This window comes from Hibiscus syriacus, unplaced genomic scaffold, assembly GCF_006381635.1.
Source record: "Hibiscus syriacus cultivar Baekdansim isolate YM2019G1 unplaced genomic scaffold, ASM638163v2 tig00110575_pilon, whole genome shotgun sequence".
In the NCBI taxonomy this organism is placed as follows: Eukaryota; Viridiplantae; Streptophyta; class Magnoliopsida; order Malvales; family Malvaceae; genus Hibiscus; species Hibiscus syriacus.
This window is the reverse complement of record NW_024062786.1, coordinates 134,082-205,899: the sequence shown is the minus strand read 5'-3', so window position 1 is coordinate 205,899 and position 71,818 is coordinate 134,082. Positions and strand designations below refer to the sequence as shown.

General features: G+C 35.3%; 5 protein-coding genes across 7 annotated transcripts in view; 2 read left to right on the top strand and 3 right to left on the bottom strand.

The window, feature by feature from the left end:
* Positions 1–18,130: 18,130 nt before the first annotated feature.
* LOC120133003 (pleiotropic drug resistance protein 3-like) lies at positions 18,131–25,696 on the bottom strand. The gene is made up of 24 exons (XM_039149675.1): positions 25,317–25,696; positions 24,820–24,943; positions 24,534–24,619; positions 24,318–24,402; positions 23,957–24,116; positions 23,797–23,873; positions 23,644–23,697; positions 23,469–23,559; positions 23,064–23,365; positions 22,709–22,990; positions 22,302–22,615; positions 22,052–22,212; positions 21,874–21,977; positions 21,628–21,781; positions 21,393–21,536; positions 21,221–21,291; positions 20,812–21,144; positions 20,275–20,565; positions 19,944–20,027; positions 19,690–19,823; positions 19,298–19,525; positions 19,010–19,181; positions 18,668–18,922; positions 18,131–18,450 (listed from the first exon to the last, which is right to left on the bottom strand). Exons 1-24 carry the CDS (start codon positions 25,694–25,696, stop codon positions 18,184–18,186), a joined length of 4,353 nt encoding a protein of 1,450 aa, XP_039005606.1. The 3' UTR covers positions 18,131–18,183.
* A 15,921-nt stretch (positions 25,697–41,617) lies between these two features.
* LOC120133022 (serine/threonine-protein kinase ATG1a-like) lies at positions 41,618–46,612 on the top strand. 2 transcript variants are annotated; one of them, XM_039149690.1, is made up of 13 exons: positions 41,618–42,116; positions 42,231–42,348; positions 42,892–42,950; positions 43,181–43,245; positions 43,545–43,638; positions 43,733–43,813; positions 43,905–44,016; positions 44,200–44,254; positions 44,376–44,656; positions 44,745–45,100; positions 45,536–45,836; positions 45,930–46,000; positions 46,090–46,612. In XM_039149690.1, exons 1-13 carry the CDS (start codon positions 41,850–41,852, stop codon positions 46,324–46,326), a joined length of 2,097 nt encoding a protein of 698 aa, XP_039005621.1. In that variant the 5' UTR covers positions 41,618–41,849; the 3' UTR covers positions 46,327–46,612. The 2 variants fall into 2 exon arrangements, with proteins under 2 accessions (XP_039005621.1, XP_039005620.1); XM_039149689.1 differs by having other exon boundaries at positions 44,742–45,100.
* Positions 46,613–50,259: 3,647 nt separating this feature from the next.
* Positions 50,260–52,745, bottom strand: LOC120133024 (transcription factor bHLH67-like). The gene is made up of 4 exons (XM_039149692.1): positions 52,327–52,745; positions 51,337–52,014; positions 50,886–51,248; positions 50,260–50,755 (listed from the first exon to the last, which is right to left on the bottom strand). The coding sequence occupies exons 1-4, from the start codon at positions 52,357–52,359 to the stop codon at positions 50,687–50,689; spliced, it is 1,143 nt and encodes a 380-aa protein (XP_039005623.1). The 5' UTR covers positions 52,360–52,745; the 3' UTR covers positions 50,260–50,686.
* A 3,547-nt stretch (positions 52,746–56,292) lies between these two features.
* LOC120133023 (two-component response regulator-like APRR9) lies at positions 56,293–60,146 on the bottom strand. Its single transcript, XM_039149691.1, has 8 exons — positions 59,703–60,146; positions 59,397–59,558; positions 59,135–59,265; positions 58,888–59,028; positions 58,429–58,543; positions 57,936–58,350; positions 56,753–57,527; positions 56,293–56,648 (listed from the first exon to the last, which is right to left on the bottom strand). The coding sequence occupies exons 1-8, from the start codon at positions 59,902–59,904 to the stop codon at positions 56,556–56,558; spliced, it is 2,034 nt and encodes a 677-aa protein (XP_039005622.1). The 5' UTR covers positions 59,905–60,146; the 3' UTR covers positions 56,293–56,555.
* A 7,642-nt stretch (positions 60,147–67,788) lies between these two features.
* The window catches only part of LOC120133026 (NAC domain-containing protein 43-like), a 12,655-nt gene continuing 8,625 nt past the window's right edge, over positions 67,789–71,818 (top strand). For both annotated transcript variants that reach the window (XM_039149693.1, XM_039149694.1), the window contains exon 1: positions 67,789–67,824. The gene's annotated coding sequence lies outside the window, so the exon portion shown is untranslated. The remainder of the gene's footprint in view (positions 67,825–71,818) is intronic.

The following is a 71,818-nucleotide window of genomic DNA, read 5'->3' as shown; positions in this document are numbered from 1 at the left end:
GTTTCTGGTATAACGCAGATCATGTAAGATGGTGTCCGATCTACCTAAATATCATTTTAAAATTTTCGGTGGCGACTCCAATCCATATTTTTCTAAGTCGAAGCCTAATTCCGGGTCCAACCGAAAGACGATTTCGACAGTGAGAGGATTGGAGGATTACTGTACTTAGTGCTTTTGTATGTTTGTCTTCTTTTGCAATAAACATCTATTCAAAACGATTGCACCTTTCCTGCCTCTTGTTAATAAGATCAGTGATCGAGTGAAAAATATAAAATCCTTTGATTCAAATTTTGTTAAGAGTGTTAGCGGCAAATGTTACGCCTACCCTTGTTAGCGATGAAGCTTAACAAACTTAATAGTTTTTAAACATATTTAAGATAATGCACTCACTTGTAGATATAAGATTCTTTGTAGATACTGGCAAAGTCTATTCCAAGATTAGCCTCCGCCGAAGGACTGGTGACTTCTAACATCCATGTTGCTGGGTTATGGTTTTCTTTAATTTTTGGTACTCCAGATATACCCTGAAAAAAGGGTGAACAAATGTTATTATGAGTATTGGATGAGTTATAAAAAGAGTCGCCATAGAAAGGCCATTTGGTTTACTTAGGGTGCTATTCCTTCATTATAATGTCATTTTCATGTAAGATATAGGGAGTAAGGTCCTAGGCTACCAACAAGAGATATTTACATGTGTAATACAAAATAAACTTTAAATAGTAATACTGATTTTTCAGATTACCTCAAAGTATTCGATAAGCCTACTTGAGTGCTGACCCAGTTCTCCAGAATATATCATTTGTCCTCCTTTTTTCATCCATCCTATTAACTTCTGGTGAACTTTTTTCTATTATCATGATGACTGACCCAACCAATGAATTTTTCTTATTTTATCTTATGAGAAGGAGCTAAAGCTTTAAGGAGTAAGCTGCAATAGCCTCTGTTTGCACCTCAGTGTTTATTGTCTAATGCCTGATTAAGTCACATCTAATAGCAAATGATAGTACATTTAATTCAATAATATTAAAAAAATACAAAATAATTAGAAAAATTAATTTCCATGCATGTGATTCATGTGAATCTGCCAGTTAATTACCTCATCAAAAGCTTCAAAGATGTGAATACTTGGCTGGTGGATGGTGCATACAATTGTCCGCTTTGTGTCAACAGTATTCTTCACAACTCGCATGACAATTGCAGCTGCTCTAGCATCTAAACCCGAGGTAGGCTCATCCATAAAATTATGGATGGCTTAGAAACTAGTTCTACTGCAATGGTTAGCCGTTTACGCTGTTCTGGTGATATTCCACTTACACAGGGCATGCCAACTAAAGCATCTTTGATTTCATCCAACTCAATCATTTGAAGAACCTCTGTTACAAATTCCTGTTAGAGAGGTAAGTGAGTAAAAGAATTTGGGCAATTTATTCATAATCATGATATAATCCAAGCATGCATTCAAGTCCTAGGGACAATTTAAGCCAATGTCACAAGTATCTAGGTGATGAGTTGTTACTTATTTATTTTTGAATTTTTTTTACACTTTCTTGTTACTACATAAGATTGAGAAAGTTTTTCCAGTTCCACGCAAAAGTATAAGAGCATTGCTGCAACTGATCCTTTCAAGATATACAGGTATGAGTTTAGGATCTTTGCCTAGCAATTGCAATTTTTTTAATTATAAACTGTGTAAACATGTGTTGCCAATCTTTTGTGCTTATCAATCTCGGTTGGTAGCCGTAACCAATCTGAGTACGTCACTGATTCCTCTACTGTTAGCATTGGAGAATGGATATCAGTTTGCTTATGTTTCTTGGACTTTGGGGTACCCTCCAATTCTTATCTCTCCTTCAATATAGCCACTGGTTTTTCTTCCTGAAAGTACATCCATTAGTGTTGTTTTCCCAGCTCCACTAACACCCATCAAAGCTGTGAGAACTCCAGGCCTGAATGCACCAGTAATATCTTGAAGTAGCTGTAGTCTTTTTTGTGGACATCCTTGCACTCTCAGTTGCTGGAATACACAAGACATTAGAAAATATTGTAGTTGTATTTGAAAACGTGGGGTTGAGGTCTAACATAGTTACCTTAGGAGTATCAACAAAGTATTGCACATCCTCGAATGATATCGTTGTTGGATTAAAAGGTAAAACCATCCCTGTTGTTAAAAACGTGATTATAGTATTTTTTTTCATGCTAGACTATATTATTTGTTTTCTTCATATGACATCCAGTAAATGCTTTATGACATAAGGCAATTCTACATGAACAAAAAGAGCTTCTCACTCTTGGCTTTTGCTTGTGCTAGAGCTTTCAAAGAACCAACAATCAGCAATTCTTTTTCCTCAGCTGTGTCACTTGAATTCTCGTTTTCTTTTGATAAGAAAATCTTTCTTGTGATAACAGCCCGAGAACTCCCTGGAGCTGCAACAGCATGTACATGTTAGTACTTTAAAGATTTTATTCAACTCGAGTTTCTTTTTCTACCATTATTTTCTTGTATGGTGCATGCTACGCTTTAAAAGGCTCAAAGCCAAGGTGAACCCAACGTTAAAAATCACCAGAATCCTATCAATGCTCCAACTGATATCCAATTCTAGTAGTCATTGAAGTTTAACCCACGTTTTTCTAAAACTTGCTCTCTCAAAGTTGCATTTGAAGATGAAACCTCCGAGTGAATAATTGCCAGGAAACATGGGATTGTGAGTAAATATGCTAATCTGCATGGCACCAAAAATATCAATTGCTTTCCTTTCACCTGTTGCCACCTTGGAGCTAGAAATTCATTTATTGCAACACCTATTTCAGCATAGGCAAGTGGTGAAAGCCAAAAACCCCATTTGACCCAAGCAGGTAGTAAAGCTGCTTAATCAAAAAATAAAAGGTAGTAAAGCTGCAACAAAGGTTTGGAACATTAATATCTTTACATATTTTTCATCTCCTCATATAAGTAATGAATGGCCTTACGTCGTGGTATTATGAAGCCACTGAATAAAAATATCGCCATAATCGTAATAAAACCAGAATTTGCTGCCAAAGTTGGATCTCTAACAGCTGAAGCAATTAAATGGAATAGTGATACTGCCATTTGATGAACAAAGAAAAGGAGGAAGAATTGTCGGAAGAACCTGAAAGTAAAACTCAAGTTTAGAAGATGATAACATTGTTAGATATTTACTGAAGATAATTTTTGTTAACATGATAAACCTTTCTGGTTCAGGACTGTAACCAATCACGTAGTATGTAAGAGCTGTCCAGAGAAAAGCATCCATCAACGAAAATGAAATCTTTAGAATAGCGGCTGGAATAGAATATGCCCATGCTGGGTAGAAGTAGAAATCTCTTTGCTTATAGAACACTGACAGTCTGGAAACGGTAAATTCCAACTCAGCAATTCCGGTCGTCATAAGTCTCATGAGAGCATAAAACAGGGAACCCATGTAATAGCTTGCATGGACAATGTCAAGCTTCATCCGAATGCGAATAAAAATGGTCATCGTTATCAGTGCAATAACCATAAGCTGCATATAGGAAGCATCCAAGGATGGTAAGTGGGTATGTTTAGTTGCCAATATTTGATACTATACAGTTATTCTTATAATCATTGTTATTACCTGAGATGATTTAGCGACATGAACAAATGAGTTTCTCTTCATGAGAAGCCATTCTCTTGCCATGCATGCTTTGAATAATTCCCATTTCCCTAATGAATAGATTTTGAATGACAGAGCACTTTTATGGCTCTCACATTTACTGAAAGGTGTGCAGAGTTCTTCATTTTGTTTCCTGCCCTGCGTGAAACTTCTTGAATGCAACTACGAAGTTGTCCACAGAAACAAAGCTATATGGCTCTTCCATACGATACCAGTACTGTGCTTGGTCCTTATAGGAAGGCATCTAAAATTATTTAATTTTACAACATCAGTTAAAGGAAAATGTCATAGATGTACTAGGTAGATTAAAAGACACATACTCCTTGGAGGAAGTCAGCAACGTCATTGCGTTCAGGGCATCTAAAACCACAATGTTCAGGGCCTCTGTAACACCCCAAACCGATGCGGGTAACCCGATCCGATTCGGGAAGTTATATTAGGGCCACTGGAGCGACCCACTGTAAAAATAGCGGAAATTTTAAAACTTTTTATCATAACATGTAAACTTATAAAATCATTTATCACTATTTAAAAATAAAACAGATTTCCAAACTCGTATATAAATCAAAATACAATTACATGCCCCCTAATCACAAGTACCATACTCTGCAACCACGCCGGAAGAACTCCCTTACTGAAGTCGATAGATGCACTGGTACAATTGTTTTAACCTGAAAAGGTGAGTAATAGAGTGAGCTTTGGAAAGCTCAGTAATACAGAACTACCAGATGATGCTACATGACATGTAGATAAATGGAAAGCCATATAATTTCCTTATTGAATATACGTATACCAGCTTGCAGAATAATTTGGGGTTCCCTTAGAAGTTCGTCGAGTAGAAGCCATGAATCTCAGTTCATAAGAAACCTTTCAAAGTATGACATTTTCAGGAGATCGAATAGGATGTCTAGTGTGTTCCAACAGTATAATAAAATCATAATAGGTACAAATCATAGTCCAGTAAATCTCACAATTTCGTAAAAGAGTTTAACTTTTGAAAATCATAGTTTAAACCCTTTTCTGGTACACCATCAGTAGTTCCCAAAATTATTTTCCATATAGCTTACTTTATGCACATAGCAAAAAGAAATCCGACTTAAGGATAGGCTATGAAGCTTGTATCCTTAAGCCCAAGTCAATAAGTCCATATAGCTTACCCTAAGCACACAGCAAAGGAAAGCCGACCTAATGAAACATCTTGGGGCCCTCAAGAGTCACATTAGGCCCATTTAGCTTGATCAGAGCTATTCCATCGTAATTCAATTCCAAAATTCAATTGCACCGTGACATAAATTCCATAAATCCAAAAACATGGTAATCATATACCATTTCAAAACAAAAATTAGATAGCAGCCATATTCCATAAATTGTCACATTAAATTGGTGCATCCATAAAACAATAACCAATGAATTCGGTGTACCACATATTAAAACCAATAAAACAGTTCAGTAATAAGTAGGGAACACACTAGAGAATCCAAGTATTTCCAGAGGCCATTGTAGTTATCATTTTGGATAACATGAAACTTATGAAATTTGATCGAATTCCTGGAACAAGGTCCTATTGAGGAGAATCGATTGCTAACCGATCTAGCCAGACATTTAATGTTGATACATTAGAATCCCACTATATTTTCGTGTGCTTTAGGAAAACGTTCAGGAACCTTTATACATAATAATTCTAAATTCAGATTTACTGCGAGTGATTCCATTACCCAAACAATCAGGGGTATTCAAGAATATACCTTAAATTCATAGGATTTCAGCCCAATTGAACCAAATGAGATATTCAGAATCTTTTCCATCTGCGTTACTTGTTTTTTTTTTCAAACATGACCGAAGTGATTTTAGATGAAATATAGAATCGAAGATTCAAGTAATTTACAATCTACGACTATCGATCATATTTTCAAACAACTCGAGTTACACAACTCTCAAACTGATGCATGTCAACAAGTCAATTCATTATCCTTCCAGTGTATTCACTCTTTAATACCATAGTGCAGATCCATAGATCATCCCCATAATCATCACTAAATAAATCTTCCAACGGTCTTTATTTCATTTCCACGTTTCAACAATATCAGGAAATACTGACGTACTTGATCCATGGCTCATAACCCATAATGACAATTCATCATGTAAGTTCAACAGTGTTTCCAAACTCATCAAATCACCTATTTAATCCTTAGTCATTGATGTTACTTAGTTCGTTTGGTAAGCAAGTCTATCCCGATTACTTTAAAGTTTTCCAAAATAATTCAGACGTTTTTGAATTTCAAATACATGTTGTACTTCATTTCATTTCAATTTATTCATATAATAAAGTCATTCTGGTATTCGTGGTTGATTTGACTAACGACTACCCACTTATTAGTACTGTATGCGCTCTAGAGTTGAGCTGCGCCAAGTACTTCCAGAATTATCATCGATCCAAATTTGAGAAGATGAACAAACATTCAAGTGATACTTATATCATTCAGGTAATGATATAGTACTAACATTGGTTAATCACTTAAGTTGCGTTCCACAACTTTTACTGGTAGCACAACATCCATGTTTATTTGGATTTCTTAATTAATCCAAGACATTTACCTATTCTAGGTCATAAGGGCATTTTGGTCATTTTGGTGCTTAACATTTTTTTCTATTCATTTCAAAGCTTGAGTATATCCATTCATTCCTGAGCTTGGTGACATTCTTGAGTCATTTCCATTCCAGGGGTAATTTGGTCATTTTATAATTCTAGAATATTTCAATCATTTCCTTCCATCCGGTCTTATTATTTAATTCAATCTTATCATTTACTTCAGTCCTTTCGAACAATTCTGTCACCAGAATACCTTCGATAAATTACTCTTCAAGTATTTACTCCTTATTCGAATATTTTCGGGTCAAGTGTCTTCTCAGATTTTACAAACGGAATATTATAAATTTTTCTGTACAAAGATAGGATCTTAACAATTAAATTCGTACTTAATCGAGTTAAGTACAAATCATCAAAGTACTCTCTCATTCAGGGTCAATTCAGACTATTTTATCTCTCAAGGGCATTTTCGTAATTTCTTAACCAGATAATTTCAATATTAGCACTTAACAAAAATAATTATAATTTAGAGATCCTATGATCAATTGCTTTCCCGAACATTCTTTGATTTTGAAATGATTCCTTCACAAACTCTCATAGGATTAAAACCGGTTATCCATAATTTCCAAATAAAACTAACATTTCTTATGCACATCAGTAGTTATATCGGATCAATATATCTTTTCAGAGTTATTAACCAACTTCCAGGGGTAATTCTTATCATTTTCCAACATAAGGGTAATTTCGTAATTTTACCATATCGGAGTATTCTCATAATTTTTCATCCAAGTATCTTTAACATTTAACCCTTGATGATATAAAATATAAGTTACAAATCCAGAGCTGATTTCTTTATCACCAATCACAAACTTGTAATTTAATTCTAACAATTATCAATCTCTTATCTTAGTCATTCGATCCGTATTCAGTTACAGAATTTCTACCACATTCATATCGAGTGAATAAATTATTCAACTCCACAAAAGTGACCAACATTATCTTATTCATGCATTTACCAATATCAACATGTTCCATAAAGCATAAAGAGGTAGTAAAGTATTACCTCGATTTTCGTGCAATATCGATCGACCATCAAAATTCCATTCGAATGCCTTTGATCTTCAATTCAACTTCAAATAATTCCTCAGATACATATCAACATAAATTATATCAGAAACGAAGCTTAATTGCGATAAACGTATCAAATCGGGTGATAAATCAGTGAAAGACGGCTTACCGGGTTCGAATTTGGCGAAACGGACTTCGGATTCGGATTCAGGACGTCGAAAGCATAAAATGTGACTTTTTAGAAATTTGGAATTTTCGGTCAAAATCAAAGTCAACGGGTTTGACCGGCAATTTCGAGACCTTTGGGTTCGAATTTCGAAAAAAAAAACAGCGGAATCGGATTTGGAACGTCGAAAAATGTCAGGATAGGTATACTCGGTCGAAGTCAAAGGTCGTTTAATGCCCGGTCAAAGCCAGTCAAAGTTTTGGTCAACAATGGTCAACGACGGTCAACGGGTTAACGGTCAACGGAACGGGTCAACGGGTCGGGTCGGGTCAACGTGTCGGGTCGGGTAAACGGGTCGGGTCGGGTCAACGGGTCGGTTCGGGTGTTGACCGGTCAAACCGGTCAACTATGCACCAAAACTGGTCAAACCGATCATTTTTTTCTTCCCCACGCGTAGTGGCGGCGCGTGAACAGTGCTAAAATCCCGGAGAGCTCGATTTCAACAAATCGCAAACTTTGACCGCTTCACCTCCTCACGCGCCGCCGTCGACGGAGACCAAGGATGACACCGGCAAACTCGGAACGATGCAACGAACACGATGGTGCGGGAGGTGTCGTAAACAGATGACCCGATCGTCGTGAATCGATGAAAAACCAACTAAAACTGAGTTATTACCGACGATACTTCAGACTGAAATTCACGAAGAACGGCGATGATTCACTACGAAAGGTTTGAGGGGTTTTGTTCCTCGATTGACAACGAACACGATGGTGGTTTCGGCTCGTCGTTTGGAGGTCGGACGGCGAGTAGATCGGAGTTGGAAGTTGGGTTGTTGGAGAAGGGAAATCTGGAAAATATGAAACCTGCGTACGGGGAGGAGCTTATAATTCATCATATATAAGAAATGGTTAAATCATGGGTTTAGCCACTGAATTTCATGCACTTTATAAAACGGTCTGCCAACTTTAAAACTTTACAATTTAATCCCCAATGTTTCTTTCAAAATATCAATTAAATCTGCCACTTTATAATTTCTTAATTTTAGCCCCTAAATTGGGGTGTTACAATTCTCCCCTCCTTAAAAGAATTTCGTCCTCGAAATTCATTCATGTCACATAATTGTAGAAATGAAACTTTCATCAACTCTTCCATATCTTCGAGTAGCTTTTTATAGAAATACGGATTCTTCACTAATCCTTAACCAGTTGAGTATACATTCTTATCAGAACTCTTCCTCATTTCAATAAAAGAATTTGAACAAAAATTTTCTCGAGTAATCAATCTCTTCAGAATTCTCCCTCAGTCCAAGTAAGTAATCAAAACAACTTTATCCTTGTGAAATCAATTCAGCCTTGGTTACGTGAATAGGCTCGTAGAGCAGCAACATATCTCAATTTTATTTCTGGAGTCGAGTCAGAATTTCTCAGATGAATAACTCTCACATGGCTAAGGTACTTTACTGCGTTAAGACAGATGTTACTGGTATTCCTTTTTGTACAAGTATAGCCTTAACGGATAGAAACTTCGGTTTATTCGTTACAGATAGGGACTCAGCCCTGGAGTTCCAGCTCAGAGAGGTATGATTGCAGTCTAGGGGCATGTACTGATCAGACATATTTTGACATTCGACCGGCCGGTCTATCTTGAAAAATTGACTTAAACCATAGCTCTGATACCACTAAATGTAACACCCCAAACCGATGCGGGTAGCCTAATCCGATTCGGGAAGTCACATTAGGGCCACCGGAGCGACCCACCGTAAAAATAGCATAAATTTTAAAACTTTTTATCAGAACATGTAAACTTATAAAATCATTTATCACTATTTAAAAATAAAACAGATTTCCAAACTCGTATATAAATCAAAATACAATTACATGCCCCCTAATCACAAGTACCATACTCTGTACCCACGCCGGAAGAACTCCCTTACTGAAGTCGATAGATGCACTGGTACAATTGTTTTAACCTGAAAAGGTGAGTAATAGAGTGAGCTTTGGAAAGCTCAGTAATACAGAACTACCAGATGATGCTACATGACATGTAGATAAATAGAAAGCCATATAATTTCCTTATTGAATATACGTATACCAGTTTGCAGAATAATTTGGGGTTCCCTTAGAAGTTCATCGAGTAGAAGCCATGAATCTTAGTTCATAAGAAACCTTTCAAAGTATGACATTTTCAGGAGATCGAATAGGATGTCTAGTGTGTTCCAACAGTATAATAAAATCATAATAGGTACAAATCATAGTCCAGTAAATCTCACAATTTCGTAAAAGAGTTTAACTTTTGAAAATCATAGTTTAAACCCTTTTCTGGTACACCATCAGTAGTTCCCAAAATTATTTTCCATATAGCTTACTTTATGCACATAGCAAAAAGAAATCCGACTTAAGGATAGGCTATGAAGCTTGTATCCTTAAGCCCAAGTCAATAAGTCCATATAGCTTACCCTAAGCACACAGCAAAGGAAAGCCGACCTAATGAAACATCTTGGGGCCCTCAAGAGTCACATTAGGCCCATTTAGCTTGATCAGAGCTATTCCATCGTAATTCAATTCCAAAATTCAATTGCACCGTGACATAAATTTCATAAATCCAAAAACATGGTAATCATATACCATTTCAAAACAAAAATTAGATAGCAGCCATATTCCATAAATTGTCACATTAAATTGGTGCATCCATAAAACAATAACCAATGAATTCGGTGTACCACATATTAAAACCAATAAAATAGTTCAGTAATAAGTAGGGAACACATTAGAGAATCCAAGTATTTCCAGAGGCCATTGTAGTTATCATTTTGGATAACATGAAACTTATGAAATTTGATCGAATTCCTGGAACAAGGTCCTATTGAGGAGAATCGATTGCTAACCGATCTAGCCAGACATTTAATGTTGATACATTAGAATCCCACTATATTTTCGTGTGCTTTAGGAAAACGTTCAGGAACCTTTATACATAATAATTCTAAATTCAGATTTACTGCGAGTGATTCCATTACCCAAACAATCAGGGGTATTCAGGAATATACTTTAAATTCATAGGATTTTAGCCCAATTGAACCAAATGAGATATTCAGAATCTTTTCCATCTGCGTTACTTGTTTTTTTTTCAAACATGACCGAAGTGATTTTAGATGAAATATAGAATCGAAGATTCAAGTCATTTATAATCTACGACTATCGATCATATTTTCAAACAACTCGAGTTACACAACTCTCAAACTGATGCATGTCAACAAGTCAATTCATTATCCTTCCAGTGTATTCACTCTTTAATACCATAGTGCAGATCCATAGATCATCCCCATAATCATCACTGAATAAATCTTCCAACGGTCTTTATTTCATTTCCACGTTTCAACAATATCAGAAAATACTGACGTACTTGATCCATGGCTCATAACCCATAATGACAATTCATCATGTAAGTTCAACAGTGTTTCCAAACTCATCAAATCACCTATTTAATCCTTAGTCATTGATGTTACTTAGTTCGTTTGGTAAGCAAGTCTATCTCGATTATTTTAAAGTTTTCCAGAATAATTCAGCGTTTTTGAATTTCAAATACACGTTGTACTTCATTTCATTTCAATTTATTCATATAATAAAGTCATTCTGGTATTCGTGGTTGATTTGACTAACGACTACCCACTTATTAGTACTGTATGCGCTCTATAGTTGAGCTGCGCCAAGTACTTCCAGAATTATCATCGATCCAAATTTGAGAAGATGAACAAACATTCAAGTGATACTTATATCATTCAGGTAATGATATAGTACTAACGTTGGTTAATCACTTAAGTTGTGTTCCACAACTTTTACTGGTAGCACAACATCCATGTTTATTTGGATTTCTTAATTAATCCAAGACATTTACTTATTCTAGGTCATAAGGGCATTTTGGTCATTTTGGTGCTTAACATTTTTTTCTATTCATTTCAAAGCTTGAGTATATCCATTCATTCCTGAGCTTGGTGACATTCTTGAGTCATTTCCATTCCAGGGGTAATTTGGTCATTTTATAATTCTAGAATATTTCAATCATTTCCTTCCATCCGGTCTTATTATTTAATTCAATCTTATCATTTACTTCAGTCCTTTCGAACAATTCTGTCATCAGAATACCTCCGATAAATTACTCTTCAAGTATTTACTCCTTATTCGAATATTTTCGGGTCAAGTGTCTTCTCAGATTTTACAAACGGAATATTATAAATTTTTCTGTACAAAGACAGGATCTTAACAATTAAATTCGTACTTAATTGAGTTAAGTACAAATCCTCAAAGTACTCTCTCATTCAGGGTCAATTCAGACTATTTTATATCTCAAGGGCATTTTCGTAATTTCTTAACCAGATAATTTCAATATTAGCACTTAACGAAAATAATTATAATTTAGAGATCCTATGATCAATTGCTTTCCTAAACATTCTTTGATTTTGAAATGATTCCTTCACAAACTCTCATAGGATTAAAACCGGTTATCCATAATTTCCAAATAAAACTAACATTTCTTATGCACATCAGTAGTTATATCGGATCAATATGTCTTTTCAGAGTTATTAACCAACTTCCAGGGGCAATTCTTATCATTTTCCAACATAAGGGTAATTTCGTAATTTTACCATATCGGAGTATTCTCATAATTTTTCATCCAAGTATCTTTAACATTTAACCCTTGATGATATAAAATATAAGTTACAAATCCAGAGCTGATTTCTTTATCACCAATCACAAACTTGTAATTTAATTCTAACAATTATCAATCTCTTATCTTAGTCATTCGATCCGTATTCAGTTACAGAATTTCTACCACATTCATATCGAGTGAATAAATTATTCAACTCCACAAAAGTGACCAACATTATCTTATTCATGCATTTACCAATATCAACATGTTCCAAAAAGCATAAAGAGGTAGTAAAGTATTACCTCGATTTCCGTGCAATACCGATCGACCATAAAAATTTCATTCGAATGCCTTTGATCTTCAATTCAACTTCAAATAATTCCTCAGATACATATCAACATAAATTATATCAGAAACGAAGCTTAATTGCGATAAACGGATCAAATCGGGTGATAAATCAGTGAAAGATGGCTTACCGAGTTCGAATTTGGCAAAACGGACTTCGGATTCGGATTCAGGACATCGAAAGCATAAAATGTGACTTTTCGAAAAATTTGGAATTTTCGGTCAAAATCAAAGTCAACGGGTTTGACCGGCAATTTCGAGACCTTTGGGTTCGAATTTCGGAAAAAAAATAGCGGAATCGGATTTGAAACGTCGAAAAATGTCAGGATAGGTATACTCAGTCGAAGTCAAAGGTCGTTTAATGCCCGGTCAAAGCCGGTCAAAGCTTTGGTCAACAGTGGTCAACGACGGTCAACGGGTCAACGGGTCGGGTCGGGTAAACGGGTCAGGTCGGGTCAACGGGTCGGGTCGTGTTGTGACTAGTCAAACCGGTCAACTATGCACCAAAATCGGTCAAACCGGTCATTTTTTTCTTCCCCACGCGCATTGGCGGCGAGTGGGGGCGCGTGAACAGTGCTAAAATCCCGGAAAAATTTCTAAAAATTATTTTGAGCGATTTCGAGATACTTACAAAGATCGGTTCACAATTTTGAACGGCGGAGAGCTCGATTTCAACAAATCGGAAACTTTGACCGCTTCACCTCCTCACTCGCCGCGGTCGACGGAGACCAAGGATGACACCGGCAAACTCAGAACGATGCAACGAACACGATGGTGCGGGAGGTGTCGTAAGCAGATGACCCGATCGTCGTGAATCGATGAAAAACCAACTAAAACCGTGTTATTACCGACGATACTTCAGACTGAAATTCACGAAGAACGGCGATGATTCACGACGAAAGGTTTGAGGGGTTTTGTTCCTCGATTGACAATGAACACGATGGTGGTTTCAGCTCGTCGTTTGGAGGTCGCACGACGAGTAGATCGGAGTTGGAAGTTGGGTTGTTGGAGAAGGGAAATCTTGAAAATATGAAACCTGCGTACGGGGAGGAGCTTATAATTCATCATATATAAGAAATGGTTAAATCATGGGTTTAGCCACTGAATTTCATGCACTTTATAAAACGGTCTGCCAACTTTAAAACTTTACAATTTAATCTCCAATGTTTCTTTCAAAATATCAATTAAATCCGCCACTTTATAATTTCTTAATTTTAGCCCCTAAATTGGGGTGTTACAGCCTCTGTTATGTGGGTTAGTTGTAGACAGGTAACGATTTGGAAGGTAGTGGAAGTGTCTAAGCCAGTTGATATTTCATCCATAAAGATAGCTTTATTTGGACCAACTATCATTTCCCCTGTCAAAATTCCAAAACTAAAATCTATTAGAATGACATGGTTTTGTAAGGCTAAGGGAGTAATACTTATATGCCTTTCATCAAGGTCCCTTGTTATTTGCAAGGGATTTATGGAACATTAATCGCAGTTCTCTTTAACTTTATAGCTATTAACTTTAATAGGAGCGTTACAGAACTGAAAACCTGTTATCAGCCTTCTCTTTTGACCACCTGAGATTCCTCTGTTCCTTGCATCTCCCACTATAGTATCGGCACAGATGTCCAATCCAAGAATCTGAAGGGAAATGAACAGTCGTGGAACTGTTAGAGAAGAATTTGGATTTCCTTTTATGCATTTATTTTCTTTATGAGAGAATCACCTTCATTATATAGTGTGTCTGGAGAGTTCCTTTTAATCCTTCAATAGATGTTGCCTGTTAATACAGATTATGAAGTCAGAGGAGGCTCCAAAGGCAATGATACCCAACCCCTGCTAGTTGCTGACATGATCACTATATCTAGCAAATTACCTTCATGTATGTGTCTATATCTGGTTCTGGGACAATGCCAGATTGTTTCTCCCTTCTACTGATCTCTTTTAACACATCTTTATTCATAGAGAACAATAAGATCAGTTTACTGTTATGAAGGTATGAACATTGTTACAAGATGCAAAGTAACATATACCTTTCCAAGAGGGAATTTCAGAAATGTGCAGGTCATATTGACTTATGTAAATGTATTCTGAGGCACAAACTCAGTGAACTTGTAACCGTTGTAGGATATTTCACCTGTGACCTGAAATAAAAGTATGCCTCAAGATTGATGGTTGTTCAATGCACAAAATTTTCATTATTTTAGAAATTATTATATACTACGTATTATTTAGTTGTAGTTTTTGAATCTGTCATTAAAATTATGTAATGTATTGCCAGTGTCCGCTTATGCAGATCATTTACATTGGTACTCCAAGAGGGAATTGATGGACAGAAAGAAAACCTTGAGTGATGGGTTAAGCTTCCCTGAAAGTGCCTGTAACAAAGTGGTCTCTCCACAGCCTTGAGGGCCAAGCAATAGAGTCATCTTGCATACAATGTAAGCTTATCAGTTACTTGTTTGGTATAACTATTGTTCTCCAAAAAAGTAGCCTAAACTCATAGATCATTCGCAGATGAAATGAATGTGAGAAGTAAAAATCCAAAGTGAACCTTGAGGGGCTTGATGATGCCACTGATATCTTTGAGAATTTGTATCTTGTATGATTGAGACTAGCATCGTCCAACTTTTGTCAAAGCCTGTTTAACATCTTAAATCTCTCCCATTAGTGCGTTAATACACACCATATGTATACATCCAAATCATAACCAGCGAGAGGGCTCTTTAGGAAGGTTAAAAATATACATATACACACTTGTGTGCTATTTGGGGACTAAAACTTACAGAGAATGCACTGCTGAAGCTGTTCCAAAGTGTAGTAATGGGTTTTCCCTGAACTACTTCACAATCTGCTTCCACAGACAGATTCTGGAATCTCGCTTCAATAGTTGGTAGATCCAACCCCACTCTAATCACAAATGTCACTGTCAGTTGCAAGTCATGATTCTACAAAATAAATTCTCTTTTGATTGACTTTATTATTATTATTATTCATAAGTCATGTTCGTGTTGATGCTGGTACACAGGGCACTAGATATAAAAAAAATTAACATGCATAAACATTGCATTGACCCATCATGCTTATGGTTTTGCTTCGGTCAGCGTTGATTAAATATAGGTTTTACTTTTTAAGTTTTGGTTAAATAAAAAAAGTAAGATTTTCATTTTCAAATGATGCAAAACTCCATTTTGTCTTTTTGCAGTTGTCGAACAAAGGATCGAAGTGCAAGGCATCCCCTAACTTTTCGTTGAAGGCAAGTTTTCATGCGTGAACGATAATAATTACTAGTGTAAACATTAAACTTTATATCATTTATATTAGTAGGCCATTAACTTAATAATATAAACGTCGCACCAAAATATCTAAAAATCAACAAATATTAGAGGTGTCTATTGAAAGAAAAACTTAATCATGAAACAAATTTAAAATCTTATTGTAATTTTATTCAAAATACTATAAATAATATTTATAAATAATATTTTATTTTTAAAAAATAAATTACAAATAATATTTATAAAATTATATTATAGATATTATAAAAATGTATCATTATATAAATCAAATTAATCTCGATTGTATTTTTCAAATATATAATATCATTATTGTCATCACATTGTTGTTGAATTAACTGGTATGAACGATGAAACGATTAAAACTAAGTAATATTATTAGGTGTCAAGAATAAGCGATGGATAACCTTGTATCAAGTAGGTTCATATGATAGATCAAATGAATTTAATTACATTTATTTTTCTCTGATCAAAATTTTCTACTTTTTACAAAGAATTTCCAGACTTAATGAGATCAGTTGACCCCAATATAATACAATTCAGTCCATCGATTAATCAAAGGGACTGGTGAAGACCATAATTTTTAAAAATTTTAAATTTCCGTATAATTTAAATACTTTTTATATTTCTTATTTTCCTATAATTTTATATAAGTAATTTTCCCAAAATTTTAGAAACTTAAATTTCATAATACGATATCTCGCGTCTATCCGTGTGCTGGTGTTTATTCTAATAACTAGGCGGAGATTATCGTCCTCGATTTTGGTAATGAGTTTCTCGATGAAAACGCGGCGTTCCAATGCTCCCAGCTCTGTAACATCGATCACTTTCCTCTTCCTGTCTGTTTTCATACCATCTTCTTCTTCTTCTTTGCTGCAAGTTTCATCATCTAAAAGGCTGTGATCAAACAATGAGGTCCTTAGACGCTCAAAAGTGGGCAACCTCTGAATTGCAGCCCACTGCAACTCCATCTCGTCCTCATTATTTTCTCTGAACGACGACGGCAAGGCGAGGTCCGATGTAGCACTCCTGAAGCTTGAAGACAACTGTCGAAAAGATGACCTGAGGCTTCTACCTGTCTCAGCCATATCTATTTCATGCTCCATGTTTTTCTTTGAGTTTGATGAGAAATAAGAAGCTCGCTTCTTCTTGCTGTCTATCTATACACACACACACATATATAAAGGCAAAATGTGTACGTTATTACGTTGGATACAACACACACTGTGGGGGCGACGCATTGTTTATTTCTGGGCCTGCTATGCATTAATATTTTGCTCCTAATTGTTTGGTCAAAATAATAGTTATAGGGGGATACAAAAAAAAGCTCGACTTTAGGGTTTCTTATGCAATTTGTCTTCTCGGCGGCCACTGATCAACCAGGAATATTTGTCTTTTCCTATATATTTGCCGTTTTTTACTTCTTGCTTTCATTTTAATTCGTTTCTGTCTGGCCATTAAAGTGAAACGTATTCGTCACTGTTGTCTGGGATTTTGTAGGACACGTCACGGACAAATTCAGAGGATAACGAAATAATTCAAGAATAAACTACAATTTTCATCACTCAATTTTCCTCTCACTCCTACTTTGTTCATTGGAGTTTACAATATTTCAATTTAACTTCTAAACTTTTGAATTGTTGTTGTTTTAATTACCCTTTCGTTAAATAGTTAACGGTGTTATGATATAACACATGAAAATAAAATGATATCGTTATGATGAACTTATAGAGTAACGACGTTGAATGCTGCATTTTAGTTTTGCATATAAATGTATATGTTATGAATTGTTATGTTTCATGCATAGGAGTACGTTAGAGAGTAGATCCTATATGGAACTTATACTTAAGAAATGGGATACACGTGAATGTTATGCATTAATGCATTATTAGAATTATTGCCATGCACTATAAGTCTTCTACTTGAACATACATTCATAATATAGTCAGCGTATAAGCTCATGGCTAAGCTGGTCCAAAATAATATGATATTTGTTGGATAATTCATATTTTACATGAAAGGTTCTAAGGTGCTAAGTAATGGTTACTTAGACCTTAATTTATGTTTGAAATAACTTACTTACCATGCTTGAATAATATTCCATGAGTGTTTGAAGTGCTTAGGAAGAAGTTTGCTCTAAACTAGCCAAACTAACTCATTAGATGTATAGGAAGTGCTTAGGGGCGTGGATTCTGATTCTTGTTGAATTGTATGGTGGGATCATGGTTCCGTATAGTTCTTTCATGTTTATGACATGTTTTAATATATCGCCACCTTTCTAGAAAATTGTTTGCTAGATTAACAGTTAATAATATGTAGAGAAGTGAAATTGTTTGTTAGGGCTACACAAACTGATTGTGGGGATATATTTACAATTAATTGGCTAGCATATTTGTACTTTACAGAAGTTTGCCTAAGAGGCTAGAAAGAAGCATGCTATCTCCTCTGATAGTTTAGTTTAGCTATACCATATGTAAAAACAGATGCAAATACAAGTGGAAAAGCAAGTAGTACGATGGCTATTATGGGCAAATCTTGATGTTTATACCCATACTGACTGTTCAAGAAAGCATTGAGTGATTTTTGCTCTCCGAATGCTACGATTTCTTCCGTTATATCTCCATATTGAGAAGTGAGAAAACCTTTCAGGGACCACGAAGTTGGACAGATCCAATAACCCCAAACCCACCATTTAGGAATTTTCTGAAATCAAGAAAGTAGCATATGTGTGTTACTTTAGTTATCGATGAAAATGAGAGTATGTATTGATCGTTGCTACAATGGAAATAAAGCATCGATGTTAGTCGGTAAAGTATTTAAGCTGAAGCATGCTCCCTTAATCATTAATCTAACCATTCTGATGTTTCCATTTTACATGTGCCTAACTGATTAATTGCAAGACAAGGAAGAATTGGCTTACCGGTCCCGGTATGAGGTACCCTGAGAATAAGCTGAACAATGTGTAACAGAGGCTTGCAAATATTGTAGCTACTTGGTAAGTTGGAGTCAAAGAAACCAACATCATGCCTAAATATTTGTAATAGAGCAATGTACAAAACATGGTGTAGAAGTACCAAAATACTTTGTAAGCCGATCCGTAGAAGTTTACGGCTGGATAAGTGATTGTCAAGAATAATACTGCTTCTAAAAAGATATAGGGAATCTCAATAATCACCTGCAAATATGAAGGAGCAAATTTATATTAAGATACGATGTCCTGGTACTTGTTAATGCTTAGAAGGTATTCTATAATTTTTTTTACCTGTGCCAATGAATATGCCCATGAGGAGTACATTCTGGAAAATCTTTCACGATAGACAACTATCCGTTGATTAGCTACAAATGGAAGAACTGATGAACAACCGCTTGTTCCAGTGAATATCATGAAAACATACATTGATCCCATTATGTTGAAATAGTCCTGCTCGTTATGTCTTCGAAAATGGGAACAGAATGTCAGCATGCAGATAGTAAGTACATAATCTAACATGGTGTTTAAATGATTGACAATAATAGTAGAAGGAGAAAAAAGAGATAGGAAGCAGCTTACAGGTTCTGTCCTTTATTCCAAAGTAAGGCTCCATATAACAAAGAAGATAAAATAATGAATGCCAAGCGTACTAAGTTGTATTTTGGACTTCTCCAATAGGACAAGTGTTGTTTCCAAAGGCATGCTTTAAGTTGCTCCCATATATTTTGCGGAAAGGGTGTCGAAAATTGTAGTTCCTCTGAACCCTGTGCTGGAAGGCTTTGGCTTTTGACTATTTCTTTGTTTCTCCTACAAAGAAGGAACATTATATCACTCGGTATGATAATTACAAGTTAGGCACATGAAACCTTATTTAATAGAAGGTTTTCAACTACCTTGTGGTGTAAGAAAACAAAGTTTTTAATCCATGACAACATAATAGTTTTTAAACACAATTAAGACAATGCACTTACTTGTAGAGATAAGATTCTCTGTAGATACAGGCAAAGTCTATTCCGAGACGAGCCTCCGTAGAAGGATTGGTAACTTCTAACATCCATGTTGCTGGGTTATAGTTTTCTTTAATTTTTGGTACTCCAGGTATATCCTGACAGAAGGGTGTAAAAAATATTTATGAGAATTGGACGAGTTATAAAAAGGGAGTTACCATAGAAAGGTCATTTGGGTGCTATTCCTTCATTTTAATGTCATTTTCACGTCAGATTACCTCAAAGTATTCGATAAGCCTACTCGAGTGCTGACCCAGTTCTCCACAATATATAACCTGTCCTCCTTTCTTCATCAAAATAAGCTGCAAGGATACGAACGTGTTATGCAAAAATGTGGATCATGATAGTAGTTATTTAGGCCTGAACTTTTCATAGGTTAGCTTAACAGCCTTTGTTTGCACCTCGGTGTTTAATGTTTGCTGCCTGATTAAGTCACATCTAATAACATATTATAGTACGTTTAATTCATAATAATATTAAAAATAAGAATTCAAAACAATTCTCTTGAAATTCTAATTTGTAAATTTTATGAGTCTGCCGGTTAATTACCTCATCAAATGCTTCAAAGATGTCTATACTTGGCTGGTGGATGGTGCATGCGATTGTCCGCTTTGTGTCAACAATATTCTTCACAACTCGCATGACAATTGCAGCTGCTCTGGCATCTAAACCCGACGTAGGCTCATCCATAAATATTATGGATGGATTAGAAACAAGTTCTACTGCAATGGTTAGCCGTTTACGCTGTTCTGGTGATATTCCACTTACACGAGGGATCCCAACTAAAGCATCTTTGATTTCATCCAACTCGATCATATGAAGAACCTCTGCTACAAATTCCTGTTAGACAGGTAAGGGAGTTGAACATTTTGAGTGATTTATTCATGATCTTGAAATAATCCTAGCATGTATACTACTGAGGGTGTACTTAAGATATATACAGTTTTTCCAGTTCCACACAAAAGTATAAGAGCACTGCTGCAACTGATCCTTTCTAGATTAAAGGTAATGCCGCAAAGACAGGTATGAGTTTCGGATCTTTGCCTATCAAGTGCAAGCTGTTTAATTAAACTAAGCATGTCTTACCAATCTTTTGTTCTTATCAATCTCGGTTGGTAGACGTAACCAAGCTGAGTACATCACTGATTCCTCCACTGTAATCATTGGAGAATGGATGTCAGTTTGTTCACAGTACGCTGATATTCTAGCATATGTTGCTTGAACTTTGGGGTACCCTCCAATTCTTATCTCTCCTTCAATGTAGCCCCCGGTTTTTCTTCCCGAAAGAACATCCATTAGTGTTGTTTTCCCAGCTCCACTAACACCCATTAAAGCTGTGAGAACTCCGGGCCTAAGTGCACCAGTAATATCTTTAAGTAGCTGCAGTCTATTATGTGGAAACCCTTGCTCCCTCAGTTTCTGGGAATACATACAAGGCATTAGAAAATATTTTATTTATATCTAAAAATGTAATCTTGAGGTCTAACATGATTACCTTTGGAATATCAACAAAGTATTGCACGTCCTCGAATGATATTGTTATGGGCTTAAAAGGTAAAACCATCCCTGTAATTAAACAAATCTGATTATAGTATTTACTTTATATGACAACCAGTAAATGCTCTATGATATAAAGATAGATCTATATGAACAAAAGAGCTTCTCACCCTTGGCTTTTGTTTGTTCTAGAGCTTTTAGAGAGTCAACAACACTTGGCAATCCTTCTTCCTCAGCTGCGTCACTCAAATCCTCTTTTGCTTTTAGATAAGAAAATCTTTCATGGGAAATAATAGCCCGAGAACTCCCTGGAGCTGCAACAGCAGATACAGAAAGATTTTATTCATTTAAATTTTCTTTCCTATTATTATTTTCTTGTATGGTGCATGATGAGGTACAACTTACGTTTTAAAAGGCTCAAAGCCAAGGTGAAACCGATGTTAAAAATCAGCCAGAATCCAATCAATGCTCCTACTGATATCCAATAGTAGTAGTCATTGAAGTTTAACCCACGTTCTTCCAGAACTTGCTGTCCTATGGTGGCATTTGAAGATGAAGCCTGCAAGTGAACAATGGCCAGCAAACAGGGGACTGTGAGTAGATATGCTTATCTGCATTTAACCAATAAAATATCAATTGTTTTCCTTTCACCTTTTGCCACCTCGGTGCTAGAAATTCATTAACGGCCACACCTATTTCAGAATATGCAAGAGGTGAAAGCCAAAAGCCCCATTTGACCCAAGCAGGTAGTAAAGCTGCAAGAAAGGTTTGGAACATTAATATCTTTACATCTTTTTAATCTCCTCGTATAAGTAACAAATGACCTTACGTTTTGGAATTATGAAGCCACTGAATAGAAATATCACCAGTAACGTAAGAAGACTAAAATTTGCTGCAAAAGGCGGATCTCTAATGACCGAAGCAATTAAACGAAATAATGAAATTGCCATTTGATGTACAAGGAAAAGGATGAAGAGCAGGCGGAAGAACCTGAAAATAATACTTGGCTTAGAAGATGATAACATTTGTTAGATATTTATATACTTTAACATCAAGTAATCTTTGTTAACATGATATACCTTTCTGGTTCCGGACTGTAACCAATCACGTAGTACGTAAGAGCTGTCCACAGAAAAGCATCTATAAATGAAAATGGAATCTTTAGGATAACAGCTGGAATGGAATATGCCCATGCTGGATAGAAGTAGAAATCTCTTTGCTTATAGAATACGGATAATCTGGAAACGGTTAATGCCAACTCAGCAATTCCGGTCGTCATAAGTCTTATGAGAGCATAAAACAGGGAACCCAGGTAATAGCTTGCATGGACAAGGTCAAGCTTCATCCGAGTACGAATAAAGATGGTCATCGTTATCAGTGCAATAAATATAAGCTGCATGTAGGAATCATCTAAGGCTGGTTAGTGTGTAAGTTGGGTAACCAGTGTTTGATATTATACATTTATGCTTATTATGATTGTTTTTACCTGTGATGATTTGAAAACATAAACAAATGAGTTTCTCTTCATGAGAAGCCATTCTCTTGCCATACATGCTTTGAGTAATTCCCATTTTCCCAATGAATAGATGTTGAATGACAAGGCATTTCTATGTCTCTCACATTTTTCGAAAGGTGTGTGGAGTTCTTCATTTAGCTTCTCTGCTACGTGAAACTTTTTGAATACAGCTATGAAGTTATTCACAGAAACAAAGCTATAAGGCTCGTCTTTACGATACCAGTACTGTTCTTGGTCCTTTTTGGAAAGCACCTAAAATTAATTTATTTTAAATCATTAGTTAAAGGAAAATGCCATGGACGTAGGTAGATTAAAGGACACATACTTCTTGGAGGAAATCAGCAATGCCTTTGCGTTCGGGGCACCTAAAACCGCAATTTTCAAAGAACTCTTGAACATAACTGCATGGTCCAAGGTATACAATCTTTCCTTCTGCCATTAGAATAATGTCATCAAAGAGATCAAAAGTCTCTGGTGCAGGTTGAAGAAGTGACACTAGAATTGTTGCCTCTGTTATGTGGGTTAGTTGCTGTAGACATGTAACTATTTGGAAGGTAGTGGAGCTATCTAGACCTGTTGATATTTCATCCATAAAAAGAGCTTTATTTGGACCAACTATCATTTCCCCTATCAAAATTCCACATGAAAAATTTATTAGAATGTCATGATTTTGCAAGGTTAGGGAGTCAATACTAATAACGTTAATAAGGAGGTTAGAGAACTGCACAACCTGTTGTCAGCCTTCTTTTTTGACCACCTGAGATTCCTCTGTTCATTGGATCTCCCACTATAGTATCGGCACAGATGTCCAGTCCAAGAATCTAAATGGAAATGAATGGTTGTGTAACTGTTAGAGAAGAAATTTGATTTCCTTCAGTACTTATCTTTTCTTCTGAGATAATCACCTTTAATATATAGTCTGTCTGAAGATTTCCTTTTAATCCTTCAATAGAAATTGCCTGTTAACAGAGATTATATGGTCAGAGGTGTGGTTCCAAAGGCAATGATATCCATTCCCCTGATAGCTGCTGACATGATCACTATTTCGAGCAAATTACCTTCATATATGTGTCTATATGTGGTTCTGGAATAATTCCATATTGTTTCTCCCTTCTACTGATTTCTTTTAGCATATCTTTATTCATAGACAACATTAAGATGATAAGTCTACTGTTAGGAAGGTATGTCCATTGTTACAAGATGCAAAGTAACACATACCCGCTCTGCTTCCAATGCCCTGGCAACGAGCCGAGAAGTCAAGTGTTTCTCTTACAGTCATTTCAGAAATGTGCAGGTCATATTGGCTTATGTAAGCTGATGTATTCTGAGGCACAAACTCAGTGAACTTGTAACCATTGTAGGAAATTTCCCCTGTAACCTGAAATAAAAGTGTGCATCCAGATTGGTTGTTGTTCAATTCACAAAATTTTCATTATTTTAGAACTTATCAGATACTACATATTATTTGGTCATAGTTTTTGAATCTATCATTAAAATTATGTATTGTACTGCCAGTATCAACATATGCAGATTATTTACATTGCTACTTCAAGAGGGATTTGATGGAGAAATAGAAAACCTTGAGAGAAGGGTTGAGCTTCCCTGAAAGTGCCTGTAACAAAGTGGTCTTTCCACAGCCTGGAGGGCCAAGCAAAAGAGTCATTCTGCATAAAAAGTAAGTTTATGACAGCTTATCAATGGCATAACTATTGTTCTCCAAAAAAAAAAAAGTACCCTAAACTCAGAGACCATGCACAGATGAAATGAATATGAGAAGTAAATATCCAAAGCGAACCTTGAGGGTTTGATGATGCCACTGATATCTTTGAGAATTTTTATTTTGTATGATTGAGATTTGCAGCTGCTAACTTTTGTTAAAGCCTGTTCAAGACCTTAAACCTTTCCCATTAGTGTGTTAATACACACACGTGTATACATCCAATCGTAGTGAACAAAGAGGAATATTTAGGAAGGTCAAAGCAATATATATACACACACACACACACACATGTATACCATTTAAGTATTATGAAAAGAAGATGATTCCAGTTATTTGTAATGATTTGGGGTTGAAAACTTACAGAGAATACACTGCTAATGGTATTCCAAAGCGTAGGAATGGGCTTTCCTTGAACTACTTCACAATTTGCTTCTACTGTTAAATTCTGGAATCTCACTTCAATAGTCGACAATTCCAACCCCACCCTAAGCACAAATGTCAATGTCAGACTCATTTGCAAGTCATTATTCTACAAAATAATCTCTTTTGATTCACAGCGTGTTATTGTTGATACACGAGCCGTTAGATGGTGAAAAATTTATACGCTGAAAGCATTGCATTTATCCATCATGCTTATGTTTGCTTCTGTCAGCATTGATTAAATATAAGTTTTAGCTTTAAAAAGTAAGATTTTCATTTTCAACTGATGCAAAACTCCTTCTGTCTTTTTGCAGTTATCGAACAAAGGATCAACGTGCAAGGCATCCCCTATAGCTGTTTTCGTTGAATGCAGGTTTTCATGCGTGAATAGTGATAATAACTGTTACAAAACAAAAAGAGAGACGGGAGGTTTCTTGCCTGTCGGTCCTTTCTTTAAGTTTCTTCAAGAGGCGGAGATTGTCGTCCTCGATTTCGGTAATGAGTTTCTCGATGAAAACGCGGCGTTCCAATGCTCCAAGATCCGTAACATCGATCGCCTTCCTCTTCCCGTCGTTTTTCATACCATCTTCTTCCTTGCTGGTATCGTCATCTAAAGGGCTGGGATCGAACAATGAGGTCCTTAGACGATCATAAGTGGGCAATCTCTGAATTGCAGCCCACTGCAACTCCGTCTCGTCCTCATTATTTTCTCTGAACGACGACGACAGGGAGAGGTCCGACGTAGCATTCCTGAAGCTTGAAGACAACTGTTGAAAGGATGCCCTGAGGTTTCTCTCTGTCTCAGCCAGCATTTCCATATCTTCATGCTCCATATTTCGTTTTGCATTAAAGAGAGGTTTTTCAAGGAGTTTGATGAGAAATAAGAAACTCGCTTCTTTTTGCTGTCCATCTATACATACATATATATGTATAAAGGCAAAATATTTACGTTACTACGTTGAATACAACACACAGCGTGGGGAATTTTATTACTATTTTTCTAAAATAATTAATATTTTGGTTTTTCTTGGATGAGTTTGGGTCAAACTGAAAGTAAATAGGGGGCTGCTCCACCTAGACAGTTGCTCCTAATTATTTGGTCAAAATAATACGGAAATAAAAATTAAGCTTAAAACTAAGCTTTAGTCTTACTTTTGCATTAATGAGAAACTTGTAATTATCTTTTCTCCTTTTCGTCTGCGAAATGCATTCGTCGTTGTCGTCTGGGATTTTGTGGGACAAATTCAACAGTACGTTAACTCTTTCTCTGGGGGGAAACGTCAATTCCATTTGCCTAAGTAATTTAAGAGCTTTAGTTTTAGGGTAAACTATACGTATGATCTTCTTATTTTCTGTCTATTCTACTTTGGTCATCAGCTTTGGAAAAATTATTTTAGTCACTTTTGTTTTCGGGTTATAACATTTTATTCACGTGATCGTTAATCTATATCATAGTACTAACGTGTCACGTTAATGAAAATGCTATTTTCTAATTTGACCATTAAATTTTTTAAAAATTATCTTTTAATCCTTTCTAAAAAAAATCTTCCAATATTTATCTCCTCTTCTTTGACTTTCTCTTTAATTATTATTTTCATCCCTGCTGTCGTCTACTAATGCTACCGCCGTTAGTCGCTGCACGTCTCTTATCCAAAACATAAAATATCATACACATAAGAAATCATCCTTGTAGTAATCCATAATTTTATTTGCCTAAAATAATTAAAGTGTGCTTAACCGCAAATCTTAGGTTAAATGCTATAATTTAATTATATGATTTTTTTCTTCTTTATAAATATTGTCTGATCTAATCAATGGTTACCAGAATTAGGAATTCTAGGAAGTTATAGTTTCGGGCCATTCTTACATTGATGATTATTTGTTTTGCAATAGGTAAATTAGAGGGATATGGATAAATTATAAATTGTCACACAATTTTCTTTTTGTTCTTACTTTAGTTATTAAAGTTTGAAATTTTTTAATTTTATGGACTCTCAATTTGCTCCTATATGATCACTCGAATGTTAAATCATACATGAAAGGATGACATGATTGCTACATGTGTTGATGTTAATTACTTTTTATTGACGTGGAATCCATGTGTCATCCACGTCATTTTTCTCTCTTTCTTTTGGATTTGATATTCTCTATGTTGATTTTGTTTTATTATTTTCACTTACAAATTTCTAACAATAACCCGTACAAATTCATAATAAGTACCAAAATTGTAACGTATTTGCATAAATAAACAAAAAAATAATTATTATGCATGTCCATTAAAATTATATACGAACATTACAAATTATAAAATTATAATAAATCTAAAATAGATTACAATTTATTTATATTGATATAAATAAATTGATAAAAAAAAATAAAAGTGTAATTTAATTATCAATATTTTTTTCTACAAAACTAAAACTTTCGACTTTTTATTTTGGAAGAGAAAAAACTCATAATTTTGATGTAAAAAAAAGATATTTAACATTCTTATGTTATCAATAAGTAATTTTAAATCAAAATAAGATAATGATCATGATTAGAAAAAGAGTATCTAACCAACAACCAGTTGATTTAGTAGGATGAGGTATTATGTCCCTTAAGTAAGGTTAAGGGTTTGAATCCCCTCTCCTCTGCAGTATTCAATCTGAATTAATCGATCAATAGATAAGACATCCATGATTAATTAAAAAAAAAAGAGCGTTTACTTTTGAATAGGAATCAACGCAAGGGAGTTTGGCCGCATCCCAAATCCTAAGTCCCTAACGATAATAATAAATGAACCGGCAGGAAACGGACCCGTGTGGGAGGGGGCTAGGTAGGGTCAAGGCTTACGCCATTGAAAAGAAGCAAATTGAGAATGTGAAATGGTGTTAGCCGTCGTCTAAAAGCACCCATGCATGCATGGGCAGAACTTTGAATTTATTAGGGAAACGGCTGGATAAGGACTTTGTGTACTTGAAACAATATTATTGACGTTTTGCTCCACAGGCGCATTATTGTTTACTTTTGTAAATTGAATTTTTTATTAATCTAGAATAAATATAAGAGAGTATATATTTTAAGATAATTTTTAATCATTTAACATTAAATGTTTATAATTTTTTTACTATTAAGATTGTTTAATTCGTACTTAAGTTAGAACTTAAGTAGGGTAAGTTTTGGGGGGACTCATCCTATTTAGCAATTAATTAAACAGAAACAAGTACGTATTTGTTGGGTAATAAAATGAGGATAAAAGATAACAATTAAACTTGTAATAGATGGTGAGATAAGCATGAGTATTATTTTAGATTTGTTTCATCGCATACTATATACAATAAGTATATTTAAAAGTAAATATTCGAAATTTTAATTTTGTTACTTAAATTTTTATAAATTTTTAAATTCATATTAAAATTATATTTTAATTTATTAATTGAAGATCACCGCGACTTATTATTTTTTAAATGGTGATACTTGAAAATAATGTCACGTATATGATGGAAGACAAGATAATAGATATTTTTATTTTTTATAAAAAAAATGTTTTATATTCATTTACTTTTTGATTAAAGTTAAAGTGATTAATAAAGTAGTATATGTTCTAAATAATTTTAACTATTTGACAATCAACACTTTATCATCATGTTGCACTTGCTAGTGCTTAAACTCGTGACCTTTAGAAACAATAACAATTTTTTTTAACAACTGAGGTAATTTGATTCGTGTTATATTTATTTAATTTATATTTTTAAATATATTATATAAAGCATAATGCGGAACATGTATAATAAAGATTAGGTGGATTTCAAAGTCTACATAGATATTGAGAGATGATTTTAATTTTATAGATTACGGGATGAGATGATTTTATATTTTGTACCTATAATAAATAGAGAAGTATAAATGAAAATAAAAGTTTTGGATAAAATACATAATTGTGGAACTTTTCGAGTATTGTTTTATTGAATTCATCAACTATTAAAAGTTACATAATGATCTATGACTATAGGATGTTGTTTTATTGAGTCTCTCGAATATTAAAAGTTACAAAAAGATCATCAACTACTCGTATGTTCCAAACTTGTCCTTTCCTGTTAAAAAAATTGACGATAGTCTAAGTTAAACGTTAACTTGGTGACTGAGATATGATAAAATATGATCCCATGATATTAAATGACTATGAAAATCAAATGTCTCTATGATTTTATCATATCTCAGTCAACAAGTTAACGTCAAACTCAGATAAATGTCAATTTTTAATAGAAACGGGCATGTTTGGAACGTATGAATAATCAGATGACCATTTTGTAATTTTTAAAAGTAGAAACAATATCCTAAACAACTATAAATTGTGTTTGAATTGACTCTTTCGTAGGATACGGATTTAATCATCTCACCTAATCTAAATAATAAACAAATGCATGCATAAGTTGATGGACTTTGGTTAATCCACGTATCAAAATTGCTTGTATTAAGCTTATTTACATTGCATATATTTGGACAGATCATGTGATATCGGATATTAACATTCCGGCCTCTAATTTAATAAACAAAATCTTTTTCAGATCTTTTCATTTTCGTCCATATCAATCAGCTTCTCATTCAAGATTCTTACTTTCCCTTTTTCTGGGAAGATACGAAGAAACTTTTTCGCCTTAAGTAAGAATGGTCCCCGGATTTTGTGTGATTCGATTCCGGCGTTAATTTCAAGCTAGAAAAATAAGACACCTTTGCTTCACACAGTCTGTCATCATAATAAACTAATCCTTCTCACTTCTCATTGGAATTTAATTGCACTTCTGAAAATAATATAATAATTAAATTGGGTCAGCAATAAAGATATAATCAATGCATGAATGGTCTTCCATTCTTAAATGATCTATCGCTGTCTATATTATCTATAAAAATGTCAACTCTAGTGTTATAAATAATATATGTTTGTAGAAAATGTTTTTAATTCGATGATAAATTGTTGAAAAAAACGGTGCACATGGCTTTGTCAAAGGGGAGCACCGAAAGGTGCTGTTTTTGTTGGGAAAAAAATGGTAAAATTCTAAATTTTAGTCATTGTAATTTAGGATATTAACAAATTAGTCCTTAAGTTTCAAATAAATACCCTAGCTCATTTAACTTCAAAATCATCCCAAAGCATTCTAGCTTTCTTCCAATACTAGAGAGATTTTAGAGAGTTTCTTGATAGTTGTTTTCTCCTTTTTATCTAGAGAGAATTATCATTGTTTTCTCCTTGGTAGATAGAGAGAGGTTGTAATTCATATTTTCTCATAGTGAAATTCTTCTACCGTTGCCCGTGGTTTTTACCCTAAATATTTTAGGGGTTTTCCACGTAAATTTTGTGTCTCTTTTATCTTTATTTTTATTTTCTCAAATTATCAGTTGCGATTTTGCTCTATCCGATAGCCGTCTTCCGCAACAATTGGTATCCGAGCTAGATTAGAGTGTGTAATATCTGCTTATTGTCTTTGTGGTTGCCACCAAAAGGTGGATCCTCCAACATAAGAAAGTAAGAAGGTATTACCCATTCTTTGAAGGTTCCAAAGAACTATTCACGATAGTGAAATAGTGGGAGCTATCCGTAATATAAGCTATGACAACGAAATTTGATATTGAAAAATTCAATGGGAGAAATTTCTCACTGTGGAAATTGAAGATGAAGGCCATCCTGAGGAAAGACGGGTGTCTAGCGGCTATCAATGAAAGGCCGGTGGATTTCGCAGATGACAACAAATGGAACGAGATGGACGGAAATGCTATGGCAAACTTTCATCTAGCATTAGCAGATGAAGTATTGTCAAGTATCGAGGAGAAGAAGACAGCTAAGGAGATATGGGATCATCTCACCAAATTGTACGAGGCCACATCGTTGCACAATAAAATTTTCCTTAAAAGGAAATTGTACACTCTCCGTATGCCAGAATCTACTTCAGTGACAGAGCACTTAAATACACTGAACACCTTATTTTCTCAGCTTACATCCTTAAGCTGTAAAATAGGAGAACAAGAACGTGTTGAACTTCTACTTCAAAGTCTACCGGATTCGTATGATCAACTCATCATTAACTTGACAAATAGTAATGTCACCAGTCTAGTCTTCGATGACGTTACAGCTGCTGTTCTACAAGAAGAAAATCGACGCAAGAACAAGGAAGACAGACAAGTAAATCTGCAACAAGCAGAAGCATTGACAACGACGAGAGGGAGATCAACAGAACGTGGCCAAAGCAGCAGTCACAAATATGGTAGATCGAAGTCCAGAAGCAAAAAAAAATTTAAAGTGCTACCATTGTGGAAAGAAGGGTCACTTGAAGAAGGATTGTTGGAGTCTCAATAAAAACTCCAATCCACAAGGCAATACCGCAAACACTTCAGATGATGGAGATGCTCTATGCTGTGAAGCGTCAACTACCGTGGAATGCAGAAAAAGATTTGCAGATATATGGCTCATTGATTCAGGAGCAACATATCACATGACCTCAAGAAGAGAATGGTTCCATCATTATGAACCTGTCTCAGGAGGATCTGTCTATAGTTGCAATGATCATGCCTTATATATCGTTGGCGTGGGAACCATCAAATTGAAGATGTATGATGGAACAATTAAAGTTGTTCGAGATGTGCGGCACGTGAAAGGCCTGAAGAAAAATTTATTATCCTACGGATTGTTGGATAATAATGCAAGCAAGATTGAAACACAGAAAGGAATCATGAAGTAGTTCCGTGGAGCGCTTGTGGTGCTGAAAGGCGAAAAGATAGCTGCAAACTTGTACATGCTGAAGGGAGAGACTTTGCTAGAAGCAGAAGCCTCTGTTGCCTCATGTAGTTCAGATTCAGCAATGCTATGGCATAAGAAACTTGGACACATGTCAAAACAAGGAATGAAAGTCCTTGTGGAGCAAAAGATACTTCCCAGCTTAACAAAGGTATCACTTTCTTTGTGTGAGCATTGTATAACAAGTAAGCAACACCGGTTGAAATTCAACACATCAAATTCAAGAGGCAAAAGTGTTCTAGAATTGGTTCACTCTGACGTATGGGAAGCATCGGTCACATCCCTAGGCGGAGCAAAATACTTTGTCTCATTTATTGACGACTACTCCAGGAGATGTTGGGTGTACCCTATTAAGAAGAAGTCAGATGTGTTTGCAACTTTCAAAAACTTCAAAGCGCGGGTGGAACTTGATTCTGGAAATAAGATCAAGTGTTTCAGAACAGATAATGGAGGAGAATACACAAGCGAAGAATTTGATGACTTTTGCAAGAGAGAAGGCATCAAAAGACAGTTCACAGTGGCGAACACTCCTCAACAAAATGGAGTGGCAGAGCGGATGAACAGAACCTTGTTAGAAAGAACACGAGCAATGTTGAGGGATGCAGGCCTAGAAAAATCATTCTGGGCAGAAGCAGTCAATACCACCTGTTATTTGGTGAATCGAGCTCCATTAACTGCAATAGAGCTGAAGACACCAATGGAGACGTGGACTGGTAAACCAGCTGATTATTCAAACCTCCATGTATTTGGAAGTATTGTGTACGTGATGTACAACTCCCAAGAAATCTCAAAGCTGGATCCAAAATCCAGGAAATGCAAATTCTTGGGGTATGCTGATGGAGTCAAGGGGTATCGCTTGTGGGATCCCACTGCCCGCAAAGTGATCATCAGCAGGGATGTTATCTTTGTAGAAGATAAACTACAAAGAAAAGAAGACAATGATAGCACTGAAAAGTCAGAGACTACACAGATACATGTGGAAAAGGAGGTTGAACAAGGAGACTCTTCTGAAGCAGAACCAGCACATGATGAACAAGAACCAGAGAGTTCTGAAGCTCCAACAACTCGTCAATCAGATCGTATGAGAAGGTGTCCCAATTGGCACTCAGATTATGTTATAGAAGGTAATATTGCATACTGTCTTTTAACAGAGGACGGTGAGCCATCAACATACCAGGAGGCAATAAACAGCTCAGATGCTTCACTGTGGATGATGGCGATGCAAGAAGAAATCGAAGCCCTTCATAAAAATAATACATGAGACCTTGTGCCACTACCACAAGGAAGGAAGCCAATTGGTAACAAATGGGTCTTCAAAATCAAGCGAAATGGTGACGATCAAGTTGAGAGGTATCGTGCAAGACTGGTGGTCAAAGGATATGCTCAAAAAGAATGTATTGATTTCAATGAAATATTTTCTCCTGTGGTTCGACTAACAACAGTTCGAGTAGTTTTGGCAATGTGTGCTACATTGAACTTACATCTAGAGCAACTAGATGTTAAAACAGCTTTTCTTCATGGAAATCTTGAAGAAGAGATTTACATGCTCCAGCCTGAAGGTTTTGAAGAAAAAGAAAAGAAGAACTTGGTTTGCAGGTTGAACAAATCTCTGTACAGTCTAAAGCAGGCGCCGAGGTGTTGGTATAAGAGATTTGATTCCTTCATTATGTGCCTTGGATACAACAGACTTAATGCAGACCCTTGTGCTTATTTTAAGAGGTCTGGTGATAACGATTTTGTTATATTGTTGTTGTATGTGGATGACATGTTGGTTGCAGGACCCAACAAAGATCATATTGAAGAATTGAAGGCACAACTGGCTAGGGAATTTGAAATGAAAGACTTGGGATCAGCAAACAAGATTCTAGGGATGCAAATTCACCGAGACAGAAGTAATAGGAAGATTTGGCTTTCACAAAAGAATTACTTGAAGAAGATCTTGTCACGATTCAACATGCAAGATTGTAAGCCAATTTCTACCCCTCTTCCTATTAACTTCAAATTATCCTCTAGTATGAGTCCTAGCAGTGAAGAAGAGAGGATGGAGATGTCTCGAGTACCGTATGCATCAGCAGTGGGAAGTTTAATGTTCGCTATGATATGCACAAGACCAGACATTGCACAAGCAGTGGGAGTGGTTAGTCGATACATGGCGAATCCAGGCAAAGAGCATTGGAATACAGTAAAGAGGATCCTGAGATACATTAAAGGGGCCTCAAATGTTGCATTATGTTACGGAGGATCAAACTTACTAATCAATGGGTATGTAGATTCTGACTATGCAGAGGATTTGGATAAAAGCAAATCTACTACAGGATATGTGTTCAAAGTTGCTGGTGGAGCTGTAAGCTAGGTTTCAAAATTGCAGTCAGTTGTGGCTACATCCACAACAGAAGCAGAATATGTAGCAGCTACACAAGCCAGTAAAGAAGCAATTTGGTTGAAGATGCTATTGGAGGAACTTAGGCACAATCAAGAGTATGTCTCTCTGTTTTGCGATAGTCAAAGCGCCTTGCATCTAGCAAGGAATTCAACATTTCATTCAAGGACAAAACACATACGAGTTCAGTACCATTTCATTCGTGAAAAGGTGGAAGAAGGGATGGTAGATATGCAGAAGATCCATACCAAAGACAATATAGCAGATTTCATGACGAAGGCGATCAACGCTGATAAATTTACTTGGTGTCGATCCTCTGTTGGCCTGTCAGAGACGTAAGCAACATAAAGGTACAAGGTAGAAAGAATGGTATGAAGATATGATTGTTCCAATCAAATCTTCAAGTGGGAGATTGTTGAAAAAAATGGTGCACATGGGTGCACATGGCTTTGTCAAAGGGGAGCACCGAAAGGTGCTGTTTTTGTTGGAAAAAAATGGTAAAATCCTAAATTTTAGTCATTGTAATTTAGGATATTAACAAATTAGTCCTTAAGTTTCAACTATAAATACCCTAGCTCATTTAGCTTCAAAATCATCCCAAAGCATTCTAGCTTTCTTCCAATACTAGAGAGATTTTAGAGAGTTTCTTGAGAGTTGTTTTCTCCTTTTTATCTAGAGAGAATTATCATTGTTTTCTCCTTGGTAGATAGAGAGAGGTTGTAATTCCTATTTTCTCATAGTGAAATTCTTCTACCGTTGCCCGTGGTTTTTACCCTAAATATTTTAGAGGTTTTTCACGTAAATTTTGTGTCTCTTTTATCTTTATTTTTATTTTCTCAAATTATCAGTTGCGATTTTGCTCTATCCGATAGCCATCTTCCGCAACATAAATTTTTCCATTTTAAAATGTGTTTTTGTTTTAAAAACAGACTTCAAATCATTCTAAACTTGATTTTAACACTTAATTAAAAGTAACTCGAATCGCTATTTAAAATAATCTTAGTCATTGGTTTTAGAAAACATTTTTTGGTTTTGTTTTCTATTTATATTTTAGATAAATAATTTTTAATTTCAGTTTTTTAAAATTGAAAAACAATTTTTTATTAATATAAAAGAAAATAATTCAAAAATGAAAATACTGAAAATAATTTGTTATCTGTTTTTTAAATAAAATTAATAAATAGTTATTAAATAATTACAATTAAATATAATTATTAAAACAATTATTGCATAAATTTAACATAACTTATGTACATATTTTTTTATTAAATTAAGGTGATTATAAAATAACATACATTCTAAATACTTTCAACAATTTAAAAATAAACACTCAATTACTCTTGTTGCAATCACTAGTACTCAAATCCCGGACCTCTAAAAATAACAATCATTCATTTTAATTATTGAAGTAAGTTTGATTCTTGTATGAGTTATGTAGACTACTTATGAAATTGGAGATCGAGGCGGTGGATATCGTGGTGGGTGAATATAAGTATGGGGTCAGAGTGGTGGAGATTGGTATGCTTGACAACTCGTTGATTCAAATTAAGGGGCTGATAATTTGAAATCGAAAGTTAACGTGGAAGACAATGATGGGGTGGTAACTCCGGTTAATCTCTCGACTGCATCTTTCCTGGCAGAATCGTCATTGGGCGGTGCTTGAGATGATCTTTCAGAAAAGGATAATTCATTTATTGCCAGGGGGTGTTGGGAATGATTTATCTTGGTGCTGTAATGATGATGTCGAAGACACGGGTATTGTTGGCTGCGATACCGAAGTTGGAAGGGAAAATATTTTTGTGCCAGCTGGTGTCTGCCCTGCTCAAAAGAGGACTATCGTAGATGGGGGTGGTGGAACTTGTGAGGTATCGTTAGGCCAAGCCACTGTTGTTTTGGGACTTTTATAAGCTTGGTGATTTAGTGAATCTGGATACAAAAGTGAAGACAATTTGCATCTTATAGAGAATGAGAATGTTTTGGAATATTGATTTCCAAGAGCCCCAATCGTATTAACAACCTAAGCCCAAGTAGTAAAGTCTTAGGGAAAGGTGTACGGCCCAATGTGAATGAAGAAATCAATTCGGGCAGGGTAGTGAAAATTTAATCTCAAAGCACAATAAGAGAGTTATCGAGGAAGTTTCAAAGGAGGAAGAATCCTTTTTATTAGAATTAAAGAGAAATGCTAGTCAAAAGAGTGCCAAGAGATATTGGTCTCATCTGGCCCTTCAAGATACGGTTTTGTCTCGGGCTGATCGCCGAAAGAGAGACCGTGCTCTAAAGAAGAACATAGAGAAGAAAAGAGATCTATCGTTCTCGGAGCTGTCGGGGAGATCGCTCTCCGACTTCGGTCTTAAGAATCAGTGGCTGGCAACGAATAAGGAAGCTGTTAAGACACTATCTTTGGGGAAGAAACTTGGAATCAGGATAGTTGAGGACGAAAGAGACGTGTTGAAGGAGTTGGCTCTGCTAGAATATTAAATATGTTTCGGGAGTTGGTAGGGGAAAGTTAGGGTGCTATCTTCGGTGTTCTGAATTCTTCGTTGTTTCGGTATGAGGATCCTCACTTGGCATGTGACTGTGAGAGGCTTAGTTGTGGATATAAAAGTGTCAGTTTTGAGGTTGTTGTTTAGAAATCAAATGGTGGATTTGAATCTCTTATAGGAAACAAAAAAAGATCGGTTAGATAAGATATATATTCGAAGTGCAAGCATTTATCTCCGGTTGTTTGGAAGCATTGCTGGAATTTCCAAGTACTTTAGATGATCAATGGTGGTTGTAATTTTATTAATGTCAATCAATTTTATTGTTAAAATTCTGCACAAATTTTATGAATTTGTGGCCTAGAGATGGAGGGGATCAATCGTTCTTATGCTGATGTGAGGCGAATGTCGAAGACGTTGATCTGTTGTTAGTGACCTGCAGGTTTATTTGGTGCTTTTTGAAGCCTCATGCTCAGTGGTGGGGTGTTATTTGGGGTGTGTTGAATGATGTTTCAGTTTTGTTTAATTTCTGCTTTTTAGTTCATATACTAAGGAAGTTGAAAAGCGTTTGGTTATTGTCAGTTGCGGCAGTGCTTTGGAGTTCTGGGTAGCTTACAATGATTGAGAGTTCAATGATAAATGATTATTTTTGAAGGGCTTGGTCTTTTATTCTAATCTTCGAGCTTTAGTTTGGATGCATTTGTGGAGGAACTGGCACGTTTAGTTGAGTGTTATAATCTGATTCGTTTGGTGTTGGGGAGTGGTGGTGTCATTTGGCGAATAGCGTTTTGAGGTTTCTCTGGTGCTGAAAAGTTTGTGTGGTGAGGGGTGTTCGTTGTTGTTTTCGTGGATACTGCTATTGGACTATTCTCTTGTGCAAGGTTTTGACTTTGTAAATTTAATTTCATATTCAGAGGTTGGAGTTGTTATTTTTTTTCAAGAAGCGAAATTGGATTCGTTTAGTGAAAAAGTAATGAGGGAGTTGGTATGATGTTTATGTATTCGTTTCAGCAATCACAGTAGAAATACTTGATGGCCTAGGTCCTAATGTCATTTTCAGCTCCAAGGTGTTGCTATGTCGTGTTTTTTGAGGCTTTTGAGAAATTTCTAGGAATTTTTCTTATAGTGTGGTTGGGATGCTTCGTAGTATAGCATAAATTCGATTCTATGGTGAATCATTTCAAGCCTATAGTGCTCTGTTATGGTTCTTTTGTTAAGGATGCATAAGTATTTTATACTGCAGTTAGTTGAATCCCAAGGATTATTCAATGTTGATGTTATTGAGCTGGTTGAGTCTCTTCTTGCCGTTGGGATGGCGTCTTACGAAATAAAAAATCGTTGAACCTTAGTAAATTATGGATTATGTGACAATTTTGTGATTTTCATAAAGTTGCTTTCAAGTGGTAGCTATACGGCATGTTTAAATTGTTGAAATTCAGTGGATACAGGTTTTAATGTTTGATACTACAAGGTCATGTATATTGCTTCATATGAGTTGTTTGAGTTTCTTTTGGTATTATTATGAATTGTTGCCATGTTTCTCCCAATTGCTCGTGAATTTTATCTTTCTATCATGGAGTCATTGGATTAGTTTTCCCTTTAGCTAAGCCAGTCCCTAGTTTATGGTATTGTGAAGTGGGTGGGAGTCTCTTGCTTTTCAGATGATTGTAATGTAGGTTCTTAGTTTGAGTTCATGTGTCGTCCAAGCAATGGGAATATCTATTTGGCTACTTCAGTTCTGAGAAGATGGTCTGAAATTTACAGTTCTTGTAACTAGTTGAATAGCGTTAAAAATCTTTCTAGGATCCCATTGCTTTGGTTGGGCGAACCTTGTAGTAGATTCTGATTCGCAGGTGAGTTTGAATTGGGTTTCAATCTCGTTGATGAGATCACGACGGTGGTGCAATATCTTTATTGAGTAGTTAGATTTATCCGGTCAATTGCACAAGTGATTTTCGGTTCTGCGCCTAGAAGTCTTACCGGATTGGCGAATCATCTAGCCAAATAAGGGATGGGTTTGTGTGAGCTATTTAAAGCATGTTGGTAAGGGACATAACAGCGCAGGTTAGTTTTGTAATTGCGCTCTACTGAAAATTATATATATTGGTCTGGCGTTTTTAGTTTGTGATTGTTTGTTTTTGGAGTTGTCGAGTTGTATCTTTTACGGAGTTGTGTTGTATCCTTTTCTTTCAATTAGACTTAAAAGCTCTGTTTTAAAAATTGGACCGGATCGGTCGGTTCAATCGGTTTAACCGAGAATCGTTGTTTAGTTCGGTTCAATCTAAATCGGTTGAACCATTATTAGTGAACCGGCCAGAACTGCTGAACCGTTCGAACCGGACCGGTTGAAAATAGAAAAAAACTGGGATTTTTGTTTTTTTTTTTGAAAAAAAAATTAAACCAAACAACGTCGTTTGTTAAACGAGCCAAGTCGAACTCGAGTATTGCTGAGCTCGACTCGAACTTGAAAACTTTAAAAGTAAGCTCAACTCAACTCAAACTCACAAGCTAAAAATTATCAAGTTCAACTCAAACTCGAAATATAATATTGAAACTTGAACTCAAAAAGGCTTGAACTCAAAAAAAATTAGAAGCTCGATTGAAGCCTAAAATTCGAGCTTGATTGAAGTGAAAGAATAGTTCACTCAATGCTCACCAAAAAGCTCCATGATTTTGAATGTCAAATTACCTCTATTATTTATAGAAGTTAGTTGTGATGCGCTTCTATGTTTCTTAGCAATGTGAGATTGTTTTGTTCTCATATTTTTACTCTTTAGACTTTTGGGATGCTCTTCTATGTTTCTTAGTCATGTGGGATTATTTTTAAAAAAAAATTAAACCAAACAATATCATTTTGTTATGATTTTTTTAACCCCAAATTTATTTTTTAATTATAGTTATATAATTATATTTATTATTTAATATGTTTTACCTTAAATATTATGTTGTAGTTAATTTGAATCATTTGGTTTCACTTGATTTTATGGTTTTTAACTTATATATGTTATGACTTGCTTTGAATATGACTTGTGATATAAAAAATTATTTTTTATTAAATATTTTTGGTATTTTTATTTAATTTTTTAAATAATTATGACGTTGTTAGGTTCTTCCGACCGATCGGATCAATTCAACCGGTTGAATCAGTGAACCGATAGCATGACCGGTTTGCTAACCGATCCGATTCTGAAAACCATGCTTAAAAGAGGTTTTTAGTAAGGCATCCAACTTTAATTTTGGGTTTGTTTATTTAAATCCTTAATAAAACTGTATTTTGTAGAGAAAAAAAATTAAATTTCAATTATCAAAAACACTTAAAGAGAACTAGAAAAACAGTTAAATTTTCTAATCAATATGCAATATCTAACGGTTAATAACTATAGTTTTATGTTCCAAAACATATGGAGTATTTTTTTTATGTTCTAAAGTTTTATCTTGATTAATTTGGATCGATCCGAATTACACACTTAATTTTGGTAGACGAGTTTTCCAACGAGATTTTCCATATACACAAAGATTTAAACTCAAAATCTTACTTAAATGATATCAAATTATTTATCACTTAAATCAATTTTGTGGTACATGTAATATTATTATCTATAAAGGAAATCAAAATGGCATTGTAGATTTAGTACATGATTTAACAGATGCAAGTTATAATAAGTGTGTGCTGGCAGTACTGGGAGAGGAATAGATGCCCCCTAATTAAAAAATATATTTCTATTTAGATATATTAAAGAGCGGTGAGAGCAGTCATCTTCTTAAAAATTTAAATTTATTATATATATATTTTTTAAAAATTACACATCTTTATTAAACTGATTTCTCTATGAAATTATATAAATGTCTCCATTCTTAAAATTTTAAAAATATATCTTCTAATATAAAATTTTACGTCCGTTACATTCCTAATTTCTACATTATTATATAATAATTATCTCATATTCTCAGTTGAATTTTAACTTAATTAATACAGACATTGTTGAAAAAAAATGATAGGTTTAAACGTCGAAAATTTTATAAGGATTTATAAATAGTGTAATAAGCATCTAAAAAGTTTATTGTATAATGAATTATTATTTGATATATTATTATTAAGAAAAGTTATAATTAGTGTCTATGCTATATTAATTTTTAAATATATATATATATATATTTGATAACATCTCAACACTACTATTTTTTTTCTTTCGATGATATATCAGATAATAATCATTATAATTATAAAAAATATTTGACATATAATATTAAAATTTATATAATGAAATTTCAAATTAATACCCGTAAAAAATGCACAGGGTGAGTTCATTAAGCTTTTGCTGGTGTGTGGGGGTGGGGGTGGGGGTGGGGGTGGGGGGGGGGATTTTAACTTGAAGCCCAGGCCCAAGTGTCTATATTGACTAAAAATGCTTTATAATATACGATTTTAATCAATTTTTTTTGGATTTGTCAAAATGACCAATTAAATTGCAGTATTACCACGACCACGACCACGACCCCGACCCGACCCGAGACGGGCGGCGGCGGCGGCGCGCGAGAGTCCCCCTTGTTCTCTATCACTCAACAAAGAAGTAGGAAAGTTAAGTCTTAAATACCATTCCCAATAGTATTTCCAATACTATATGGGATTGAGCATTACCAACACTTGTTTCCAATACAATGTGATTATTCAGGAAACAATTAACAATCATGCACCTTAAAACAACTGAATCAGCAACCAATTGCATTAGTATTATACGATTAAATATGTCATAATTAAAAGTCAATCTACAATCAATCGCGATTATTACAATTTTAAGCAAAACATTCAAAAATAATATCACTATTTAAGGCTCAATCCCACATAATATTGAGAACAAGTGTTGGTAATGCTCAATCCCACATAGTATTGGAAACACTATTGGGAATGGTATTTAAGGCTTGGCTTTCTCACTTTCTTATTGAGTAATAGAAAACAAGGAAGACTCTCGCGCGCCGCCGCCGTCGTCTCGTCTCGGGTCGGGTCGTGTTACGATTTAATTGGTCATTTTGACAAATCCAAAAAAATTGATTAAAATCGTATATTATAAAACTTTTTTAGTGACCGAAATTTTTTTTCCTTTAATAAAATCCCAATATGGAAAACAAAAGAGACATAATTGTCCAATAAAACAACGAAATTTTCTCGCTCTTTGCCCGTCTTCCCGTTTTCCTTGTATTTTCTCTTGTTTCTTTTATAAATTGGGTAATTCTGGAATTTGAAGAGCTGGGGAAAAAGGCTAAGGGACAAGAGAAGATGATGTTTTTAACTCAAGGAACAAAAAGCCAGTAAAGGGAGCGAGTCAACTCGTTGGTAGTTGATGATGACGATGAGGGTGAATTTCGGGGGACCGGGCCAAAGCCAATCCCGACTAGTGGGAGACTATATTCTGGGCCCGAGAATCGGGTCGGGTTCATTCGCGGTGATTTGGAGGTCAAGGCATAGGCAACATGGGTTGGAAGTAGCAGTTAAAGAGATTGATAAGAAGCTACTGAGCTATAAAGTCAGTGAAAATCTGCTTAAGGAAATTTCCATTCTCAGCACTATTAATCACCCCAATATCATCCAACTTTTTGAAGCCATCGAGGTCTCTTTCTTTTTGTTTTATCTGATTAATTAATGCCCGCCACTTTTTGTTTTCTTTTCTTTAATTTTTGAATTATTTTTACGATCGATTGATATGTAAGTAATGCTGTGGCAGACGGAAGATAGGATATTTCTAGTGTTGGAGTATTGTGGTGGAGGGGATCTCGCGGCTTATATTAATCGACAAGGGAAAGTGTCAGAGGAAATTGCCAGACATTTTATGAGGCAATTGCGTACTGAGATTTGAAATTTGAATGCTTTTTATTACAATGTGTTCTGGAACCTCATTAATTGCAGTAACAGTTATAAAAGACAAATTTGATGGTTAGGGCAATATTGTTGTTATTGTTTTTGCTTTATAATTTGGAAGAAACTTTTGCTTCTGTACTACTAATGGTTTTTGAATTAAATGTTTGGTAGTTAAGGAAATGGATTTTGCAAATTTTATTGTTGCATATGATGCCAAACTTAGAAATTTGTAGCTTCTTTTTCCGCTGTGATTTTCTCAGTTGCAAACATACAATTGAATCATATAATAATTTTTATGGTTGTAGTATTTGGGGAATGGGATTACCTTATAAATTGTATTAGCTGTTCAGATTCGAACATATTAATGCCATATAAGTTGGTGATAGAGGAAAGGAGCTTGTCGTAGGTGTTTCTCTGGAGTCAACTTTTTTCCTCATATCCCCAATTTTACCTGGCTTATTTTCATTTGCTATTTAGTGAATTGAGAAAATTCTGGAATGCCCTGATCTGTTGACTATCTCGTGCAGCTGCAGGATTGCAAGTTCTTCAGGAGAAACACCTTATTCATCGGGATTTAAAGCCACAGGTGTGGTGCTTGAGTATCATAGATGTCTTGTTAGTGCAGACCATGTTTGGTTTGAGCATTTGTTACTTTAAAAATTTCAGGCATTATTGTTTTATAGGACTCTGTAGTGTGTTCTCACTTGTTGGGTGTTAGTAGATCAATTTAGTAACTAACTGGCATCTAATTTCATCAGTTTTCATGTTCCGAGTGCTAGGTCATTTATTTCTTTTAAATTTGTTGTACCTTTGCAGAACTTACTGCTGTCAACTAATGGAGCAACTCCACAACTTAAGATAGGAGATTTTGGTTTTGCAAGGTGAATATTTTAGTTGGCCTCTTACAAGTTGATGCAAGGCTTAGTTCGTAGATATTGCTTCACTTTCAAACCTGCACTATAACTCGATCCGTTTTTTGCTTTTGATACTTCCGGGGAAAAACAGTCAAAGCCTATCTAGAAAAAGGTGTTCCAACTTCCATGGAACATCTGTTAGCCATAGTCTTATATCATGATACAAAATTATATAATCGGGTTATAAATTTTGATAATTATATAACATTTTGGCGCAGGGGTTGGTAGTTGTTAGTAGAAAGCTATCGATGTACTTTATTTTGCAGATCCTTGACACCCGAAGACTTGGCTGCTACATTATGTGGTTCACCATTGTACATGTCGCCGGAGATTATTCAGAATGAGAAGTATGATGCAAAGGTGAAACAACTACATGGGTTTTACTGCCTAAACCCTCCTCCCTTCTATTATTATTCTTTTGCTATCTTTTACGTAACTGTAACAATCTATGCAGGCTGATTTGAGGAGTGTTGGGGCAATCTTATTTCAACTGGTCACTGGGAAGCCACCATTTAATGGAAACAATCAATTACAGGTTTCTGAGTAAAGTAATCCATTTGGCTTATTATCAAAGCTTAAATGCTTCACATCACATATTATTTATCATGATTCTATGCTTTATGCAGCTGTTCCAGAATATATTGAGATCCACTGAACTGCAGTTTCTAGAAGGTGTCGTACAAGAATTACATCCTGATTGTGTTGATCTTTGCAGAAGCCTTTTACGTCATAATCCAGGTACTGCCTACTACAGCGCTGGTGTTTATGCATATATGTTCACGTAAAACTGATTATTGTCCAACAGTCATTGAGTTTGGTTCCATATTGTACTAATAATTTGCCTGCAATCTGCAAATATTTGGGATCATAGATTTACTTGCAATACTTTCCCGTGATCTAAAATTTAACTTCAATTTGCAGTTGAGCGGCTGACATTTAGGGAATTTTTCAATCACAAGTTCCTTGGGGAGACTAGGTAAAATCCTCTTTTAGTGAATTTGATGCTCCTTGGTTCAACTTCCTTTATGTAAAGTTGGTTATAGCAGTCGAAGAAAATCAAGCTATTTGGATTGAGTTTATTGTATCGTTATCTGTAGCAAAAAGGTGGATGTTGAGCTGGACGCATCAAGTCTGCAAGCAATGACTGGGCAGTTCGGTTCTTCTGTGAAGAAGTCTCACTTACCATCTGGTGATCTCATTGAAGCATCTAGCAGAAATAAAAAATCAGCTAGTTCATCTGGAAGTGGTATGGTATCACGTACAAGAGAGTATGGCTGTTCATCCGGTGAGAAAGGTGCTCATGGGGCAATGCCTTTTGTTGTATGTGGTAACAAAGAGAAATCTGTCCATAACCAATGTTCATCAGATCAGCTCAGAGGTGATTTCTTCTGTCAAATGGTGTTGCCATTATGCTCTTTTCTTTGCTTTGTTTTTGAATTCTTCATTTTCCCTTCATTGACCAGTAGGTGACTCAATGGATTCTATTGAGAAAGAATATGTTCTAGTCAATCCTCATTCCGCATCAATGGAAACTTTCTCTTATTACCCTGAGACATCCCTGCAAGATTATTCAACTTTAAAGTGCCAAGCAAAGAAGAGTGACCAAGAATCAGCAGTTTCTCTGGAAACAAAAGAGACTGCTGAGAGCTCTGCCGGTTCTGCGAAAATTCCTCAATTTCAAGGATCAGATCCACGAACATTGTCATCAACTGAATCAGCTATATTAAGGGAAGTACAGAAACTTAACATACTGCATCCGTCAACTAGACTGCAGTTATTGCGTCAGTATGCACAGCCTATTGCAGAACTAGCTCAAGAGAAGGTGATCTTCTACTGTTTTCTGCTGATTAAATTACAACCTATATCTTGTAGACTGGCAATTTTATGATCTAGAACTTCATGGATATTTTATTTCTTGTGGCAAAATCTTGTCTCGTGTAGAGGGAAAGTGAAGAAGTTAGTTTGTCCCCATTTATACCACCATGTTCCTATATGGGCCTTAGATGATCTGGATATTCCAACTTGCTGCACATTTTCAGGAAACCCTCTTTATTTTGGGTGACAAACTTTTAAATGCTTTAACTTTTCGGTTTAGAAACATTGGTAGCAAGATATAGCATTTATTACTGTATGTGAACTCGTGTTCATATTTGAGTCGAAGCCTCTAGTTTTTCAGGAAGAACAACATCCGTATGTCTGTTGTTTCTGATATGTCTATTGCTTTGAATGAGACATCTCAAACATCAGTTTGTTCCAGTACAATGCAGGACTATTTCTTGAATCATTTTCAATTGAACTTCTTGTCCTAGCTATATGGAAGAAAGCTCTTCAGATCTGTGGCTCTTGGATAACCTCTGCTCCAGACAACGAATCTCATGGAAGCAGTTCAGCCAATCAACCTACTACCAATGTTTGGGGTAATGCAGATTTGGGTCCAAATTCTGAATATACTGTAGGTTTAAACACGCCTTCATCTGCTTGCATCTGGGCGGAGCAAGGCTTTATTGTTGCATGTGATCGTACCGAGAAGTTACAATGTCATCTTCAAGATATGGATGGTTAGATTGTCAATCTGAATTGAACACTTCGTTTTCAACTTCTCTTAATTGAGTTTTCGATTGGTTTAAGATGTATTGGTCAAATAATTGCAGCTACAGCTGAGATGCCTGATGCCATGAAAATAATATATCAGACAGCACTCACTATAGGGAGAAGCGGTGCTGTGAGTAACTTGCATAAAGGCCATAATTTATTTACTTCACCCTTTGTAATTGCGACTAATGTAAATTTTCTTTTCCCAACTTCTTGTAGGTGGATGAGTATATGCGAAACAAAGGTAGTGCAGCAGCATCGTACTCGAAAGCAATGCTTTTGCTTTCTTTTATTATAGGAGAGGCAGAGAGTCTTCCCTTGAACCCATCATTTTCATTAACTCCTGCTAATAAGAAGCGAATTCAGACCTACATTAACAACTTGCAGACTCATCAGTCTCAGTTTCTAACATCAGCACCATTCCCTAAGCTGTCTACAGACTTCCAGACCAAGTGAAGAGCTCTGCTTTTTTTTTCCAAAACTGCAGCGAGTTTCAAACTGTGCTTTATCGGTAAGTATATTCTGAGTAGTGTCATTCAATGAATAGACTTGAACATGATATATATATATATATACATATGTAGAACGAAAAAATAGCAAATACTGGCAATCTGGAGGAAATGATCTTACATTGCATAGGAGTTCATGTAAATAATACCATATTCTTTCTCTTGAGATACTGGAAATTGGAACTGAGATGTAACCTGTACAGTAATGTTCACTATACATAGAATTCTTTCAATTGTTATTGTTAAAAACCATAGTTGATGGTTTTTTTCTAAACCTGACTGCGACTATCAGATGTTGATTTGATAAATGACAGAACCTGTCTTGGATAGTTGGATTCCCTGGCAGGCTCAACCCAATAACCCCTGTTGTCATCTTAAAATAGACTTAAAAATGAACTTAGAAAGGAGAAATTGATGGGATTAAATTGCAAAAATAATCAAATTATTTTGCTAAAGATTAAAAAACGGTGTTTTGAAATTCGATTTTGATTTTTTGAATTGATAAAATTTGAATTGGACTCAAATTTGAAATATGATTCACTAATTCAAGTTGACTCGAGTAACTCTAAACAAAAAACTAAAAAATTAAAAATATATGTTTTTTTAGTCAATAAATTTTGTTCACATCTAACTCGATTGATTCATATAAGCTTTGAAGATGGCATCTAGTCATCCTAAGATCTTGAGTTTGAACGGCAGCAACTATGATATCTTATACTGTATGCTAATTTAAGAAAAATAAGCATAAAAGCAGTTAAAAAGTAAGTAGAAACCAGTGGATGTCCCCTTGCAACTGAAAGACGCGAGCAAGTGGACCTTTCAATACTGGAAATAAGCCAAAAGCAAGGGCCATTCAATACTTGATACCTCTTATCTAAGTCCATTTCGGAGTTTTTAACTACAGTTGCCTGGTCCCGGAAAGTAGATAAGCCAATATAACACATATAGTACACAAATCTAGACGTGAAGTCCCGTTAACTGCAAGCCTATGACTAAAAAATGAAGTCAAATATTGGGGGCAGGGATTAGAAATTACACACAGCAAACATAAATTTCCATTTGTTAATTAAATTCGCTTAGCTTAACTCAAGTACAGGCTTCCCCTTCCAAGGGTACCCTCTTCGGATCTTTCTCATCAACTTGACTGCCACTTTTCATCACTCTGCTTTCCTGGGCTTCCAGAGAGCACCTTTTGTATAGTTTAAATCCTGTTCGCCGGCCCTTAAGCTTTTCATATCTTAACCCGATTGTCAGCAGGCTCTCTTCCACAATGTTCTTAGCTTTTGACAATGCATTGTTCTCGACTTCTTGATGATCAGAGCAAGATCTCCTTGCCTGGCTGGTGAGGTGAAAAGTTGATGTCTCATCTGCATTTTGCATGTCTTCACCTACATTTTCCTTTTGCTGCTCCTTGTTCTTGGCGTCATGTGGTGGAGAAAAGCTTGTGGTATTACTTCTCTGGAGAAGAGGGCTTGAAAAGCCAGTCGGCCCTGACAAACACGAAAAAAAAATGCTAACAAATAGTAATGGAGCCATAAATGTGACATTACAAAAATACAAATGGAATAATAACAAAGTTAAAACTACATGAAAAAAAAAAAAAACAGGAAAGACAAATCAACTCACCCTTCAGATACCTCCTTCCAAGAATCACTCAGGTTGGTACTGCTTCTACCACGACGATTATTACATTCAACTTGTGGACAATTTGCTTCTGCTTCCACCCATATTTTACATAAACAAAATACTCCTACCTATTTTCAACTTTAATTTATTTCTATGTTATCGTTAATTAAAAATTTGTGTACAACTAAAATAAAAACGTAACATAATAATAAATATCATTTTAAAAAATAATAGTAATAGTTAGATAACTAAAATAAAAAAAATAGTAGTTGGATGATTAAATAGGAGTTTTACCCTTTACTTATTAATAAGAATAGAGGAGCATTAGACCGAGTTAAGGTTTTAGGCAAACTTTATTTTGCCCAAACAAAAGTTTGATAATCAGCCAGTAATTTGGGCTGCCTTATATAAGTAAATAAATAAAACAGGAAGAAAGGCCTACCCATCGAATCAATGGCGTAGCCTACACATTAAAGGCTATAAACATACATCATCCGCCGAAAGCTAGCCAAACCCCAAATTATATTATAAAACCCTATCTCCATTTTCTATTCTATTTTGTCTGGCAAACGTTCACGAGCGGAAAGTGCAGTGGTTGCGTAGACAAACCCCCTCGCGTCGTCATTCATCAACTTTTCTTTTTGAAATTTGACCCCTTTTCCCAACCTACTTTATTAATGTTGTTGAAGAGGCGAGGGTGGTGACTATTGGTAAAAAATGGAGATTCAGATTCTTCCATTGCTTTGATTGACGGTACGGTTATGGAGGAAACATTAAGAAAGTGAGGTATAGAGCCATGTCCATTGCCCATGCCCATGGCTATGGGGGGACCCATCCAAACGAAATTCTTAGGTGCAACTGTTGTGCATGATCGACCTTATCATTTGCTTCATTGGAATTTGAAGAATGGTAAGATGCTTCATTTAAATCTTTGACAATTAGCAATTACTAACAAATAGTTATAAATACCAAGTTCCCATGAAAAAGAAACCTCTGCGCTACTATATAGGAAGAGCATAGTGAAACAATAAGAGATGAATAGGGATTTGAAAGCTTTTTGTTGATGAAGGGACGTAGTCACATTGCCATGTCACCTGGTTCATGTATCAAAGTAGGGACGAAGTAATGATATATATATATACATATATATATATATATATATATATATATATATATATATATATATATATATATGTTCTGGTTTATTCTTCCCGATAAAACAGTCACTTCTTCCAAAAACTGAGACCAATGTTTCCTCCTTGGATCCATTTTTCTATACGTTAATATAACTTGATTTTAATTGACTTGGAAAGAGCTTAGGGTCATTAAACAAAACCTGACAATGATAGGCTGTATAGGGTTTTTAAAAAGTAATGGATAACAATGGTGGATCGGGAAGAAAAACGGAAGCTAGGGCTGTAAAAAAAAAAGCAACACGAAGACCAAAATGATTAAGACATGGCTACAATGAGAGTGTGATTTGTCTCTGGTTCGGTCTTCGTTTCATTCTTTTTTCAGATGGGATGTATTCCCTTAAGCTGCTGCTGCCCACTTCTGCATTTGCAGCTCAGCTTATGACAATTATCAGTGTGGGAACGTGGGTTGCTCACTAGCTCTCTTTTCACCTTCATCCAATTGACACCTAACATTTTGTGTTTTGCTAAAAAGGATTGTCACCTCAAGAATCTGCTATTGCAGAACTTTTGGTAATTTCGTTCAACCGTGAATGATTTTGTTGCTATTTCAGTTCAAAACATAAAATTTAGGACTCAAATAATCTAGTAGTAAAAGTAGATACCGTAAATCTCCGTTGTTATTTCTGTCCACGGAAGTCTACGGAGAAACTCTTTTGTTGACCAAAATCTCCCTTACGCTAATAAAAACTTCCAAGACTCGTATTCTACGGATCAACCATAATCCTTTGACATGACCCCTTCTAAACTCATGTGATCTACTAAAGTTAAACCTAAGGGTCGGTTTAAATCTACCAAAGTTAAACCTAAGGGTCGGTTTATAAACTGCACTTTGGGGTGGGGTTGGGGGTTGGGAGGGGGATTAGCTTAGCAAATGAATTATTGACTAGTAACAAAGGAGCCCATGAGATGGAAATGAAGTATATGCCCAAGGGAAACTAGAGTCCAAAAAGAAAGGCGCAACCGAGAAAAAGAAAAAGTAGGCGGAGAGAACGTCAGTATAATGATGAAACGTCTACGGACACCCCAAAGTCAATATAAAATGGGAAGCATCATTGGCTAAAGTGTAATCATGAGATTCAGACTTATACAACAAATTTCCAAACTTGATCAACCCCCCTTACAATGCCCTCACCAAGGCCCCCAGGGTCAGGGCGTGGTGGCTCTCGGTTGGTCCCCACACAGAAAGCTAGTGCAAGAATAAATAAGATACTTGGAAATTACAGTACATAGATTTAATTATAATTTCTATTTAGTTAAAAGCAAATAGGATCATTAGTGAATAAACAAGGGAAGTTTCTCAAGTTAAGATGTAAACATCAAGGGCTCTGTCTTGAGTTGTCTTTGTGGAACAAAGCATTTGCTTACAATGGACCCCCCTCTTTTTCATTTTTACTGGTCTGGTTCTTCACTTTTCTATTCCTACTATCGAATCAAAGTCAGCTGCCTAATCAATAATGAGAATATCCTTAACATTGTAGTTTAGAATTAGCTGAATATTTGATGAACTGCTGCTGCTATCTCATCCGCTAATCTTAGCTCAGAGTCGTCCTCCATCTGCCATTGCCATTTTCAACATAACCCAGAAAATAACAAAACAAAACCAGCAAGAAAACAACAAATGTTGAGAAATTTTGGGTTTGAGCCAAAATAAAACATCTCTTTTTTTTTAGAAAATGAATAGTACCTTGAGATTGAACGAGTAAAGAATAGATGCTTGGGAAGTGGTAATATTGAGATGCAAAACTGTTAATCTGAGACTTTCCAGGGTTACAATGGCTTGCACCAACTGGCCAGCTCTTTTCGGACACTGAACCTTTAAGTTGACATGATTGTGTATTACATTAACCTCAACTTCAGCTGCACCTGATTTGTTTTCTGCTTTTATTTCATCTACAAGGTTTCCATCTTCCTTTGACATGGAATTATCACTGATAGTGTTGCTTTCTTCAAATCCTCTCATTCTCTTCTGTGCTTCCAGGGATTGAAGAAGTTGCTCTAGCTCCTTAACAAAGTCAATTGCACCCCCTATAATTGACGCTTGGTCACCCTGTAAAACAAACCCAAACCATGGTTTTCGTTAAACAAAGTATATTAACAACGGGACTAAAATTTAGTTCAAGGTAAGATTAATATACTCTTTGGATATAATATGGAGGCATCAGAGAGCGGAGGGAATTTAGATAATCGCTCATTTGACGTCTACGGTTGCGTTCGACGGTAATGTGGGTCATGCGTTGGTTCACGACTTCTTCTTTGTTCTTGGCTGCCTTGGCTCTTTTTCGCTTCCGTCGTTCTCTAGTGACAGGAGGTGATTTTGTGAAGTTTTTCAAAGGCGAAGACAACCCCAAGTTGTTGCCTTGTTTACTACGGTTGTCTGCTGTTGCTGAGTTTGGCTGGTCTTGGTTCGACCCGGAGCTGAGAACTTCGAAACATGAACCCGAAGGGGGGCTTGTCTTAACGTCTTTGGTCTCGGATTTGATCGGTGAATGCAAGTCGAGTAGTATTTCATGAGTGACGCAGCTTTCTAGTTCCATGGCTTGAATTTGTGTTTCCATTACCGGAACGAAAGGATTGTTGTTCATCTCCCATGTCTTCTTCAAGTGTTGCAGCCTCAAAAGGGTCTGGAAATTTGGTTCTCTAAAGGCACATTGCTGAGCGGATTCTACACTCTGAAGCATTTGAAGAAATGGCATTCCCTCTTCTAAGCTTGGTGTTGAAAACTGTGCTTCTTCTTCTTCTTCAACAAGACTTAATCTTTCTGAGTTCACAAAGCCTTGTTCGAAGCATTCCACCTCCAAATGCTCTCCTAGGAACTTCAATGAACAATTTAAAGGGATCAAACAAAAGAAAATAAGTAAATTTCTTAACAAAGTGGAGTGCACATGGCTCAGTTTTAGCAGATAAAGAGAAGGAAAACAGGATGAGAATAGAATGTCAAAAGAGTAAGAATCAGTAGTAGTACAGTAGTATTTTCCAGGAAAACAACATAAGATGCCTTGAATGCAAGCAATTTTTTTTATATATAAACGCACTCTACAACTTGATTTTAGAAATGGGATTTAAGAAAATGTAAAAAGAGAAAAAAGAAAGAAGCTCAAGTCCTAAAAGTAAGCAAAATAACATACATAAGAATTAATTGGTCCTTGGAGCTTCTCCATGACAGCTTAGTAGTAATATGTAGCTGAAATAAATGCCTTCAAATTCCTTTTCTCTTTCAAGCTGTGTGCCCTTCTCTGTTATCCAACATTCCATATATTGCTGGCTAACAAATCAATACAAGTAATAAATGTAACACCCCAAATGAAGTGGAATAAGACCTTAAACAACAAAACCCCATACCCAACACACAATTCTATTCTTCCCCCTTTGTTTCCCGGTGCTTGGTATTAAATGCTTTGAAGAACTCCCACTGACAAAAGGAAAAATGTGAACAGAGTTGAAATGCTGTAACAATGGTGAGAGCAAAAGAAAAAACAAGAAACAGACACGGTGAAAAAACGAAGGGTGAAATAAAAACACCCAAACTAAGAATGAGAAGATATATAGTAATGTGTTTTCAGTATTTGCTAGTGGAAGGTTTGGTGAGAAATAGAGAGAGAGAGAGAGAGAGTCTGGTTTTCAAGGTCCCAAGCATTATTGGCTATGGCAGTTTTGTCCTGCAGCGGGGACACACAGTTGTGGGGACTGCCCTTTTGAGCGTACACCAAAGGGGAAATAAACACTAACAAACCTTTGGAAAGTCCTGCTATGGATTTTGTCACCCGTCTGATTCATATCGGGGCGTTTCCTTAGACCACATGTCCACCATTTTTCCATTTTATTTATGTTTAAGAGGGTAACTTCTTATAATAAATTAGCTAAAATTTTAGATTTCAATACAATACATCATGTTTTTCCGTAATAATTCACTATAATATTACTGGTAAGACATTCTTAGTTGTAATTAAAATTATTATTAATCGTATAAATTTTTAGAGCAAACATATAATATATTAAGTTAAAATTTATCGTAATTTAACATTTTCAATTAAGATTAAAATTATTATCAATTATATACTTTTTTAAGTCAAATATGATAATATTTTAGGTTAAAATTACTCCTAAATTAGTAGGGGCGCACAGCATAACTAGCCACAACTATAGACCTTCGTTTTCATTTTAGGGTTTGCACATGGGGTCAATGATTCAATTTAAAAGGACTTTCACTTGCCTCCAGGTTCATATAGCGACCCTTCAAATTTATTCCACCATCCCTCTGATTAGCTTCTTGCTGGGAAGCTCAACATTTTTCTATTTCAGATATATTTAGAGAAAAATACCTCCCGTTTTATAATACCAAAACTACGGGTTGTTTGTTTGACTCTGAATGGAATCATTTAGTGTTGAATGCTAAACGGTTCAGCATTCAACGTGTTTATTTCGCGCCTCTGAATGATTCAGTATTGACTGATTCAGCAAAACAGTGCTGAATGATTCAGCATCAAAGTACATTCTAAATGATCAGAGCCATTATCAAACAACATGTCACATTCAGAGCTTCTGAATCATTTAACATTTGAATCATTCAGCACTTAATCATTATGAAGTAAACAAACAACCCCTACCTGTCAATTATTTTTACCTAAAGAGATTGGCTCGTAATATGTGGGGTTGTTGCCCAATTTCCACTGAGAAAACAGCTGTGAGCCCATTAAACTATTCATTGTTTTGAAAGGACAGAAACTTGTCTTAGGGGAGGAGAAGGATATTGAGTTTTAGATCTGTCTTTTGCCTTGAAGCTCAAGCAGTCAAGTTCCTCAATGTCCCAACCACCCTTAATGATTTCTTGGGTCTTATGTTTTGTACAAGTTTGTTCATCAATCTTGTCATGCTGGTAAAAGTTTCAACAGTCCCTATATAACTTTACCACCCCCTCCCCAAATATTCCTATATATAAATTTGTATAGAAATAAGGTTCCTGCTTCATTTTTATGGTATCTTCCTTTGTGTTTAGGTAAAAAAAACTCACCATTAATGGGAGAACTCTGATTAAAATCATTCAGAAGCCTAACAGAGACAACAATGTTGTTGACTGCCAGACTAGTTTGTAATAATTCTGGGGTTATTTGAATGATCATTTTGCATGCGTGAAAGATGATGAATATTTTCGGTCATTGATCGAATCGAATTGTCAAGTTACACTATTGTTAGCACGTTAAATTTAACTGAAGTTCCAACAGTAAGCAGCATTTATAACTAATATTATTATCAGCTTCTGGGACCAGCAAAAGCAGAGATAAAATTGGAGAGCCTGAGAATTATAGACACATAGTATTGTATTGAAAAATCTTATCCAATTGAACTGAAGTTTATCCATTTTGAAGTCTTCAGCCACACAACCTGAGGGGCGCACTCTCTTGCTAAACAAAACTGCAAACTTTGGTCTTGTCTTGTAGTTCATGGATTATGCCCACGTATCTACTTGTGTTGGTAAAAAAAAGTACATAAAAGAGCTGCCATTCATCTCATCAACAATATCTTGTATTATCTTCATGGTTAAACCAAAGCCCCATTTTTGCAAGCAACCTTATCCTCTTCTCGAAACTTGAATATATTTCATCCTTCATTTAGATTAAACTGGTTTCATCACCTTGTTTGCCGGTGATTGAGACACGTTATAGATGTAAGATGGTCTTCGGATGCCGGTGCCCCCGACTCCAAACATGAATTGTCACCCTAACAACTGAATATGTTTTTAGGGATGAACGTAAGATTTTATGCTAAAGGGACGGAAACAAATTATCAATAGAAAATACAAAGAAAGTATCTAAAATATATGAAAATTTAAAATTTTCAAGGAAGTGACTGTCCCGACTACCCTCTTCTATCCATCACTTGGTGCCTTGCTGGTAAATTTTGCTAAAATTTCTTTGAAGGGATGAAGATAAATTTTCCTTTAAGAAGAGATGTGCATGCATTTATCAAACTAAAATGGCAATAAACGTGAAACGGACCGAAAGAGATGGTTCCTTAAAACGAAATTTGTTTGATAGCTACTGATTAAGTCTTGGATAGAGACTAGTAAGCAGAAAAGAATGTGCTAAACTACAAAATATCAGCTATATAATAATATAGTTTAAAGATGGGGGATGTATGTAACAACAAGCTATGAAAAGAGAGGAAAATGAGGCCCCAAGCATTGTCCAAATTGGTCCCTTATCCGTATGGTAACACACTAATGTCCGATATTAAACTCCTCGTACGCTCTATTGTTGCATTGTTTCTGGCCCAGTTTTGAATTCACAAGTCAACAAGACCTTCCCCCAAAGTAATGGCCCATATATGCACCTTGTGAATGGCCACCACATCCCAATCTTCTAGTATAACATCTGTAAATTTATTTAAAATTTTAAATCTGTTTTTTTATTAATAAGCAATGTGTATTCTTATTTGAATTTAAATTAAATATTACTATTTATTGAATATCTAAAATCATAAAAATTGTAATATTAAATTCTAAATTATATATTGAATATTCAGATAAACTGTAATTTGAATGGAAAAGATCTGAACCGAATCATTTGAAAACAAACATATTCTCAATTATATAGTTCAAAGTTTAATTTTGATATTTAAATCTGTAATCCACATCTACATAAATAATATATAATTGAATTATGTACACTCATACTTGAGTTTGAATCACCTCGTCCCATTTTATTTTCTTTAAAAACTGACTCTTCAAATAATTTACCTATTAATTCTCCATGAAACATGACAAGCAACATGGGCAGAATGTATATGTTTCTTACTCGAGTGTATGTGTATCTACCCTCATTCACCAGATCCAAAATCCCACACGGTGCCGTTGAATTGGGTACACATCAGAGTTTCATGTTTTCTTTCATCCTGCACGTGAAAACTCCAGAGCACTTTGCATCACATTCTCATCATTTTAATCACTTTCTTTGATTCAAATCAATTTACTTCTGTTTTCTATTCTTCTGTTTCTACCTGTTGCCCCACCAACGGTTTTACATGAAATTACGTGAAACCTCAGAGAACAATGTTTCTTTTAACAATCTAGAAAGAAAAGCTAAGCTGTGAAGTAAATATTAAAGGCCCATATATTGAAGCAAATTATAGTGTATATGTATATATATATATATACAACTAACCTGCCTAACTACAATAAGTCAGTTGTCCAATGTGCATTTCAATCACACAGGAAAATGATCAAGACTACCTCCCTACTTCCAAAATATTTCGGTTATCATATGATCCTTCTTTCTTCCAAGTCAAACTTCTTGAAGATGCTTGCAACATAAATTATATGGCTTCATGTTTTCACAAGAATTAAGCTCCTTGCCATCATCTACAGGGGTGTGGGTGTCATGTTGCACTTGACAAACTGTCCTTTTACTCGGGAACGCTGCTCTGCCAGTCGCTTCCGGTTCTGATATCGAACCTGTTTTGGTAAAAAAGATAAAAGATAAGAGTACACTGTCATGAGCATGCAACAATAGGTCCCATCCTTGAACTTACCAAAAATAATGAGTAGTAATAATGTACCTTTTTCTCAAAACATCGATCTTTCCGCTTAAGTCGGAACTTTGTCAAAGCGGCTTCTCTTTGGCTGGTGTGATGAGTATCCATCCCTTTTAATCCATCATGCACAAAGCGATTGCTGCTATTGGAAATCTCTGTGGTTTTATCAATTGCAGCAGCAATAGCAGCCCTAGTACTTGCATTGCCCCAACTCATAACACCATGTGCGGAGCTCTTCTCATTATCTGAGACATCATTACATAAATGACTGCAAGCACTCTGATCGTCAATAAGAGAACTGCACCTTAGTTCCTCAACGGGCTCCTGTTTTTCCTGCCCTTGAACAGTTTGAACAACAGAAGAATTGGTTGTTTCATCAGACCAGTGGTAACCTTGTTCTGAGTCATGAAAATCAGGATCTGAATGCACCGAGGTGCTCACAGGAATGGGAGCATATTCTTGCTTTGCTGCATGTTTGGGACTACATGAAGAGGGTAAACCTGATTGTGTACGATAAAAGTGTGGGAGGATATTATTACATCCAGCATGCATATCATCCCTCCTCACACCCGTAACAGAAAACACCCCTGGTGGGGTGTTTGAATATGTTATGTCAGATTGGCCTTTAACTGAACTAGGAAGGTTCTCCCAACTATCACTCGTTGTAACAACATGAGGTTGAGAAATGCTGTTGTTACTTTCCAAGTCTCGTATGGGTTTGCTGTCATCCACCTTCAATGCAGCATGGTTGCCATCTAGTGCAGGGAAAATGGGTTGCAACGACTTCCTATTCTTATACCTGCATTTCAAGAAATAAAGATTAAGCATACACTATACAGCCTCATTTCCTTCAAATTTCAACGAATTCTGTACATAGATAATCAATAGAATATATTTTGTCCAAAATTTACTTCATCCTGAATTCAGCTGCTCCTTCACATGAAATTATGGAAACCAATTACTTTATTCTGGTCCGCCAATCAGATACTTGGCGTAAGGCAAAATAAAGGATGCTCACTCCTGATCATGAATGAAGAGTCAGCCCCTGAAATATATATACCTTGCCTTGGATCATTTCCCAGTTCTATAAAAGGAGGTTCAGGATGTCTTTACCGAAGGAAGCAGATTTGCATTGAAATATGATATGGTAAATGCATGTCACCCAGTTAAAAGAAAGGAAATAAAAGAAAGGAAACAAAAAGTTTACCATGAAAAGGCCGATGCATCAGAATGGTTTAGTACATGCTTTTCACTGGAACCTTGATTCTTTGTGCTCACTAAACAAGATCTTCTCAAAGAAAGCTCCAACTGAGGAGAACATTCAGACTTGTCTCCACCATCACTTATTGAAAAGTTGCTCCTAGGGTGTTTATCAAATGAAGCAATTAAATCAATAGCTCCAGTGGGAGATTCCATTAATTTGTTGTTGCATCCAACTCTCGCAGAAAAATACCCAGATCCTCCTTCACTTTCTAGTCCAACAGTATCATGTGTGATCCCTTCAAAGAAAGCAGAGTTTTCTTCCAATTTTGATGCAATGGATTCACCAGTGTCACTGCAATGAGCTACCTCCTTTACAAATCTCTTTGAATTTTCAGTTGAAAATAGCTTCCCAGATATCCCTGCTTGTTTAGAGGAAAATACTTTCTTTTAGCAGAAATTAAAAAGGAAAACTGAAGTATTAAAATATGGTAACATACCTTCCGCTTGGCCCATATTTTCAAACGACTCTTGACCCAGCTTGACAACATTTCCCAGCTGCACTCTGCCTGTATCACTATGATTTGAACTCGTACACTTCCATTGCGAAAGAACCTGCATATTTCACATGTATGTACTCTAAGCTTCCAAGTAAGGTGTTGTACAAGAGCTCTGCACAAGTGATGACAACACAAGCAACCTCTATGTGGAACTGCATGAAGCCAACCTACTCTGGAAAAGAAATTTTGCTCGCATAGGCACAGACTCATAGAATCAAGACAAGTCAAGGTGATTACAATAACATAATGGCCCCTCATAAAAACGAACAAATCTTGACTGATACTTAACTCGTCATAATGCAAACAACTAACTAATTATTCATTCCCTGGGCTGTAGGACATTCAAAGAACATGGATGCCCTTACTAAACATAATATCAAAAGATAAGAAAATGCTCACTTGGGTAGCACTCTTTTCTTTGATTTTCTTTGTTGATGATCCATCATCAGTGGATTGGTTACTCACAGCATTGTTCTCAGCTGCGGCTTCAACTTTATGTTCTGTAGCAGTTAGATTATGCGGAGAACATCCACCGACTAGCTGATTAAAAATGTAAAGCAAATATCAAAAACTAAAAAATCAATGTAACTTGAATGCTAGTTTTCAACCAAGAAAAAATGCAACAAAATGAGAGCAAAATGCATACCATTTGTCTTCTCCAAACATGGTGCCACAGATTCCTCAACTCATTCCTCCGAACAGGCTTGATAAGAAAGTCAGCTGCACCTTTTAACATAAACTTCAGAACCATGCTAAATGAATCTTCCGATGACATCACTGGTTTAATTAGACACACACAAAATAAAAAGATTTTAGCTTCATGTCTAATCAAGTACAATTAATAAAATTTAGAACATAGAATTAAAGATGGTAAAGCATCGATCATATTTTTAGTTGAAATTACTTACTTATAACTGGAATATTTTTGCAGATATCATGTTCCATGACCAAAGTAAGAAGCGCGTATCCAGACATTGAAGGCAACTCTACTTCAGTCAATATAAGATCAATGTTATGAGGTCGATCCTTTAAAGTCTCCCACGCCATTAAACCATCGGAAACAGCCGCAACTATTGAGGGCAAAAAACCGAAAATTAGGAATTAAAGAGAAGCAGGAGAATCAAAATAGTAATACAATTAATCGTTAGATCTAGACAAATGGAATAACAACCGATTTAAAAAAGAAAGAAAGAAAGGAAAGGTAAAAAAGAAACCTCGGTAACTGCATTTACGAAGAAGAGCGGCGATAATCTGACGAGTGGAATCATCGGCTTCGACTAAAAGCACTCTAAGAACCATTCGCGGTAAGAATCGTTCCCATCGAACAACCTCCAAGGATCCATCTTTTTCGTCATTCTTCTTCTTCTTCTCCGCCGCTCCTACCTCCACGTCGGGTTCTATTTCAACTTCAACCATTTTCAGATTCCCTATTCAGTAATAGCATAACAGGAAACCCTATTTCTCAATAAAAGAGAGGGGAGAACAGAGTACGATGAAGTGGAAAGGAAGAAAGGAGAACTGTTAGCAGTGGAAAGGAGAACTAAAGAAATATCTGGAAAGTTCTGAGAGAATCGAAAACCGCCTGAGTGTTTTCTGATATCCAACTTTCGTAGTTTACGACCGCTAAAACCACATAAAATATCTTCGTCTTCTTTGAAATAACACGTAGAGAAAGAGAGGCGAAGACTCTCCAAATAAAAAAAACACCGGTTGCGGGAGGAGTTGGATCAAAAAGTGGGCCGCCATTGGCCTCTGGTTGTTAAGCTGATGTGGCGCAACAGGAGCCACTGTTTTTTAAAGTGATTTTGTTTGATGGGGGGCGGTGACGCTGTATGGTGGGGGCCGCAAGGGTTAGGGAGGGACACGTGTCGGGATATTGTGGTACTTGGAGGAAGATATTTTTCAGAGGCGTCACCACGTGACATCAAGTGACCACGCTTGGGATCTCATGGTTGAGAATTTGACACGTGGGTAACTTAAAAGAATCTAGGATTTGTGGCGTTGATCTTACGTTTTGCTGGATGTTACGAGTAAAACCCAAGGATATCATAGCAATGCTTTTGATTACGGGATAAAATGGACCCACTTTTAAGTTTTAACTTTTAAGCAAGTCACCGGAGATTTTAATGTTTAAAGAATTATAGTTATTGTTTTAGATTATAAGTTCGATCACAAAATTTTAGTATAATAAAATAAAATTATAAAATATTCTGAGACGGAAAAGTCATTTGTATTGTTTTAACAAAGGGATACAATTTAGATTTTGTGTGTGATGACATGTTTTATTTTTTATTTTCTCTTATCACGTTCTTTTCGACAATCAAATCTTTAGCAAACTTCGGTGCATACCAGATAGACATGGTCTATTATAGGGACGGACACACCCCCTCGATCGATCCCTTATCTATTATGCAGATTAAATTTTATGTGAAAACGGTCATAATGTAACATGATGTGATCAAGAACATAACAGATCTCAAAATAATCGAATTGGTGAAATAACAAATGGGTTTACAAAACTTTAAGGCAAAGGAATTGCCATTATATATCATAGAGAGGCATAAAGGGAAGAACAAGCAGTGGGCGTTGGTGGGTTCACTGGGAAGCTTATTGAGAAAGAATATAGTTGGTGTGTTATGTATGGGAATGTCTCAGGAAAGGCGGGTTAATATACGGCTAATATACAGCATTACCGGATACATTAAAATGTATTTAATAAATTCGGTTTAGCGGTACCTATTATGTTGACAACTAATAATGTTTTAGGTAGAAAAAATGAAAAACTATTAAAAAATTTGGTAACCGGTAAACTTTGGTTATCGGTAAGTATCTATCCTTTTTATAAAAGTGTCCATACGTTTAACATATCAAGTAAATTTTACCGGTTTTGTCATAATGAATCTGGTTTTGTCATATTTTTACTTGTTATATTGTAAATTATCTATCCTTTTTATAAAAGTGTCCATACTTATTTCACTGTGAAAATATATTTATTATTATCTTTAGTTAATATTGTTAAATTTAAAATCTAAATAATATTTTATAAAATATCAAAACAATCAAATAATTTTTTGTGTAAATGAAATTATTAAATTAATATTGTAGGTGGAAAACATGAAACACTATTAAAAAATTTGAAACATAAATTACATAACTTTCAAAAAAGTATATATCATTTTTATAAAAGTGTCCATACTTATTTCACTGTTGAAAACATATTTATTATTATATTTGGTTAATATTGTTAAATTTAAATGCTAAATAATATTTTATAAAATATCAAAATAATCAAATAAAATTTTGTGTAAATTAAATTATTAAATTAATATTGTAGGTGGAAAACATGAAACACTATTAAATAAATTGAAACATAAATTACATAACTTTAAAAGCAGTTTTAAATCCTAAAAAGTGTCGATACTTTTAAAAAATATATCGATCCAAAACGATATACCAGGTAAAAATATGATAAAACCGGTAACAAAATGATAAAACCGGTAAATTTAAAAGTGTCGATACGTTATATAAGGATCGACACTTTGTGAATTTAAAAGAGAAGCAGTTATAGCGCCTATAATGTGTCGATACTTTAAAAAAAAATATCGATCCACAACGATATAACAGGTAAAAATATGATAAAACCGGTATCAAAATGAAAAACGGTAAAATGATACCGGATATATTGAAAGTGTCGATACTTTCTTAAGTACGTGTAATAAATTATCGACACTTTCAAAGAAATAGGTAATTATCCTTTCGAAAGTATCGACACCTGACATAAAAGTATCGACACTTTTGTATTTGTATCGATTAAATATAAATAACATATCCGATGAAAATATAAGCTAAATATCCTCTGAAAATAGATAGAACGGACGAGTTTTTGAAATCGAAGAGTAATTGTTGCTGCATTTCAGAAGGCGTTTCTAAAGCGAAGTTTGTTTGTTTGTTGCTGCAGTCGAATCGAAAAGTATGTTGTCGAAACCCTAATTTTTTATTATTACAGTAATCGCGATAGGGTTTTTTATGTGTTGTTTGGGGTTTTGGAGTAAGGAAGCATTTGGGACCGATTGCAGGTAGAAATAGATATTCAAGGAAAAATATAAATGTCGATACTTTTATTAAATATTATAGGTAGAAAATGATATTATAGGTTGTATAAATGTGCCGACACATTTTGGTGTGGCCATTCAAATTCTTTTGAAGAAAACCGTTTTACCACAAGAGTAGTTATCTATATTTGTATATTGAAAAGTGTATGTAACAAAATAATTTGATTTGCGTAAACTGATATATGAAGGAAAAATGGAGTCAATGGGTTGGAAAATTGTTGGTGGAGCAGATGACTTTGAAATTGAGGCCGAGACTCGAAAGCAACCAAAGGGTGGATATATGTACTTCTAGTAAGTATCAATGTCTTTTTGTTATTATTGTTGAAATGGTAATTGGATTAAAGTATCGATAAACTTTAAATTGATTACAAATTTTAAATGTTAACAGTATGGCCGAATGCAAAAGGATGAAGGGAGATGGCACACAGAGCGGTTCGGTATGTAAAATGAAATTGACATTGAGTAGTATTAGTATTTAGTGTTAATGTATTGATTAAGAAACGTTTATGTTTAATATTAGGTGAAAAAAGATGTGAGGTCCAAATGGAATTCAATGAGTGATGCTGAAAAGGAACCTTACATCACACAGTCAAGGAATGATAGTAAAGAATACAAAGAACGGAGGAAAGCACATGAAAATAAGGTATTCATTAAACTTGTAAATACGTTGATACAAAATATATAAGAACTATAACATTATATATTGTTAAAAAATGTAGGAAGTGTCGACAAGATGCAGCATTAAAAGGGTGAATTTATTAATTAAACACCTTAAGGAGAAGGGTCAGTTGAATGTGCTGGGAGAAATAGGTTTTGGATCGTTGATCGGAGTAAGGGATCGACCTATTCGGAGGGAATTGTGTCGATCCTTGATGGCACAATTTGACGTCAGTCAATGTATGGCTAAGTATGGTGATTATTCATTCCCTCTGGGGTATCTACTGCTGCAGCCGTATTGGGGGTACAAAACAAAGGCAAAAGTGTTATAGAAGTCTGTAGGAGTAAGAACTGGAAAGCACTTGCCTCCAAATATGGTTTGAATCATAAGGTGACATATACTGAAGTTGAAGAGGATATCAAAAGTGGATCTTACTTGGGGGATGAGCTGAAGGCCCGAGTTCTATTGTACCTTGTCGGTATATTTCTTTGTCCAACGGGTGATACGTCAACGAACAAGGAATATATGAAGCTCATTTGCGATGAAGGCTTGAAGGGTGAATTCAATTGGGCTGAATATATCCATTCGAGATTGATTGAATCAATTATCACCTTTAAAAAGGGCAGCCAGAGATACCTCAAAGGGTGCATAGCAATCTTAGAGGTAAATGAGTTGAATCACTTTTTTGTGTTTTTATATAAAAATTCTAATTTTATTATAAATGCAGGTTGCACTGTTCGATTTTTGGTCGGGCTGTGAGGCAGTGCCGGCTTATGAAAGAACCGGAGTGGCACGCATCCGTGCATGGGGAAGGAAGAGGTGGTTAGAGTGATGGTGAAGTTGAAGTTGGATAGAGGGAAGAAGCAAGAAATGGTAATAAATGTAATTAAATAATATTAAGAATATAATCAATGTCTTAATATTGTAATTTAATTTTTTGAAGGTTATTGGCAAGGATGTAGAGGAGGCAGTGGAGGCAGAGGAGAAGAAAGGAGGGATGGTTGTATTGAGGGAAGAAGTATTGGGGGATGAAGGTGAGTGGGACGACGGTGAAGCAAAACAGAGTAACTTCGACATTTTGATGTCTGAATTGGCTGATATCAAAAAAATCCAATTTGAAATCATGCAAAGACAATCAAGAGTCGAAGAGAAACTTGATCAAGTCGTAGAGAAACTCGAGAGGCATAAGGGGGTAGTGGAAGGAAAAATAGATGGAGTGGTGAAAGAAGTAGAGGTGTTGAGGGGTGAAGTGGTGAAAGAAGTTTCGGTGTTAAGGGGTGATATTAAGATGGTGACGGAGAAAAATTTGAGGGAGTGGTGAAGGAGGTTGTTGATTTGAGGAGTGAACTTACGGGGGTGAAGGGGTGGTTGATAAATACTCGGATGAAGGAGCTCAATTGAAGGGTGAAATAAAAGATATGAAGAGCTATGTAGAAAAAAGTACGATGAACTGAAAAAATATGAAGAAGAAAAGAGGGAGGAGGAAGAAGAAGAGATGGAAGAAACGAGGAGGAAGGAAGTCGATGTCATTTATACACCGGAGAGTGTTATAGCAGCAGTTTTGGATTCGGAATGTCCTGCACCCCAGAAGAAGAAGCAGAAGGTAAGTTTAATAAAAGAATACTTAATTTGATTTTTATTATGTTGTTGTGACAAAAATTTGTATGCAAAATTGTAGGTTGAAAAAGCGGACATTCCAACCGGAATTGATGACATCGAAGCTGCAATTTGTGATTATTTATGGAATAGCGAGTTAGAATCGGGGTAAGTGAAATATATTGTTTTGTGAGTGATATTTAAATATTTCATGACAATATATTAATCCTAATGATTCATACAGATATTCTGTAATATCAATGGGAAATCAATTCGCTACTGTATACGACGTTGCAACGTTGAAGCCTACGGAATGGGTTGGCGGTGTGGTAAGTAGAAAGTAGAAAATAAATAAAACTTATTGAATATGTTCTGATTGTGTAATTAATTTTGTTAGGTTATCGATTTGCTCGCCTGGACCATATGCTACGATTCTCAAAAGTCACACCGGAGGATTGGCTACCTTCCATACCTCTTAGTGGTGAGTTAAATTAATAAATATTGAAAAGTAGTGTTATAGACGGTAAATTAATAATGTTTGTTGCGTAATTACAGCAACAGGCGTTGGAAGGCAACAACAAAGAAAGTGTTGAGGGTATTTCTACCTTCTGGGGTGTCATATTGGATAACTATGTGAAATTGACCGACTGTGAGAAGGTAAGACACCATACCAATTGCAAATGATGTTTTCGGATATAGAATGTTGAATTTTGTCAAATTGGGTGTGAAATTTGTTGCAGATAATGATCACAATAAACTACCATAATTCACATTGGTATCTGTTGGTGTTGGATATGGTAGATCATGTTGTAACAATATATGATAGTATGTTTACAACTGAAGCAGCTAAACAGATAGTGAAGGATGCTAAGAGATTGGTATGTATGTATGTATGAAAGGACATTATGTAAATTATAATGCATAATTTTTTGGTGCATAACTTCTTCTATTTTAATGCAGATTAAAATATTAGATTCTTATAATAAGAAACGCATTTGGGTTGAGTCATGTGGATCTCTAGGAAAGTATCCCTTGAAAAATTTCAAATTTGTGGAGCATAAGAAGAATAAGCAATTGAATGGGTATGAGATGTTATCCCAAATAGAAAGCTTAATTTATGCAGTATTCATCATATTGACATGTGTGGTTTTCAAATTTTGTAACAGATATGATTGCGGCATGTATGTGATGATGTGGATGGAATCGATCGGTTCTACAGGGGCAACTGGTGATTTTGTAAGTGGATAGAAAAAATTGTTTGTGGTAAAATTGTTAAAAGTCGTAGATTGAATGCTGTAGTTGACAATACTTAACGTTCTGACAATTTGAATATAGGTTGTTGGAGACTGGGATCGATCGCGAGTATTAAACGATCTCGTAAGCCACAATCAAAATGAACGAAGACAGGAGATAACAAAAGCTGCAATATTACATAGGAATAACAAAAGGATGCAATGATGTAAATGTCGAGTTAATTTTGTATAAGATTTATAATTTTGTATACGATTTATATTTTTTTATGTGAATATAATTATGAATGAGATGAGAAAAGTTAGCAGTATGTTGTTGTACATGTTTCTTATACACATTAAGGGTCATGTCGATACTAATATAGTTTGTGTCGAAATTTTTTTTCCAGAATGAATTAAAAACAAGGTGCACGCACCCATAAAGTGTCGATCCATATATAAAAAAGTGTCGATCCCAAAATCATCGAACCCAAAAGTATAATGTAATATGTAATTTTTTAATCTAACCGGTACAATTATACCGGTTTTATGAGAGAATAAGTCTAAATAATGTGTCGACACTAATATAGTTTGTGTCGATATTTTTTTTCCAGAATGAATTAAAAACAAGGTGCATCAATAAAGTGTCGATCCATATATAAAAGGTGTCGATCCCAAAATCATCGAACCCAAAAGTATAATGTAATCTGTAATTTTTCAATCTAACCGGTACAATTATACCGGTTTTATGAGAGAATAAGTCTAAATAATGTGTCGACACTAATTGGAAGAAAAATGTGTCGATACAATTTAAAAAAGTGTCGACATTTTACACATCGGAACCCATAATTATAATGTAATAGATAATTTTGTAATATAACCGGTATAAATATACCGGTCTTATGCGCGAATAGGTCTACAACCTATATCGACACTTTTTAATATTGTGTCGGTACTTTATGTCCATATTGGAAGAAAAATGTGTCGATACGATTTAAAAAAGTGTCGACATTTTACACATCGGAACCCATAATTATAATGTAATAGATAATTTTGTAATATAACCGGTATAAATATACCGGTCTTATGCGCGAATAGGTCTACAACCTATATCGACACTTTTTAATATTGTGTCGGTACTTTATGTCCATATTGGAAGAAAAATGTGTCGATACGATTTAAAAAAGTGTCGACATTTTACACATCGGAACCCATAATTATAATGTAATAGATAATTTTGTAATATAACCGGTATAAATATACCGGTTTTATGAGCGAATAGGTCTACAACCTATATCGACACTTTATAATATTGTGTCGGTACTTTATGTCCATACCATTTAAAAAAGTGTCGGTAATTTGAAGTAACGCGGTTTTTCTTCCTTCATTCAAAATATTTACATGTACATACAATAGGAGTGATGTTGATACTTACGATATATTATATGGAGATCGTTGTCATTCCATTCCGTCTTCGAAAAAATCAGTTGATGTAGGCTGTGTGCTTGTACTCAAACTAAGCTTGACTTGAGGACATGTTAGTTTGTTATGCCCCTCACCGTTGCAGTACCCACATCGCCTAATTTGCTTCTCGACCTTGTTCTTCGGCACTTCTTTTCGCTTGCGTTGTTTTCGTTGAGGGTCACGAACATTGTTTACTACAATGCTCTGGTTGACTGAATGATTCAAACCAAACGAGTTTTCTAATTCTTCTATTAGTTTTTTCATCTCATCTCTTGCGGTTTTGAAAGACTCGTCTGTCTTTGATGCAATGTAGCATAACCTACTTGACGTTGAACGTAGAGCAGCGAACCTTGCCATTTGCATCACTTCTGGAGACACATTCAAATCAACATAGCTGGGTGCAGAAGCCTTCGCATCATTAGTCCACCTACTTTGAATCAAAGTCCCGGGCAAATATGTGTAGTCCAATTGCTTCAAAATGTGAAGTTGATGGCGACACGGAAGTCCAACGGTCTCGAATTTTTTGCAGGAGCAAATTAGAGTTTTCGTACGAGAATCAAAACTAATTTCAAATTTCCTATTTTTTTCTGCGTACTTTGACAAAATATAATGTTGACATTCATCTGATAAGGACTTAATCTCTGCCTCAATCCGGTACAATGTCTCCCGTGTAAGTTCATCTTGGAACACACGAAAAGATTCGCGGGTAAAAATCGCAGCGGCATGGCTTTCAAGGTCGACCAGTTTTGTGATCTGGAAGGGCTTCGTATGGGAACTTAAGTAATCCGCTTTCAACTCGTTCATACGCATTCTACTAATTCCATCTTCAATTGCACGAACAACATCTAAATATGTCTTCTTGTGTTTCAGTGCAATAGCTAGTGAAGCATTCATAGACTCGCACCTTTGTGTTGAGCGAATATTGGCAAAGAAATGACCGGTTAGATATGCTTGTGCCCATAAGTGTCGTGTATTTCCCTTCTCAATCACCCATGGATGCTTTTGGACGTTGAATTCTGAAACAATCGAACGCCATTGAATATCAAATTCCTTGGTTGTCCACCAGGAAGCCATGCATTTTGAGAATGCTGCTGTAAACTTTGGGTCACCAATGTTAGCTTGTGCATTGCGAGAAAGATGCCAAGAACATAATCTGTGCTTAGCATAAGGGATAACAGATTTGATAGCCCTCTGCATTGCCCTATCCCCATCGGTTACAACAGAAATAGGTGATTTATTCATCATGGCTTCTAAAAAATTCTGTAGCACCCACTCGAAAGATTGAGACGTTTCGTCAGCGATTATGGCAGTGGCAAACACAATTGTGTTATGGTGATGATTGACACCAACAATAGGCATAATTGGTCGACCATACAAATTATCTTTGTACGTTGTGTCGAACGCAATTACATCACCGAAGCATGTGTAATCCGATCTCGATGTAGAATCCGACCAAATAAGATTATACAATGCCCCCGATTCGTCTACCGAGTATGTCATAAAAAACCCGGGATCATCATGTTTCTTATAATCAAAGTAGGCAATAAGCGCATTCACATCCCCATCGACGATTTCCTTTGCTTTACCTCTTTGAAGTGCATTGTAGAGGTCTTTATGTGTAAATCCAACATTATGATAGCCCCCTGCCTGCTGCGTTAAATAGTTCATTACTTGTGACGTGCCAACACCGACCTCTTTCAATGTTGTTGCCTCATCGATATCAGCCTTACTTACAGCTCGATTAGAACGCATAAATGGTGTCATAGCAGATGTGCACAATGCATGATTATGTTTCTGATCAGACTTACTTATAACCCACTGATCGTTTGTATTTGTTGCTGTAACTACGACTCTAGCCTTACATCCTGTTCTTGTGACTGGCGTATGAGCACGTTGACGATCAACAGTATTGACTTTTGATACTCGAAACCCTTCTTTGGAACAACAAAATTCTTGTGTCTTCACATTCCCTTCCACGTCAAGCCGTGTTGTTCCCTTACGTGCACTAAACCCATGTTCCCGTGCGAATCCCTTGTAAAAGTGCCAAGCTTGATCACGTGAACAGAAGAGCTGACCAACCAATCTGTCAGATTCATCAACATTATGTACTTCATGGCATTCCTCGGTTGGCTTAACATTGTCTACATCAGTATTATCCATGGCAAAAATTTTGTTGTGCAAGTTCAGTGCTCCAGGAGTTGATGGATATGTAAACGAAGGTTCATTTTGAACATGTTTCTGTAGTTAAAGGGTGGGTACAACATTAAATTCGCAGTACATATTTAGGTATGTACAATAACTACAAGTATATTATCATTTTAAATTCGCAGTACACTGTTAAAAAAATTGAAACATAAATTACATAAGTTTTAAAAAAAGTATCGATCCTTTTTATAAAAAGTATGGACACTTTCAATATAATAGGTAAACATATGATGTAATAGGTAGCCCTTATATAATGTAATAGGTATCGTTTATATAATGTAATAGGTAATGGTTATATTGTAAAGTGTCTATCCTTTTTATAAAAGTGTCCATACTTTTTTCACTGTGGAAAACATTAATTTAAGGTTATCTTTTGAGTGAGTTTTAAGATATTAATTTAGTAATTATAGGCGTCTAATGATTTATTTTTTACGTTACGGTATATATTATTATTAAATTAAAAATTCTAAATAATATTTTATAAAATATAAAAACAATCAAATAATTTTTTGTGCAAATGAAATTATTAAATCAATATTGTAGGTGGAAAACATGAAACACTGTTAAAAAAATTGAAACATAAATTACATAAGTTTTAAAAAAAGTATCGATCCTTTTTATAAAAAGTATGGACACTTTCAATATAATAGGTAAACATATGATGTAATAGGTAGCCCTTATATAATGTAATAGGTATCGTTTATATAATGTAATAGGTAATTGTTATATTGTAAAGTGTCTATCCTTTTTATAAAAGTGTCCATACTTTTTTCACTGTGGAAAACATTAATTTAAGGTTATCTTTTGAGTGAGTTTTAAGATATTAATTTAGTAATTATAGGCGTCTAATGATTTATTTTTTACGTTACGGTATATATTATTGTTAAATTAAAAATTCTTAATATTATTTTATAAAATATCAACACAATCAACTAATTTTTTGTGCAAACGAAATTATTAAATCAATATTGTAGGTGGAAAACATGAAACACTGTTAAAAAAATTGAAACATAAATTACATAAGTTTTAAAAAAAGTATCGATCCTTTTTATAAAAAGTATGGACACTTTCAATATAATAGGTAAACATATGATGTAATAGGTAGCCCTTATATAATGTAATAGGTATCGTTTATATAATGTAATAGGTAATGGTTATATTGTAAAGTGTCTATCCTTTTTATAAAAGTGTCCATACTTTTTTCACTGTGGAAAACATTAATTTAAGGTTATCTTTTGAGTGAGTTTTAAGATATTAATTTAGTAATTATAGGCGTCTAATGATTTATTTTTTACGTTACGGTATATATTATTATTAAATTAAAAATTCTAAATAATATTTTATAAAATATAAAAACAATCAAATAATTTTTTGTGCAAATGAAATTATTAAATCAATATTGTAGGTGGAAAACATGAAACACTGTTAAAAAAATTGAAACATAAATTACATAAGTTTTAAAAAAAGTATCGATCCTTTTTATAAAAAGTATGGACACTTTCAATATAATAGGTAAACATATGATGTAATAGGTAGCCCTTATATAATGTAATAGGTATCGTTTATATAATGTAATAGGTATCTATCTCGCATGTGAGTACTTTATTCCAACCATGTGACAAGTGTGACAACTCCATCAACTCACAACTCAGCTTTGAACTCAATCAATATTGTCTTTTAGCTTGATGGTTCATAAAGCATGTTACTTGAACAGTATGAATCAATTATGCAATTTTCATGTTCAATTTAACACTGCATTTCAAATTCATTTCATATGTAATTGGAGTTTGAATTTAAATTTCAATTTGAGTTTGAATTTCAATATATATTTCGGCTCCACTATAAATATTAGCCCAAGCCAATATGCATGTTATCATTGATTATTCCTAATTTCCATTGTTTTTTTTCCAACGTATAAACGCGAGGGAAATCCCGACCATTTTATTTTTTGGTCAACTTTAAAGCGTCAGAAACGTTTCGGGCGTATGATCTGGGTGGTATACAAGAAATGTAACAAATAGCAACTAAAATCATAAGTTGAGTACCACCCAAATCATAAGTCTGAA

What these genes read in the sequence shown, in the direction of transcription:
- LOC120133003 (XM_039149675.1), bottom strand. Translation starts at nt 25,696, where the DNA reads ATGGAAATGCTGGCTGAGACAGAGAGAAACCTCAGGGCATCCTTTCAA. An exon ending in AGAGAATCTTATCTCTACAA is followed by an intron (nt 19,526 to 19,689) that starts GTAAGTGCATTG and finishes CCTTCTTTGTAG; the next exon opens with GAGAAACAAAGAAATAGTCA. An exon ending in GGGCATATTCATTGGCACAG is followed by an intron (nt 18,923 to 19,009) that starts GTAAAAAAAATT and finishes TCATATTTGCAG; the next exon opens with GTGATTATTGAGATTCCCTA.
- LOC120133022 (XM_039149689.1), top strand. Translation starts at nt 41,850, where the DNA reads ATGATGACGATGAGGGTGAATTTCGGGGGACCGGGCCAAAGCCAATCC. An exon ending in AACTTTTTGAAGCCATCGAG is followed by an intron (nt 42,117 to 42,230) that starts GTCTCTTTCTTT and finishes ATGCTGTGGCAG; the next exon opens with ACGGAAGATAGGATATTTCT. An exon ending in AAGTTCCTTGGGGAGACTAG is followed by an intron (nt 44,255 to 44,375) that starts GTAAAATCCTCT and finishes CGTTATCTGTAG; the next exon opens with CAAAAAGGTGGATGTTGAGC.
- LOC120133024 (XM_039149692.1), bottom strand. Translation starts at nt 52,359, where the DNA reads ATGGAGAAGCTCCAAGGACCAATTAATTCTTAT. An exon ending in CTCCATATTATATCCAAAGA is followed by an intron (nt 51,249 to 51,336) that starts GTATATTAATCT and finishes TTTGTTTTACAG; the next exon opens with GGTGACCAAGCGTCAATTAT. An exon ending in TTTACTCGTTCAATCTCAAG is followed by an intron (nt 50,756 to 50,885) that starts GTACTATTCATT and finishes TGGCAATGGCAG; the next exon opens with ATGGAGGACGACTCTGAGCT.
- LOC120133023 (XM_039149691.1), bottom strand. Translation starts at nt 59,904, where the DNA reads ATGGTTGAAGTTGAAATAGAACCCGACGTGGAGGTAGGAGCGGCGGAG. An exon ending in AAGAAAAGAGTGCTACCCAA is followed by an intron (nt 58,544 to 58,887) that starts GTGAGCATTTTC and finishes TGAAATATGCAG; the next exon opens with GTTCTTTCGCAATGGAAGTG. An exon ending in AAATATGGGCCAAGCGGAAG is followed by an intron (nt 58,351 to 58,428) that starts GTATGTTACCAT and finishes CTAAACAAGCAG; the next exon opens with GGATATCTGGGAAGCTATTT.